At 42.8% G+C, this 72,089-nt stretch overlaps 1 protein-coding gene across 1 annotated transcript; it reads left to right on the top strand.

Annotated features, from left to right (window-relative positions):
- Positions 1–23,842: 23,842 nt before the first annotated feature.
- Positions 23,843–54,570, top strand: NREP (neuronal regeneration related protein). The gene is made up of 4 exons (XM_075541379.1): positions 23,843–23,998; positions 25,305–25,365; positions 46,208–46,285; positions 52,803–54,570. The coding sequence occupies exons 2-4, from the start codon at positions 25,363–25,365 to the stop codon at positions 52,926–52,928; spliced, it is 207 nt and encodes a 68-aa protein (XP_075397494.1). The 5' UTR covers positions 23,843–23,998; positions 25,305–25,362; the 3' UTR covers positions 52,929–54,570.
- The last annotated feature ends 17,519 nt before the right edge of the window (positions 54,571–72,089 follow it).

Genomic DNA, 72,089 nt, shown 5'->3' with positions numbered 1-72,089 from the left:
GGCTGAGAACCACTGCTCTAGAGAGATTCCAAGGGTGGAAGTCAGAGTGTCACAGCAGGGCTGCCTTTCCTTTGGAAGGCGTGGGGTGGGGGGTGGGGGTTCCATGCCCATACACATTTAGCTTGTTGGCAGAACTCAGCCCTTTGGGATTGTAGGACTGAAGTTTCCATCTCTTTGCATAAGTTATGTGCATTAAAGTTTGCACACTCTCCTCCAGAGACACATAGCTGATGGCTGAGTAAACCTAATAGATGATAGAAAGTATCTTCTGTTTTATGAATTATCAATACTGTGTTGACTTTAGTGGAGTACACAGAAAAATGGAATTTAAAATAGATCATTTGGATATCAACATTCTGTTGTTTAAGAGAAACTAAGCAGTGGTAACAATAAGTAACAAGGTAACACTAACTAATCTTACACTGTCATGCTAGGAGACACAGCATCATTTATATTAAGCCCTTAGGTTAATAATACATAGTAGAGAAGATTCATGAAAGGAAGCATTCAGGAAAATAATATCTATCAGGTGCTGAGTCAAAAGTGAGTCAGTCATGTTCTTCATAGGAAACATAAAGCTCTCTCTAGTTCAAGACTACAATTATATTTTCCACTGAAGACCCAAGCATCCATCGCTGTGTGATTGGTGAGGAGCAAAGGGAGCTAGTTTGAACCAGCAAATCTGAAGCTAGACACCGTTCATCTAGGGGGACAGGATGGAATAGATTAAGTGCACAGTTAAACCTGAAAGTGCCATATGGTCACACCAAAATTGAAAACGGGCGCTCAAACCAATACCTATACTCACCGACTGTGACAGCACTTTCCCCAGGCATCCACAGGTAGAAACAGCCTAAATATGCATCTTGGTATGAATGGGTAAGCCAAATACAATGAAAAAAGTGAAATGGTGTATGACTCGAATCCCCAGTTGTTGAGGAGATTTCTACTTCTGGTGACCAGAGTAGAATTGTGCCCTAACACAGCAAGAGCTGTAACGTTTCAGAAGCAGGCTGGCATGGCTTTCTTTTAATGTGTCACGGGTGGACTTGAACTTGAAGTCTTTGGCTTAGTAGCCAAGCATGCCCTAATGGAACATGTAATCAGTCATAAAAAGGAATGCAACATTCATATGTGCTATGACATGGATAACACAGGAAAATATTATGTCAAGGGAAAGCAACCAGGCACAAAAGTCAAATATTGCATGATTTCATTTACTGTGTATGTAGCACCCAGAATAATTAGAGACAGAAAGTAGCATGGTGCTTGCCAGAGATGGTGGGAGGGGAAAGGGGGAATGATTGTTCGGGGTTATGAGGTGTTCCTTTGGAGTGATGGAAATGTTTTGGAACTTGATGTAGGTGGTGGTTGCACACCGTAGTGAATGCACTGCTTCTGAATGGTCCGCTTGAAAAGAGTTGATCTAATATTATGTAAATGTCATATAGAGTGGCTGTGGAAAAATAACAAAGAACAGTGTTTCAAAACTACTGATAATTCAAAAAGAGAACCACATGCTCATATCTCTGATTTCAGGAGTGCAAAAGCAAGACTTTTCAACAAGTAGAGTGTGATTGATATGAAAATGTTACCCATCATCGCAGCCTGAAGTCATGGAGAGAACTGGATTGAAGAAATCCAAAGCTCCAGACTGACCGCATTTTAAAGTGTAGGACTGGAGAGTCAGCCTGGCCCTTTGCTTTACAGAAAACGGAATCCCAAACAGCCTCAGGTCCCGTAAAGCTTGTGCGAATGATAGGTTGTCTTATAGTGCCATTTATAACAACCTATCAGCTAAGCTGTTTAACAGCAGATTCAAAACAAACAAACAATCTACACGTATGTTCCTTTCACTATGATTCTTTAGCTAAAACTGAAATCATGCTAAATGTCTAGGTATTTGGTATCATTTTTGGTAAGGCACAGTAGTTAAGCCTTCATCTACTAATTAGAAGGTGAGTGGGAGAGAGATGCGGCAATCTGCTTCCATAGAAATTTAGTTTGGGAACCTTGTGGGGCAGCTCTACTGTGTCCTATGACTTGATGGCAACTGGTGCAGAGGAGAAATCATAAATTGCTCTAGTACAATAAGATTCTTGTTAAAGTTTCTATTGCTACATATCTAAAAGTGCAATGAGTTTACCTATACCAAGGATCCCGGGGGTGCAATGGGTCACACGTTGGACTGTTAATGCAAAGTCATCGGTTGAAACCACCAGTCACTCGGTGGAAGAAAGATAAGGCTTTCTATTTCTGGAAAGATAACCAGGCTTGGAAAGCCACAGAGGCAATTCCACTCTTGTCTTGTAGGGATGCTATAAGTCAGAATGAACTGGTAACAGTGAGTTTGGGTTCATTTGCTTTGATACCTCTATGTCTACCTATATCTATACCATCTAGATCTATGTCTGTGTCTATAGCACTTGTATATCAATATCCACGGGAACAAAGCAGTTTATGAAGAGACGAACACCCCTTCTTTCTAATCCTATTTCTGTCTTTTATTAACTGTATGATCTTGGACAAATTTTTTCAGCACTATAAAATGGATATAAAGAATGCTTAACTCGAAGATGTTTTCATAGCGTAATGGAGAGAATTCGGGCGAAGGTGCTTAGCACAGTACCTCTCAAAGGGAATCGGCTCAATTCGTGTCCTTCATTCCATCAACTGCGCATGTATTTTTAATTCCCAAAAGCGTCTCTAGGAGCTTTGGTGGCATAGTGAGTTAGGAATTGGGCCCTAGCTGCAATGTCAGCAGCCTGAATGCTCATAAAGAGTGACAGCTTCGGAAGCCCACAGGGGCAGATCTACTCTGTCCTGCAGGGTAACTATGACTCGCATTCACTTGATGGCAGAGCATTTGGGTTTTTATTTAAAAGCACTCTATCATTCAAGTATGTTTAAATGACATCAGCACTATTCTCTTCACAGATATTGTGGAGAAGAAAGTAAACGTTAACATGGATAAGAAGAATACATTGTAACTTTGGGGTGTTTTTGAGGTGAAAACTTTTCTATAGTGAATGCTTGTTTAGAGGGGTGGAGGAAAGATCCTAAGCATGAGATTTGGAAAATACTTTGAAAGAAGTCATTTAAATCACTCTATAGCACTTTCCTCTCCTGCCTGCCTGGGGTGTGGGAATAGGGGATAGTGCTTTTTCTGTTCTTTCTAAAGGATAGTCAAGTTAAAACCAACTTAATTTCAACGTTTGCACTACTCAAGCTTGATCCTGATGTGGTAATGGATTAAGAAAAATAGTTCTGTTACCTGAAATGAATTCTAAAGCAAAGTAGCTGGCTTTCCAAGCTAAAGAGAGAAAAGTATAATTTGCTTCTACAAGTTTCCACAAATTCTCTGCATGTTTAAAATAGAATATTGATGATTTAATAAACATTTAAAAACCTCATTATCTTGAACCAATTTAGTCTCTATGAGTGATATTTTAAAAGGCAGCCTGTATAACTTTATGTTTATATTCTAAGTACATAATTGCCTACTTTGTGCCAGTTGCTGTGTCAGATGGTAGAAAAATAAAAAATCAGAAGTAATGATCCAGAAATAGACCCCAAATTCTTCTTAAAACCAAATAATAGTTTAGCTTAAGTAGAAAGTAATGTCTGCCTTGAACGCTGTTACATTTTAAGATAATTTATACAGAATCACATTGACCACAGCGCCTCAGCATATTAGACAAGGCATTTAGGGGGTGAATTTATGTCAGCGAGCGAGGAAGCGCTCAGCAAAGGAAAGTAAGAATGGATGCATAGCTCAAAGAATGGAATCATGTCACTGCGTGGTCTATGTAGGAATTGTTGAATTCGTGTATGTTTTGTTATGCATATTCTCACAAGTAACAGCCAATAAAATAATTTAATTTTTTTAAATTACAGTTCCTCACAGTCTAGTGTAGAGACAGCCAGCCAGACACAATAAAAATCTTACAATAAAAGGAAACAGAAGAAAGAACTAGAAGGCAAAATGCATATATAGATGTATAAATGTAGGCATGTACATTGTACCACATTAATATATAAGGATAGGAGTATCTATCTATGTACACATATGTATATGTTAAATTATTAAAGTAGCAGATGGACTTTGGGCCTCTACTTTGGTCTTCTCTCAACAAAAGAACACTCTGTTCTAATAACCTGGCACGTCGTGAACTCACCTTCCTGACACAATTGCTGAAGATAGAGGGTGTACAAGCAAATGTGGTGAAGAAAATGAATGGTGCTCAGCTATTAAAATATACAGCATCTGGAGTCTTAAAGGCTGGAAGGTAAATAAGCAGCCATCTAGCAGGGAAGCAATAAAGCCAACATGGAAGAAACACACCAGCCTGTATGGTCACGAGGTATCTATAGGATCAGGTATCAGAAGATCAAATACAAACAATTATATGGATGTGAAGGAGCAGAGTCAGAATGGAGACCCAAAGACTATCTGAAGACAGTTAGCCAACCCTCACAGAAGGGTCACAGAGGTGACGATTGAACCAGGGTGCATGATAACTCCTATAAAACACAACATTCCTCTGGTTCTTTAATGCTTCCTCCCCACCACTACCACCACTATCATGAGACCAGTTTTCCCTCACAAATTCTGCCAGTCCTGAGTATGTACATCAGTACAGATAAGAGTTTTGGACACACGGAAGCCAGGACAGATAAACACCTCAGAAAGAATAAGGGGAATAGCAATACCACGAGGGGAGGGGAAGAGGGAGAAAGAGGAAATGATGGATGTATACTACTACTCCCACCACCACCTCTGGCCCTGAGGGGGATGAATAACAGCAATGTAGGTGAAGGGATACAGTAGACATTGTAATATATGAAAAAAATGTGATAAAGGGTTAATGAGGGGAGAGGATGGAGGAGGGAGGGGAGAAAGGGGAGCTGATAATAAGGGCTCAAGTAGAAAGATAATACTTTAAAAATATGACGATGGCAACATATGCACAAGTTTGATATAATTGATTTATGGATTGTTATAATATCTGTAAGAGCCCCCACTAAGATGATTCTTTTTAAAAACTTACAATATGAGCATGACACATGCTATGCTACAAGAATTCCTACCTTCCTGACTTCATCTTTATTCCTCATTTCTCTTGTTTAGCACACTCCAACTACCTCATCTCCTCCCTGTTTTGAGCACGTCCATTCATTCATTCCTCAGTACCTTTGTATTTACTTTCCCTCTGAAAGGAATGGCTACTCCTATCTTTCTCTTGTTAACTCCATCTCATTTTTCAGGTAGCAGCTCAAGTTCAACTCAAGAGGGCTTTCCCTAAATACTCCTTTCTTCACCCTGTCCCCAGTCAATATTGATCACATCACATTCTGAAAACTTTTTTGTATTTGAAAATATTCGCTCACCAATTCACTTGCATCTTGAATCTGTGTTTTTTGGGGATTTTTTTTTTGTTGTTGCTAAGGCTGGGTAGTTTATAGGTGTTAGATAGATAGATAGATAGATAGATAGATAGATAGATAGATAGATAGATAGATAGATAGATAGATGATACATACATACATACATACATACATACATACATACATACATACATACATAGACAGGCAGATTTTTATAGCAATTCTATGTCTCACACTGTTATAAATTAGGACAAGTTCCAAATCCATGGGTCAGATGTAATGCTCGAGGCTTCCTTTGACCTTAATAGCTGTAGGAGCCAATGAATCTACGACTGGCAGGTCAGGCACAGGGCTTCTGACTGCACAGGCAAATAAATCCAAGGTCATCCATTAAGATGGCAGGTGGCTAATGACTTCCAAGATAGCAAGCGACTGGCTTAAGTTAAAACAAAATAAAACAAAAACAAACTCAAAGTCAGCTAAGGAGTCAGATGCAAGATCCGGATCCAGCAAAGGCAAACCAGCTTTCCACAGTTCCCACTTGTAGTGGAAGTAAGCCACATCCTCAAGGAAACTTCTTCCCGTAGATCTCACCATGAATACAATTATATTTTGCTAGATTTCATCACAGGGGATTCCTATGCCTTAACTGCCAAACTACTCAGAATGCTGCCCCAGCCAAGTTGACACAAAACCTTACCTATCACAGACTGTAACTGTAGAATAGTGTATCTGGAATTAGTGCTGGCTAATTATAGAATGTCTTACAAACAGGGCTTGGGTTTATTTTATTCTGTTTATCTGTAGTATCACACAATAATTACAAGCTCTAGAGTTATAGCATTTTTTACATTATAGAACTGTAAGGAATTTGGAAATTTTTCTATTTTAGTCTCCCTGTTTTATAGATTGTGGAAATCCTAATAATTCCATTTCCCCTAAGTTTTTTTTTTCTGATTCTGGTTTTTACCTGGACATTTGCAATAGTCTGTCAGCCAGGCCATGCTGAACAGCAGACTCCCTTTATCATTCGCCTTTTCCATAGTAGCCCGTGGCCTAGTGGGGGCTGCTCCACAGGTATGTGTGGAGAGCAAGTGAACGGGACTATGGAGGAACTGGAGCCCCTTCCGGTGCAGGAGGCGATGCTTGAGCTGAGTTCTGAAAGATCTTCCTTAACATGGAGGAGTTCCAGGAGCGAGACTCACTTGGAAGAGGGAGCTTGGGAAGGTTTTCATTTTGAGCGGGTTTGTGGAGGAGATACAGTCCTTTTGTAAATTACAAAACAAACAGCAAAAGATTACCCCAGACTGCCAAGGGAGATGGCAACCTTAGTTTTGGATAAGGTAAATTTATTCTGAATGGAGTCATTCTTGGATAGAAGTGCCCTGGACACTTAGAAGGAAATCGGCTTAGACACTCTGGAGAGTTGCCAGTGAGCTATTCCTATGCATAAATCCTTCAGGTTAAAAACAAGACCAAACACGGTCGTGTTCAGTTGATTCCAACTCATGGAGATCCCATATGTTTCAGAGTAAAACTGTGCTCAATTGGGCTTTCAATGACTGATTTGGGGGAATCAGTGGTTGATTGGGGGGATCACCAGAACTTTCTTTCAAGGCACCTGTAGGCAGGCTTGAACCCCCAGTTTTCCAGTTATCAACGAAAGTTAACTATTTTTTGCTTCACCCAGAGTTCTGTAAATATCCTTCAGAGACTAATGAAAGGACAGATAAGATTTATCTGGCAACTTACAGCACATTTTGCATTACTGAAAATGTGCTAAAGTGAGACTCAGAGGTTAAAACCCTGTCTGGATCATTAATTTGCTTCACAAAATCCCCCTTGATATCTGTTGTAAAAATGTAGTTCCATCCAACCTGGGTTCAGCTTAACTCTACATGAAGTGCCAACTTTCTTGATTGCTCACATGCCTACACATATGTTTATGTAGCACCTATTGAATTTTTTCACTTGTGCCTGTGGAACCCTGGCCTGGAGGATGTGTGTGGGAGTTGGGGGAGGTGCATGTGGGAGGGGGAGGGTGGAATGTTATAGTTGATCCCACCTTATGAAAAGAGGACAAAAAGAATTCAGGACTCTGAAAAACCAAAACCAAACAAACAAAAGAATTAAGAATAGTTACCGGAGAAAGTGGTAGAACATGGTGCCTAAGGTTTGGGGAATGTGTCTACAATATGAAGAACAAGAAATCACAGAAAAGATTTATAATAAAATTCCACTTGGTTTAGGTATATCTGCATATTTAATTGTGTCAGTATTCTTAGAGGAGCCCTGGTGGAGTAGCGGTTAGCTGTCAGGCTGCTAACTGCAAGGCCAGCAGTTTGAAACCACCAGCTGCGCACTTTCACCAGCAGGGGAAAATGACGGGGCTTTCTACTCCCATACAGTCATAGTCTCAGAAACTCATGGTCAGTTTCTACCCTGTGCTGTAGGGTGGTTATGAGTTGGAACCAAACCATGAGCTGGAATCAAACCAATGGCAGTGTGTTTGGGGATGTATTCTGAAGTCTAGAAGGATATGAGGTTTTTGTGGAAGTGGTGATCTTTTATTTATTTATTTTACAATGAATATGTATTTTTATAAATTTCTCTAAAGGTAGCAAAGAATCCCTGTATTAAAAAGAAATTATTTCTTGGAATATAGTTTCATCAAGTCTAAAAAAAAAGAATTCAGGACCCTTAAAACTCGAAAAAGCAAATTTATTGACAGACAGAAGGAAGACGTTTCTAAGCTTAGCAACCAATAGAGAATCACCACTCATGATTTGTGAAGCAAGAGGATTATTTTGTCCCTTGTCACGGCCTCCCTGTAAAACAACATCCACAACAACCTAAAACAAGTGCCCACTTCTTTCTTCAGGTTTTGGCCTGTCTCCTCCACCCAAGTATAAAGAAATGCACTTCTATGAGCGCGAAACGTCTGAACTTGAGCTTGTGAAAAGAAAGCATCAGCACTCCAGGGGGAGGCGAGGAAAGGTGAGGAAACAGCGATAAAGTGAGAAGTTCTAGTAGGCAATTGGTGGAAAGCAACCCCAAAGAGATTTCTGGATGCCCACCTAAGGGTGACTGGGTGTGCGAGGCCACATGAGGTGGCTATCAGAGAACTACCTTATACCACACGTGGCACTTACGTTCTTGATTGTTGAACCATAAAATATTCTTTCTAATGAGTAACTGAGCTTTTTCCTCTTCCAACTCAAATGAAGGGACAGCAGCTGGCTGCTATAAGGCCCCAACGTTTCAGTGCAAAATGAAGCAAACGCACGCAAATGCAAACCTGGCAGCTTTTTCTTTGAACTGCCCTGAGTGCATCTTCTAAATGTCCCAGTGTTCTGAACTCTCCGACGTCTCCCGGGTCTTCCCAATCAAAGAACTTCACTCTGTCACTAGAATGCCTTTGGGGAGCCTCCGAAGTAAAACTCGGAAATGTTCGGTTAAAAATGATTAGGAAACATTTTCTAGTTCTGTTTCTGTGTCTCAAATATTTTCTCACTCATCAAGGTGTTCAATTTGAAACCAAAAAGCTGCGTACCCAAATAAAAATGAGCCTGAAGTTATTAAATCTGTGCATTTTAAAACGACTATATTGATGGATGTGGGGGGGGGGTTAGAGAGAGGAAGGGAAGTTTAGCCTTTCCATTGTTTTCTGACAGCAATAAATCAATACCTGTACCTGGCAGGACAACTGACACAAGGAGTGTTTCAACCCCATTCATGGAGTAAGTTAATCACCTCAAGAACTCGCAGCTGGTTTACAGACAGTTGAGGTGCCGTTTTTAAAATGGTTCTTCCTGCAGAATCATCTAATTCCTAGGAAATACCAGACTTTGGGGGCAAAAGAAGGAAGATGTTGGGGACCTAAGTGGTTCCAGGGGTGGTGGGAGACCCAGGTTTTATTCTTGTCAATGCACCTCTTCCGCACCTAACAGTTTGTGTTTGACAGGATGCTACACAGATTTCACTGGAGCTTCCAGAAAAAATACACTAGAAAGAAAGGCCTGGCAATCTACTATTGAAGATATACCAATGAAAATTTTATTGGGATACGGCAAAAAAAGAAAAGAAAGAAAGAAAAAACCCTATTAATGATAAAGGATCTATTTGGTTCCATTGGGTGTGGAACAGCCATGAACTAAGACTTCTGTGACAATAGCGAACAATGACAATAAGGGAGAGCGAGGGCTGTGAAAAAGAAGGGAAGCCATCCAAGAGTAAGTCAGAGAGTCAAGGAATTGAGGCATTTCAATTAAGAAGTAAGGAAAGTAAATCTGAAATCTCTGGTACAAATGGTTAATGCTGACCAGTTAATGACTACTGACAGGTGGAAGTGGGAGCCTACCTAGGGTGCCTCAGAAGAAAGCCTGTTCTTCTACTTCTGAGAAAACAGCCACTAACAATCCGACGGAGCACCGTTTCATTGGGACACACGTGGAGGCACTATGAGCTGCAGTCAACTGATGGCCACTGAGGTGGATCAGAGAGGCACAGGAGCATGATCATTAGGAAACTGATTTTGGCGCCGGAGTGCCAGGATCAAATCCCATTCTCACTACTTCCACTGTATTAAGTATTTGGATGATGTAACCTCTCTCTACCATGGTTTTTCCAACAAATTGAAACAACAGGATTGATACCAGGGCAGCATAAGCTAACAATGCCTGACACATTTGACTGAAAATTTTTTTTTCTTTCTGGGATCCAGATTAACAATTTACAGGAGTAAAAGCCTCATCTCTCTTTCCAGGGGTCATTGGTGGTTTTGAACTGTTGACCTCATAGTCAGCGTACCCTCTAGGTCTAGTCATGATTTAAATGGTCTAATTAGTGTTATGGGCTACAAGTATGATCCTAATGATTCTAAAAGCTAAACTCACTGCTATCGAGTCAATGCTGACCCATGGCTACCCCTGTGGGTTTCCAAGACTGTCAGTTTATGGGAGTAGAAAACCCAGTCTTTCTCCCTTAAAGCTGCTGGTGGTTTCAAACTGCCGACCATGCAGATCGAGGCCCAAAGCGTAAGGACTGCACAATGACCTTCATGTGTTCCACCTGATTCCGAATCTGTCAAAGGGCTCCAGAAAGTCCATTTCTTGTGACTTAGATGTCTTATGAAGAGAAATGAGTTGTATACTGGAATTGTTTACATGTTAAAAAACGGACAAGTGTTACATTCTTTTTAAGGCCAAACAGTCCTTATTCTTTACATGTCTACTTCTCTTAATTCCAGGAGACCACACCATCTAATAAGAGAAGTTTCTCACTGTTGTTGACCTTCTTGAGTTTCACTGGAAGGGCAGGAGATAAATTACCCTGGTACCTGGTACTTGTTCTTAAGGTAAAGAACCATCTGCCTTCCAATCCCCTACATCTCAATCTATCTCCTTCTTCTACCTCTGCTCCTACGGTTAAACAGCACGGTAGCCAGCTGTTAGATGAAGAAGCTGCCTAATTAACATAACCCAAGCCATAATCCTAAATACCACAGGTACTATTGAATCCCTGGGTTTGAACTTGACAAACACAACAGTAATGGCATGGGACTTTGGTCAATTGTCCAAGAACTTAATTTCAAAATTAGATTTCATGTATATGTTTAGTTTTAGCTATGATATAGAACCAGGAGGTATTTAAATTGAGAGACATATTTTGTTCATCTACTTTTAATTGATAACACAAGCGTACAACTTTGCTATAACAAAAATAGGTTTTTGCTCCATTAGCTTCTTGGGAAATTTTTTTGCATGTCCTAGTGTTATGGAAAATATTCATTGATTATTTTAAAATTCATAATTTTCCTAGAGGGAAAAACATTCTTCTTTGTTCAGATGAACCACACATGCACAGCACTGGGTTTTAACATAATTGCCTTTTATGGTACTTGTTTTGGAGCAGCATTCACCAGCAACATTATTTTTAAAGTTTGGACCACCATTCAGATCAGTCTTGAGAAGAAAGCTAGTTTTTAAATGGATTCCGTATGTTCTTCTATTTGCATGACAGGATAAGCCAGATAAATCTTTCCTTGAGACATTCGTCCCATTTCTCTCTGTTTCTCCAATGACCTTCTTGTTTAATACATCCAAGAAGGCTACTTTTCCAGGGATTTTCAATTATTTCCAGATGGTGGGCACAATTCAAAATAAAAGCATCATGATTTTCAAGTGTTCCTCACCGCCTATTATCTGTTCTCTCTTTTTCAGATTGCTATTTTCTTCATCATATACAGAGAGACAGAGATTCTAAACCATCCTATAGTCATTCTTTTGCTCAGATTCCACAGTATTCTAAGCCTACACTGGCTTGTCCTGCCAGTGTCCCCAAAGTCAATCTGTCAGCACTCATCAGTTTGTGTACTTTCCTAACACGGAACTGTATCTTCAATATGAAGGCCCCCCCTTTTTTACCCCACCCCATAAAGGCACTTTTATTAACATATTCTGCAGTGTAGTCTTTTTGGTCATACCGTGGAGAATCCCTCTCATCTGCTCTGCCCTCAGCAGCTGTGTAAATACAGCTGGCGACTTGCGAGTGGACTGAGTCAATTGTAACTAGGTCTCCTTTCCTTAGGTGTTTTGGAATGCAGTCTGAAGACCAGGAGCCATGGATTTTGATTGTGCCTTCATGATGGTAACTTTCAGACACAAATGTTCATGACACAAAATGGAATTAAAGGTAATGGGATTTCCCACCAACTTTCCAAAGTCATATTTCATCCCATCTTCTAGATTGGGATAAGCCTTTCACCTTGATGGATATATAATTTCTTCAGCTTCATGCTCTTTCTCAGACAGTTCATTTTATAATATTATAAACTTAAAAACAAACAATGAGCAGAAGCATTACAAATCATTGACTCTTCTGTGTGCGTGGCACAACGATGAGATGCATGAGGAAAGATAAATGGTGATAAACAAATCACTAAAAAATCACTTTCAGAAACATTAACTTTGTGGGCTCTATACTTAACAGGTGCAGAATTAGATCCATTATCATCTCCTTTCTTCTCCAAAATCTACTTTTCTTCCTGCATTTTGAATTTTAGCAAAGATAATCATTCTCCAAGCAGCCTCAAAGCCAGAAACATGACATCGTACTCTTTCTTGAGTAATTTTCTCTGCTCTGTAAAGCCCAGCAGAAGACATTCAATTCTACCCTTTTAATGTAATTTGGGAGGCTTGGGGAGTGTAAATGGCCAATCACTCAACCATGATAGTTAAGTTTATTCTGCCAACTGAACTTCCATAGGAACTGTGGGCTTTCTTTAATCAAGTCGAAGCTTGATTGGAAGGCAACAAGATAAATGGCTTTCTAAGACCAGCCCCCTTCCCTGTTTTTCCCTGGTGATTGGACCAGCGCTCTGCTGCTTGAGCTAGTCCTTTGCCTCCACCATGTGCTGTACTGTTGTGGGCTGAGCTAACCCGTGGGTTGTGCTGCCTTGCCTGTGTTCATCATTGCTAGAGCTTGTGGTTCAATCAGACCTGCTTCACCACACTTCTTGAGGATTCCTAAGACAGCTTCGCTCTGCTCCTGGTGCTACTTGCTTCTGCTATGCCTCAACTTCTCATCTTCCTGCTGCTGTGGTACCAACTTGCTTTTCTTGCCTGTGGGCAGACTCCGCTGTCTGCTTCCTTGACCTTGGACCAGCAGCCCCTGTGAATTGAGAGACCTTCAATTCTTTAAAGACCTATTAACTATTCCACGAAAGTGAGTTGAACTGAGCCCTCTGAACTACTGTGTGGACTAATTAGCTGTTATATTCTTTCTCACTATATAAATATATATAATTTATAAATATATATTCATATATATATTCATAGGTGTCCTGGTTTTGTTTCTCTAGAGAACCCTGCCTAATACACTCAACTATTAGCCAAAAGGTTAGACATTCAAATCTACCCACAGACACCCAATAAGAAATGTGTCTTAGATGGGTTCATTAACTTAGAAAAAACCAGTTAAGTTTGTATATGTCTATATATATAGAAATTTATATCAGGAAAATATTCACACAGTTGTAAAAGTGGGTAAGTCCAAGCCCAGGCAGGTTCCAAGTACAGAGGTCAGATGTCAGGTTGGAAGCTTCTCTTGACTCATGTAGCTGAAGGGGCTGATAAGCAGTAGAGCGGTAGGAAAACAACAGACTGGTGACTGCAGAGGCAAATAAATCCAAGTTCAGCAGGTCAGATAACAGGAGGCTGACAACTCCCAGTACTGGCAGACAATATGGCAGGCTATTGACTAGAGTACAAAAGCAAACAAACAAACAAACAAACAAACCCAGCAAGTGATGAGCCAGATGCAGGGCCCTGATCCAGCAAACAGCAAGCAAACCTTTCCATAATGTGAATTTATATTGGAAGCAGGTCACCCCCCCCCCCCCCAGGAAACTTTTTCAACTAATTGCATCAGGGCTGTGTTCTGAGTAAGGATATTTCATCATTTCATCCCATCCTAATCTTACAACTGATGGGTTGCTCATAGCAGACTCCATAACGGAGGTGCTTTTATTGTGTTAGATCACATTATTGGGAATTACTAGGCCTTAACTGCCAAACCACTGAGAATTCTTGTCCAGCCAAGTTGAAACAAAACCCATCGCAACAGGTAACCATTGTCTCACTTGTGTTCACTTAGTGTGATATATAGATATAGATAGATTGTTTATATATGCAAAAAAAACTCACTGCCACTGAGTATAGTATTCTGATTAATAGAGACCATTTGGAAAAGCATATGACTACCTTAGAGAGTAGAAAGTCCCAGCTTTCTCCTGAGGAGGAGCTGGGGGTTTTGAACTGTGGACCTTGTGGTTAGCAGTCCAATGAGTAACCACTATGCTCCCAGGACATTTATAATACACCCCCCACATATAAACATATATTATATTCATAATACATATTATATATATTTCTATATATTTATTTATGAGCTCTGTTAGGTGTATATATGGTATATGATAATAATATGGTATACCTGGTATATATGGTATATGATAATAATGGTATATGGTACCACATATATATGGTATATGAAAATAATAAATAATACATATAATTTTATATCTATAGCATTATATAGATATAGGTATTGCATAGATAGATATAACAAGATACATTTGCATTAAAGAAATGGCTGCTAGCATAGTTATCTCCACTCCGCACTCCCCCCTCGTTCACTATGGTAAGATTTTTTTGTCCTGATGATGCCTGATACCTGATCCCTCTGACACCTTGTGTCACCTGTTTACCTTCAAGCCTTTAAGACTCCAGATGCTATATCTTTTGATAGCCAGGCACCATCAGCTTTCTTTGCCACATTTGCTTATGCACCCATTTGTTTTCAGCGATCGTATCATGGAGGCGAGCACACAATGATATGATTTTTTGTTCTTTGATGACTGATAACTGATCCCTTCAATACCTCGTCATCGCACAGGCTGGTATGCTTCTTCCATGTGGGCTTTGTTGCTTCTGAGCTAGATGCCCGCTTGTTTACCTTCAAGCCTTTAAGACCCCAGATGCTATATCTTTTGATAGCCGGGCACCATCAGCTTTCTTCACCACATTTGCTTGTTCACCCGCTTTGTCTTCAGCGGTTGTGTCGGGAGGGTGAGCATCATAGAATGCCAATTTAATAGAAGAAAGTATTCTTACATTGAGGGAATATTTGAGTGGAGGCCCAATGTCCGTCTGCTACATTAATACTAAACCTATAAATATATGTACATAGATCTATTTCCCCATCCTCATATATAAATATATTTGCATATGTACATGCCTTTATTTTGACCTCTATAAACACCCTTTGCTTTTTAGCTCTTTCCTCTATTTCCTTGGACGTTCCTCTTGTCCCACTATCATGCTCAGTCTTCATTTGGGTTTCAGTAATTCCTTTTGGTTACATTACCCTTGATCACACTCTACTAGGCCTCCTATATCCTCCTCACCACTGATTTGTATCACTTGTTCTCTTGTCCCTGGGTTTGTTAACACCACTATCTTTCCCCCACCTCCCTCTCTCCCATGTCCCCTCAGAACTGTCGGTCTCATTGTTTTTTCCTCCAGATTGTTCATCCAGCCTATCCTATTTAGACAGACCTGCGGAGACGTTAACATTTACAAAAACAAGACAGAGCAAAACCAAGCAACAATATACAACAAATCAATGACAAAAAAAAAACACAAGAAGAAAGAAAAGCTTGTAGTTAGTTCAAGGATTGTTTGTTGGCTTTTAGGCCCCAAAGTCCACCTTCAACATCCTGGAGATTTCGCAGCTCCGTTCCCTTGCTGTTCTGTTGCACCCCCTTAGTGTTTTGCCTCAGTGTGGCAGGATCAGATCAGGCACAATTCCTACACTGTGTCCCCAGTGTTGTCCCCTATTGGGCAATGGGTCAGTGAGGGACGTCATGTCTCATAGTGGGGCCAGCCATGTGGTCCTCTCTGTGGACTGGCAAGGCCTGGTGGTCCAGGATGTGCTCCACTCTCTCCTCCTCCCCTTTCATCTTCTCCCGTGTGCTCTGGTCCAATATGTCCCTCTCCCTGAGCTGCAGATTCAATGCTGTCCTTTGAAATAAAAGCTTCTAGGATTTTTCACTTATTCAATCTATGTTGAGAAAATAATCCAATAAATTAGATTATATAAAGAAGAATGTGGCACCAGGATTACATTAAAAGCATGCAAGATGCCTGTGTGAGTTTGGGTAGACTAGAGAAACAAATTCGTAGACACTCATGTATTTGTGTATAAGAAACAGCTTTATATACAAGAGCAACTTAATATTGAGAAAACATCCAAGCTCAGTCCAGATCAAGTCCATATGTCTGATATAAGCCCATATGTGTAATATCAATCTATAAATTCCTCTTCTGACTCACGAAATGCATGCAATGATGCCAAATGCAGGAAGATCACTGGCCAGTGGATGGAAAATCTTGTGGATCTAGTGGCAGTGGACACATCTCAGTGCTGGTAGGGTTCACCACATGGCTCCTTCAGCTCCAGGGCTCTAGTGAATATCTCTTACAGATTATATGTGTGTGCTGCCTCCAGTGAGCTGTTTATCTCCCTGGTGCCTCTAAATGAGGTCATCAAGCTGCGATCTGATTGACGGGTTAAACTTCACCCCTCCACAAGTTGACACCAGATTATGTAGCTACCATAATGCCTATGACACAATATTTGCTAGAAGCAGAAACTTGAAGCACTTACTGTTGAAGATCAAGGACAATAGCCTTCAATACGGATTAGACTTCAATAATGAGATAGTTAACGTTTATTGTGCCAACATCGCCAATGAACACAAGTGGGATTAATTGAAGGGCAGAGAGATAAATGGCTCAGCGAGTCTCGCCTTTCTTGTCTCTTGCTCTTTGATCATCAGACCAGTGTGCAGCTGCCTTGCTTGTTCTGTGCCTCAATTTGCAAGATATACTACCTGTGGGACACCTAACCCGTGGACTGTGTTGCTGTGCAGATGTCAGTCATCTGGCTGACTCTTGATGATCTACTTTCCTTGCCGTTTGTTGCCTGTGCCTGAATAGCCTGAATTGCTCTACAGAGCACTACCCTGCAGTCCTCAAGACTTGAAGGACTGCCAGTGTCTCACAACCGTCTCATGGGAGTGAGTTGTACTGAGCTATTTGTGGACTGTGTTGCTGTACAGATCTCAGTCATCTGGCTGACTCTTGATGATCTACTTTCCTTGCTGTTTGTTGCCTGTGCCTGAATAGCCTGAATTGCTCTACAGAGCACTACCCTGCAGTCCTCAAGACTTGAAGGACTGCCAGTGTCTCACAACCGTCTCATGGGAGTGAGTTGCACTGAGCCATTTGTACTGCTCTATAGATTAATTAACTGTTTATTCCTTATGTTGTGTGTGTATAATTATTAGCGTTTTGGTTTTGTTTCTCTAGATAACCCTGTCTAACATAAACACGAAGGAAACAACAATCCTTACAACTGGAACCTTAAGCAATATTATGATAAACAGAAAAAATATTGATGTTGTCAAGGAGTTTATTCTATGTGGATCCACACTTGTCAGCCATGGAAACAGCAGTCATGAAACCAAGTGGTGTGCTGCATTGGGCAGATCTGCTGCACAAGACTTTTTGAACGTGTTAAAAAGCAAAAGATATCTCTTTGAGAACTAAGATGTCCCTGACTCAAGCCAATGCACATTTTCAATCACTTCATATACATGTGAATGTTGGGCAACGAATACAGATGATGAAAGAATAATCTATGTATCTGAATTATGATATTGAGGAGAAATATGAAGTGTACTATTGTGGTAGTTACATCTGTGTGAACTAGACTCTCCTGGAAAGGGGTGGCATCAGATGCACAGTCAGGTCACACCTGATAGTATCTCCTTGGGGAAATGGCCTTCTCATGAAGAGGATGCTGGGATAGAGAAGGGCCCTTCTCTATATATATTTTTCCCTTACCTCTCTCTTCCTGCTGGTTGGCCACTGTGAGAGCTGCCAGACTCCTGCTGTGCTACCACTGACCTTGGGTTCACACGACTGCCAGCCTGTGATCGTCTGGCATTCTGCATCATTGTATGTGGCTGCGTGAGTCTGAAAAGGGACTTGGGAACTGGTATTGGATTTATGGACTTGAGTTGGATTGGGCTGGGATGCTTTCTTGATCTATAATTACTTCTTGATATAAAGCTCTTTCTTGTACACATATGAGTGTCACGGATTTGTTTCTCTACTCTACTTGGCCTAACATAACCATGGACTAGCAGTGAACAAACCAATCTATCTTAGAAGAAGCAGTTCCAACAGTACAGTTCAGAATGTCCCATAGAAGAAGGGTTGATGAGACTCCATCACACATTTAGGGCATGTGGTCTAGAGAAACCAGTCTTTGGAGGGCATCATGGCTGGTGAAGTAGAGGGTAAGAAACAAAGAGGGGGGTCCTCAATGAGAATGGATTGACACAGTGGCTACAACCCTGGGCTCCCACAGAGCAACAGTGATAAGGATGGAGCAGGACTGGGCAATGGTTCCTCTTGTGCACAGCATCTGTATGGGTTAGAACTGACATGCCGGTGCCTAACAGAAGCAACTGTTTGGGGTTACCGTCTCTGACTCAGGTGGGTTGTAAGGCATGAGGGAGGGATGACGACTAGGAGAAAATCGAGGTTTCATTAAGAAAAGAGGAAGAGAAAACTTGCACAGTGGTTTATTAGGTGCAAACCCAGGAACCAAACACACTGCCATTTAATTCCAACTCACAGGACTGGCAGACAAGTAAAAATGTCTACTTTTGCCCGGTCCTTCATGACACTTTCAGTCTCTTGAGTGTTGTTTTCTGTTGCCGTCTAGTCTACTGCAACAAACAGCTGCCAGAACAACGGTGGCCAGTCCTACTCCATCTCTATGCTCTACTGATTACAGCAGAAACATAAAACCAAAGTCATAGCACAGTGTGTTAAGACAGCGTGTTAGCAATTGCAGTGTTCTACACAATGTTTTCTGTGAGAGGAGAGGCTGTTTCCCAGTTTATACCAGGGATTCTAAGACAGTTTCCTAAAGCAAGTGAATGTGTGAAGAACGAGGAAGAGTTGGCAAGTAGAAGAAGAAGGGGACATTCTGATAGAGGAGGGCCAACAAATGAATGTCCAAGAGTCATGCTACGGCGTGAGTCAATGGACGGTGATACACTCTTCAGTGCAGCTAGGGAGGGAGGTTCCAGAGATGGCACTAGAAAGAGAAGCAGGGGCCCATTGTAAAATATATTCTGTTTGATTCTATAAAATAGTACCTATTGCTACTGTGTACTTAATGCTATTATATGTCAAACACTGTATGCAATTTTACATAATATAACACAGTGATGCAAGACACACTCTAGTTTAAAGATAAAGGTCACAGACTAAAAGACTAACTTATCCAAGGGCATAATGTAGCATTAGCTCTACTTGCTTTTATAGTCTCTTATCTGGAACACAAATTCATAAAACAAGCTACGCAAGGTCATAAAACAGACCAAAATATACAACACTTCAGAAATATATGTCTGAGGTACATTTGGATCTATCAGGATATATTTGCGAATACAATATCTAAGGGAGATGTAAAGGCAAGCCAGTATATAAAGTACATTCACATTTGACTAAATCCTCTGATGGGCTATCCTTTGATAATCTGGTCAAGGTCAGAACACAGGTTGTGACCCAGGGTTCTTCTTTTGATTTTGAAAATCAACGTCCTGTGGGTATCTCCAGCCTTCCATCACCTAGTAATGATCTGCCCTGCTTCTGCCCAGAGTGCTTTCCTTTCCTAGTAGCCTAAAACCACCTCTCTCCAAATTCCTTCAAATTGTTAACCCTGGCTCATCCTGCACACATTCCGATTAGCTGCATCACCTCTTTCAGGAAACGTTCTTGGTGTCCTGTCTCTGATTTAGAGAGCAGCCTTTGTGTTCATAGAGAAACCTGTACAGAGCTCTGCAATGGCCTCACCACTCTGATCGCTACCTTTGGCACTGTATCCTTCTTCCTTCCTTCAGACGACAAATTCCTTGAAGATAAGAGATAAGGGCATTGCCTACTTCCCTTTCTTCTTCTCTAACACTAACCCTGATTTGGTTCAGGTCTCCATTCCTCACCCACACAGTCTACATGACTCAAGGGAGAAGACCAATTTCCCACTTCCCAAAATGGATCTAATTGTCCTAACTTGAAGCAATTGTCAATCAGGAGCAATTTGCCACCCCATGTGAACATTTATCAACGTCACAATTGGGGGAGTTTGTTCTTGGCATCCAGTGGGCTGAGGCCAGAGATGTGGGAAATTATCCTGAACTGTATGGCACAGCTCCCTCTACACCAAGGAATTACTCAGGTCAGGACGCCCTGGTTCATTTCACCGTGGTGTGGCTTTGTTCCTGACTGCTAATGGTCCAAGTATGTGCCCTATGTGGCCAATCCGACTGAAAGCAAAAACTGATATTGGGAGGGAGATATAAGATAGGCATGAGGAGAAAGCAACGGGACCAATGATTCCAGAGGGATTTGGGGAGAGGAGGAGGCAGAGGAGCGGAGTGGTGAGCAAACACCATAGACAGGGGAACAGCTAGGGAATTAAAATCAACAAGAGGACATAAAGAATTTGGGGGTGTTGGAGGAGCAGCTAGGTAGCTGAGAGGAATTACTAAGAGGCAGAAGAAGGGCAAGAGTGATGGTGGGGCAGGAGGAAGGTCAAAGGAAACAGGAAGGACCTGAGAAGCAAAGCTATCGAACCATGGTTCTCAACCTTCCTAATTATTGCTGCAACCCTTTGATACAGTTCCTCATGTTGTGTGACCCCCAACCAAAAAATTATTTTCATTGCTACTTCATAACTGTAATTTTCTTCCTATTATGAATCAGACGACCCCTGGAAAAGGGTCGTTCGACCCATCGCGACCCACAGGTTGAGAACCGCTGCTATAGATAGATGTATAAATATAGGTGTGTACATATGTAAATGCATTAATTAATAAAAATAGAGGTATATGTATATTCATATGACAATATACTGAGGTAGTGAATGGATTTGGGGCCTCTGCTCAGGTTGTTTTTTCTAACAACTTGGCATTCTGTGATACTCATCCTAGCACAAGCAGAGAAGAAAAAATGGGTCCACAAGCAAGTGTGGTGAAGAAAGCTGATGGTGCCCAGCTAGGAAAAGATATAGCGTTCTGGGTCTTAAAAGCATGAAATTAGGCAAGCAGCCATTTAGCAGAAAAGCAACAAGCCCACATGGAATAAGCACATCCGCCTGTGTGATCATGAGATGCCAATGGGATCAGGTGGCAGGCATCAGAAGACACCAAACAAACAAACACAAAAAACTATAATGTTGAGAACGAGGTGGGTCAGAGCAGAGACCAAAAACCCATCTGTAGACAATGGGCCATCCCCTCACAGAAGGGTCATAAGGAAGGGATGAGTCAAACAGGGCGCTATATAGCACCGATGAAACACAATATTCCTCTGGTTCCTTGGGGCTTCCTCACCCCCCCACTATCATGACCCCAGTCCTGCCTTTCACTAAGGGGATAGACTGGAGCATGTACACAGGTACATATAAGAAATAAGAGCTCAAGACACACAAAAGCCAAGAACAGAAATGAGATTAGTGATACTAGGAGGGTAGGGAGATGAGGGGAAGAAGAGGGCGGGGGAACCCATTGCAATGATTGACAATGTATACCCCCACTGCCCCGCCCGTCTGCCCTGGGGGATGAACTACAGAACCATGGGGGAAGGGAGACAGCTGTCAGGGTAAGATATGAAAATAACAATAATGTATAATTTATCAAGGGGTCACGAGGGGGGAGGGAGGAGGTAAAAAGAGCTGATTCGATCCTGAGTTAACAGGTGTAAGCTCCTTTATGCCCTTACTGAAACCTCAACTCCCTGCCTTCGGGGCAATGGAGAGTCACAGATAAAAGATTCTGACCCATTCTTTATTTTACAACCTATGTTGCTTTAATGTCTTCATTGTAACAAAGAAAAAATAACATCAGAGATGTCCCAAATTTTCTCGTGTTTTGAAGGTACATCTTAGTAAGGTTTGTATAAATATTAAGTGTCCGTGTGTGTTTGTTTTTGCATAAAGAAACACCTTTAAAAGAAATCTTCCTGGGATAGATTTTTGGTAGTCTGTGATGTGGTGGCACTCCTTCCCACCCACCCCACCGCACTTTTTTTGGTGGCATCAGCCCCTAAAGTGAATGCAAAGATCTCCCTGTTGAACTGTCCTTGGACCCTCTGAAGAGGTTCCAAAAGCAAAGGACCAGCTTCCAAGAATCGCCCAAACTCCCACTATCCAGTTGACTCTTCACATTCTCCAGCATATCCCTGGCAGTGAACTACCTAAAGGCCTCAGAGCGGTGTGGTGAACTTTCCTTTCTCCTCTTTGTTCTTAGTAGTAGCCCTCGGTAAGGCTTTTGGCAGGAAAACGACTGATTTTCCTGGTTAATTCAGCCTCCTTCAATGTCATATCTAGAGGCAGTCTAAAAGTGTTTGCAACTGCTGTGGTTTGTGTAGGGTCAAAGGCATAAGGCATTTACAGTCTTAGCAACGAGTCTTTAACATATTGATAATTTAATTTATGCAAATTTATTTTAGATAAGTGTACAAATAATGCATTTTGTTTGCTGTTTCTCCATGCAATATACTTTTAAAAGATTTGTAATGCTTGAGAATTTAGTTATGTAAATTCTTTTCCCCATTTTCTTTGCTATCATCATAAATACTCTTTTCAATAATTAGGAATGAAAGGAAGATGGAAAATTTAGAAGCCATTACGACCCTTCCCCCCTCCGTTCTCTTGGAAAAGCAATTTAATTAGGAAATGATCTTCCCCCTTAACATCTTGTAGTTACCATAAAACGACCTCCCTCATTACTGCTAACAAAAGCAGTTTGCAGCAGTTGGTTGCAAATTTTTTAAGCTATTCTATTACTAAGAAAAGATGCATTTTTTCACTTAAGAGAAAAAAAACTTTTAAAAAATCAGAATTGGCAAAGCACTGTAATTTTTTTTCTTTTAAACACTCACCAATATCAAGAAAGTACAATTTCAGAGGGCAAGGAAGGGAAAAGAGCGCCGTGCTAGGCTCTGGGTGTGTGCGCGCGCGCGCGTGCAGGCGTGTGTCTGCGTGCAGGCGTGTCACCGTGCACAGGCGCGCCTGGCCACCGGGCGGTCGCGTGCTCCGGGCCCCGAGTCCCCGGGCGGGCACGGGGCGCGCGCACCCAGCTGGGGCGGCGGGCGCACCCTGGGCCGTGCGCCCACGCGCGCGGCGGCGCCAGGTCTTTGTGTGCCTGGTGCGCGGGCACCGCTTTCCGCCTGGCTCGGGACAGGCACCTAAAAGGGAAGGCGGCGGCCGCCGTCCCCGTTCCCTCAGATGCCCTCGGCGGCGGGTTTACGGTTACAGCCGGGGCCGCGCCCCCTCTCCCCGCGGCGCGGGCGGGCTCCACGCCTGGCGCGCCCCCAAACCGCCTGGGCCGCCGCCTCACTGGTCTGAGAAGCCCCCGCTCGTCGAGGCGCAGGCGGCCGGGCCGGGGAGGCAGGGCGCGGGCGCGGGCGCGCGCGCGGCCGGCGGGCCCTTTGTGTGCCGGCGAGCGGGGCGCCCCAGGCGCCGGGTGCGGGCTGCGGGTGCGCGCGCCTTGGCCGCCCGCCGACGGGGCCGCGGGTTCCTGCCGAGTAAGCAGTCTGGCTCGGCGGCGGCGGCGAGGTTGGGGCGCTGGCGCCGCCCCAGCCCCGTCCGAATGAGCTCATTGTTCGCGAGCAGCCGCGAGAGGGACCGGGCGCGGGGAGCGGGACACGCTCAGGGAGACACACGCGCAGCAGGGCGCGCGCAGGGCAGGGAGCCCTTCCCCGCCCCTTCCCGAGGCTGCACTTCGTGGAAGTCCAGCCGGCGCGGGGCTGGTTTCCCTTCCCCCACGCTCGCCGCTGCCTCCGCCCCTCGCCCCTCCCCCTCGCCCCCCCCCCCAGCTGTCTTTCTAGCATGATGCCCCTTTTCATCCACATTCGTGTTTCAGGTGTAGAGAGGAGAGAGTGAGCGGGGAGCGGGGCTTTTGTCTGTAAGTATATTCCATTCCCAGCCCCGGCCGGGCGCGCTGCTTGCTTTTTCCTGTCGGTTCCTTGCCCTTGCTCTTCGCCGGACCCTCCGACCCTGCTTCTTCTCTAAATTGTGAGGAACTGAAGCGTGCGTCCCTTGAGAAATTCTGGCATTTGGGTCTTGCTTCGTTAAGACTAGAAATTAACTTGGGCTTTTAAAAAAACGTCCAAGTTAAAGAGAATAGAATTCTTTGGGAAGGGGTGGCTTTTTGTTTGGTTTTTTCCCCTCTTGTGGTCAATTTTTGTTCTCTACGCTCACAAAGCATTGTTAGGAACTGTTTAGACTGTTTGCATTAAAAAGGCACTTTGGTGCATGCAAGCCCCCCCCCCTTTTTAAAAGAGATTCGTGTGTGTTCATGCTTCCATATGATTACTGTTTCAACGGTGCTATGAAAGGGTCTTTCCAACCGTTCTGACTTGCAACACTTTTTTTCTTCCTGCATTTTCTTATAGAGCAGTTAAACTTCGGGGCGGGGAGGGCCCTTAAAAATAAATAACAGCCCTTTTCTTGATGATGGTAGCAACCCGATTTGCATCGATGTGTCTCCAGAATAACATCATAGGAATACTCTGGAGCTTATTTTACCCATTTAGAGAAGTTTTGGTTTCTCCATTCATCTTCATTTTGTTGTTGTTGTAACTTGTGCTAACAAAAGAACTCTGCTCTGATGACTTCAAGGTGGAAGGGGAAATCACTGCAGCGTGTACATTAATGTTTATTTGGTTGGGGCGAAGGGCACAATGGTATATATTCCTGACTTTTACCCCCTCTCGTGTAAGGGTTTTTTTTTTTTTACACGGAAGGTTATGTAATGCAGTGCCATTTCCAAAAATATCCACTCTGAGGCATTACACTCCCCGGTGCAAGGCTGATTCCTGTCCTGCTGTCTTGATCGCAGACACACTGCCAGTAGTATGTCTGGGAACAAAGAGCAGCCAGAAAACAATCTATTTTTACCACTTGATTCTACTTTTAAGTTGCTAAACCTTTTGAACTCTTGCAGTATAAAAATGAACCGAACACTAAGAACAGCTCAGGACACTGCAAAGCCAGGTACCTAGGGGTTCCTTTGTCCCCTAGTCCAGCCATGGACCTGCTTGGAAAGCTCTGTGGGAAGCCTCACTAGTTACACTCATTTGCATGTAATTTACCTTAACCACAGAAAATGCTTATTTGTCTGTAAACTCTCAAGAGGCTTCCCCCCCCCCACTTTCCATTTACTAACGTGATGAGACTGTTTGTCTACTGTATTTAAACATATTTTGCAGGTTGGTCTCCCTGGACTGAAGAGAGAGAGTGTGCAAGCACAAGATTAAGATTCCCAAAATGGTAAGAATTGGTCATCCGAGGACATTCTCAGTAGCTTCTTATCAGGCTTTATTGCTTATAAATATCAGCCACCCACCTTCATGCCTCGTCAACCTTCCATTGTTCCTACCCCATCTGACCTTTACATGCTTCTATCTCCAGCATGTGGGGGTTGGCAGTACAGCAGTTTATGGGTTTTCGATGTGGTGGATTAGGTCTTTGGATTTTCAATCATTTTTTATAGAAAACCGAAATTCCTCTTTAGAAGCAAAGATTTAAGTCGAACATCAGAAACCCTTCTGTTCTTTAAGAAGAGTGATGTGTTGTGACATCCGTGGAGGGGGTGACAGCGCCAGGGCTCAAACAAAGCACTAGGTCCTATTGTATTCAACCTGAACTAGAACTTAGCCCACATTTAGAGCTTTGCATGGAACTAATCAAACCGCTACAGTGTATGCAACCTTAATAGCAACATATGTGAAATGCATGGATTGCGTATTACTATGCCCTGTCTGTTACGTTTTAAATGGAATTAGTGCCTTTTGCTGATTATAACTTCAAGTATTAGAGACATCTCTGCAATTTTAGATCCAACATGTTACTCCCTAAATGAGAACCTGTAACTATTGCTGCCAAAGATTATGACAAAGGAGTTTGGTGTTTGAATACACTGTTTAAGAAAGAAAAAGATGACATCCACATTAACAACATCTGGCTAAATAAATGAATTTTCTATAAAATTTTTTTCCCTTGGGGAAATAAGGTTTAAGTGAAAAAAACAGTAGAAATGCCATATAATTTTTCAGTGAAGGTACAGTATGCCCTCCTGCACGTGTTTGTACTCTTTAAAATGCCTCTTTGCCACTCAGAATGTGTGATTTCCAAATTTAGTTTTACTTTGAGACGAGGGTGGAATTTAATGAATCAAAATTGAATCTGATATGCTTGATGTTTTCTTTGAGAACCACCCAAGTCTAAGCTTCCAAGGAGAAAAAATGAATCAGAGGCAATTAAGTTGAGTTCAGTTTGAATTTTATTAACAAACGAGGTGTGTGTGTGTGTGTGTGTGTGTGTGTGTGTGTGTGTGTGTGTGTGTGTGTCTCCTGGATTTCAACAGGAGAGTGACAAAGTACCAAATAAACTAAATCCTTAACATGGACTTCGTTTGGTAGTGATCACATTGAAGAACTTGGAGTGGAAGGACAAAGGGGGTGAACATTCACATCAGTCAGTAGTTTTGTGCAGACATTCCTGACTTCCGATGAAATTTCGGATGAGCAGTAGGGTGATAGTAACATGGATTGTTTTTCATGATTTTCTTTATCTTTTTTGTGACTGGCTGCACCACTCAGCTGCCTAGTTTATCCTAGAAGCTCACCCAGTCGTTGTCACCAGAGAGACAAGGAGAGTTCACATATACCACAAAACTCTCATGATGAGGCTGATGGACAGAAACATGACCAAATATAGCCCTACAGCCACACACAGAGAGTAAATGTTGTGTTTCTGTTGTGGTTGGTAGAATGAGCTTTGGCGGGCACGTGTGCCAACGCAGAGAGTGAAAGTTGGAGGCATCTGAATGCAGAAAAACAAAGGTGAATTATGATTACATGTAATTAATTTCTTGCAGTTGTCATTTATCTGTGGTGGCGGAACGAGGAGTTACCATTTGTTGCTCTTGGAAGGAATTTTCACTCATGAAAAAATTCTCGAAACTTTTTGGCGATCCTTTCATCGAGATGTCAGTGCCTTTGGCACAAGCCCATTACTGAAATGAAACCGCCACCAGTTATTGTCCACGGGTGATTCCAAGTAGCTTTCTAGCAATCCTCTTGTCCTGGTGGGCTGCGCTCTTAAAGGCTTGGGCAGCTCTCAGTTATGTTTTCTTAAAACAGCTGGTCTGCTAGAGGTGTCTTATACCTACCTCCTGTTTCTTTTTTTACAGAATGAAGTTATATTCTTTCCTTAATTAAAACTGGAATTACTTCGTGATCACTATAACTGGTTTACCTAGAGTATAAGCCTGGCCCACATATAATGGAAATTACTGGGAGCGAAGCAGTAGATTTAACACTCAGCCACCTCTGGGAAATAAATTGGCATAACTTTTCTGTTAACCGGATATTTCTATTTACCTAATTAAAAAAAAAACCAAAGAGGATCCAATGTCAGTGGATTTAACTCACTAGTGGCATACTAAAGGGTATATTCCCAATACAAATTTGTAATCAGCTAATTCAAGTGTAAGAAAATAGCCAATACAGTCCAGAAGTCAAAACAGCGATCCAGCATCTGAGTTGTTTATGTTCTACAGAATTGTTAATGCACATTTCACAACAAGAATCCGGAGACACTAAGAATCCCGGCATGCCTTCAACGTTAGCAAAACTACCAATATCACTTTGCAGAATCTAGGAGACCTTGGTCATTTGGTACTCTTGAGTGGCATCTTTTGAGCACAACTTACATTGATTACATTGGACTTGGCACCTGGGTTTGTGCCAATTAGATGTGGTTAAAATGTTTAACTTCGAATATAATTTGCTATATTTTAGCCAATCAGAATATTTCTCAACCTTTACAGCTTTGTAGTAAACATGCCTTGTTGTTGTTGTTGTAATGAGGGTATTATGAATCTGCAAGGATCTTCAGCATGTCTTTCATATATATATATATATATATATAGCTAGATTATTATTGCTTAGAATATATATATATATATATATAGTATTTGGGAGTTCCTTAGGTAGTTTATTTAAAATACACTTGGTTCAAGGAGTACTCACTTCAGAATGGGAAGCCAAGCCTATTGAATTGTTTGAAAAAGTGCAAAGTCAAAGAAGGTTAAGTCCTGGTTTTTAACATGACACACCCCCTCCCTGCACAGGCCACTTGCCTCAAGTATGTGGCTGCAGTGGACTCCCAGTGGCATAAGATGGCTGGTTAATGTTTTAGCAGAGACCTAGGAACTGGGGCAATTTAAGTTCGCTCTGAGGCTGAGGCTGAGCTTTTCAAAAAGATGAGTTGATTCCATTGTATCACTTGTGGAGCTCTGCTTTCTGTACAGTCTGAAGTGGCATTCATGCGCTCACAAGGAGACTCTTTCAGTAATCTCTCCATTAACATAAGGTTTCCTTGTTTAAAGAAAAAGGCAAGTATTGGTGGGGGTTGGGGGGCTGGCGCAAGGTCCTCTTGGTAGCTTTGCTTTTGGGGTTTGGAATATAAATTTACAAGTTGCTCAGTGACTCTTAGTTGTGGAGATGTAGAAGAGTACCCAGGAAGGTGAGTTCAGAAGGTGCTGTCTTCCCTTTCACTAGCTCTTCCTTCCAACGTGGAATGAAGGGGAGAATCGGGGATTGTTTGGAGGATTAGGCCAGTTGAGATGATGCAGCTAGAATTACCCTCAGTCCAGTGTCCTCATGAGCTGTGTGCAGATCGAGGGAAGACTCAAACCGCACACACAGGATCATTCTGGAATATGTTCATTTTACTCCACTGAGGCAGTTCTCAAAAAGTTTTCTGTCAATGAGGTCACCATCAATAAACCAAAAGAAATCACTCTTATTTTAAATCTTAGTGAAAATACTTTTAGAGTATGAAGGTCTACTGGGCAAGCTAAGTTAGTAACTCCCAGATGAGGAGTTTTATACATGTAAATACTCATCTACCTGGTCGAGGAAAGGCCCAAATTGCTTTCAGATGTGTTGAACTGGCCTGGCTAGGGAGCATTGGGTGAAATGGTTCCTCAGTCCTCTATATTTTCTCCGTGCCATTGCTGGATGGGAAAGTCTTTTAAGGACATAGCCCCAGCCAAAGTGAAAGAAAGGGCTGAGGCAATTATCTGAATAATTATGTTCAAAACTTGATGCTATCTGATTCATCCTGGTAATTCAAAATGTTGCTGGAGTGACGTGGGAGTGTGAAGAATCTGCCTGAATGATCTGTATAATTGTTATGCAGGAACAAACTAGGGCTAAGTAATCTTTAGCAGCAAATCTGATTTAAACATGCGAGGGGAAAATGTCTGAGCTGCACCGGGCCTGTGTCATGGTGGTTGATCAAGGTACAGTTTTAAATGACTCCTGCTTTGAGCTGGAAAACAGATTACTCATAAACCTCAACCTTCATCTGTACAAACGATGTGCTAACAGTATCATTTATTGGGTCTGAATTTATGGGAGGTGGATATTTCCAAGTATATTTTGTATTGTTCCTTGGGACAACTTCAAGAATTTTTCATCTCATTGGTTTGAAGAAGAGCAATGATCCTAAAACTGGGCCACTAGGGCCTGCCAATATTGGTTTCCCCAATGGTTTGGGACTGGAGTGGTTAAGCATGGCTCTCAACTAACTCTAGATATCAATTTATCAGTCGCAATGACGTGATATTAACCTGGATGTAGCACTAGATGAAACTCTCAAGCATTATCTGTATGTGGGGTCACGTGGTTTTTCTTTTGTACCACAAAATTATAGGCCCCAGATTTATAATGGGGCCCTGTTCAAAACCCACCAGCTGCATTGCAGGCCCAAGACGGGACTGTCTGACTCAACAATTTTCAGCCTTGGAAACCCCGTGTAGTTAGGGTTACTATGAGTAGGCAGAATCAACTCACTGGCAGCAGGTTTGATTTTGGGCTTGGGTAAGGGGTTTCTAAACTACCCAGGATATAGTAAAGTACTAAATGTATATGTTAGGGGCACAATGCATACTTGGTCTATGCATGCTAAGATTTCTAAAGCGGGCCATTTTTTGATCCATTCTTAATGATTGAATCATGTTTGATTTTCATGAACTAGAAGCGATTTATATCCTTAGTGTCTCCTTCTAAAGTGCAAGGGAACTGAAGTGAATACAATCTTAGTTTAACACCAGATGATAATCTATTATCCATTAATAGGAGAAAGCTCACTGGTTAAGTCATACAGCTTGCGAGCTTGCCAAAAGCGAGTGGCTTGTGATCACTCACCTTCACCCGCTCTCAGCACCACATTCTGAGCAGCAGGGAGAGGCGCCCACTCTAGGTTTGATCCAGCTCTGGTACTCACAGTGCCCGCAGCCATAAAAGAGCCCATCCTGAAGACAGAAGGAGCTTTGCTCCCAATACCGAACCTTAACCATCTTCACTTATTTTTAATATATCCCTGTGCTTGATTTGCTAATGATCCCAGCAACCGAGGTGACGCACTTGAAATTACCGAAGAGGAGCATGCAAAGATTCGGCAGTAGTATATTGCATCTGTTCTCCATGCCAATTAAGTAACATGTATGAGGATATTTGGGGATCATTTTTTATTTACGTTTGCTTTGCATTGTTGAAGGTACTTAACGGCCCTCAATGGAATTCTAGTGTAGCTGTGAAAGGAGACTAAGCCAACGAGAGATAATATCTAGCGCTCCATGGCGTGACTCAGAAGAGTGGTGTTCTTTCTTGGGGCTCACAGCCTGGGAGGCAGGACTGATGCTAGAGGTGGGGATCCATGCAGACTGACAGCACATGGCCACTGCTCTGACTTACAGCAGACATTGCTCATCAATGTGACACTCGTCGCCATGCAGTCCGCTTATGATTTCAGAATCCTCCATAGGGGATTCCAGGAAATCATTAGCAATTGACTGGAGTTGGCACAAGATTTAGGACCTGGAAATGTATTGCTTTCTCCTTGAGAACAGTTAACTTGGCTTTATTAAGCTTTTTATCCTGGGGGCTTAGCATCCGTCTTTAATATCAAATGAATGAAGCATAAGGACTTCTTGAGTAGATTTAGAGAGGAGTCGTCCAAATAAAGGGAATATATTTTAAAAGTTAGCTTGCAAGAGTGAGCCTAGTACATTTTTAGTGGTGTAAGGAGATCATCCACCCACTTTTGGCCTCTGGTTTTTGTTATTGTTTAATTGGTTGGTTGGTTGGTTGGTTGATTGGTTGGTTGGGGCCTTCATCTGTCAAATGACAGACTTCAAAAATGGAACCTTTAAGGTAAGGACCCGATGTGCCAAGGAAGAAGAAGTCCTTGAGCAGACGTCTTAGAGGTGGCCCAGGACTCCCCCTCGGTTTAGCCACCTGTCAGGCTCTCTGCCCTGTGGGTGTGCCTATCAGAAGTGGACACCCACACTCATCCGCTCTTGTTCTTTTTGAAATTTCAACTTCCTCGAGTGCTGCCTCTCCTGCACTCAGCCTGAGGGAGGCTCCTAGCTAGAAGGACCTGAAAGGAGACGGGCAGCTCGTCTGATTCTCTCTCCCTGGGAAAGTGCCAGCACTCTGTCAGCAAAGCCCAGTCGGATCTGAGAGGTACCCTGGGACCGGGAAGGGTCGCTGCTGAGCAAGATCCCCAAAAGGAGGTACTGTGCACCCCCTGTCTTATGAGCCTAACAGGATCTAGCCACTTGCAAGCACATGTACCCAGCTGTGTCCTTCCACTTCTTCCTAATGAGCCAGACCTGCTTATTCAGAATGAAAGCCAACACTTACATCATCGTCATACAGTTGTTTTCATTGTGAGCCCAGCAGGCTGATAGCTATTTTGGCCAGTTGTCCAGTGACCATCTAAAGGGAATCTTGGGGTACGCAAAAGTTGGGGGAAGCCAAGGCAAAGAGAGATTTCTCTGGATTTTCTTAATGCAACACAAAATTCCACTGTGCACTCAACATCTGCAGGGTTTTTCAGTATGAAATGATTCAACTCGTTTGAGCCCTATCAGGTGAGGCTGTACTTCATCCTTAACTCTCTCAGTGAAAGTGACTTTGACATAAGTGTTGCTCCTTGACCTCTATGCGTTCTTCTACCCCATGCTTTCAACTTTTGGGGGGCAGTTATTTTTAGAAATCCCTAAGTTTAATTTCTGTGGATTAGCAAAAGTGCCAGAAACTGTGTGAGCTAATCCTTGATTTTGCTCCATGGTGACTGGAAGCATGGATGGAATACATCTTCATGGAGAGCTCAGACCGCTTGTTATTTTAACCATGGCCTAGGAGGCCCTTCTTCCGTGCCTTTGCTTATTACTCAGTCCTAGAAGGAATGTGCAGGCAGAAGAAAACCCTTCTTGACTCAAAGCTGAAGTTAACTGACAACTCCTCTATGAATCTCCCCTTAGTATAATGCTTGAAGTCTCTCTTGTACTTACCACACCCATAACCGTCTTGTAGCTGACTTCACATGCTTGCCCTCCGAGGCTGTAAATTGAAATAGCAAGGTTGACCTCACTGATGATCAAACATCACCCTTCTTTTCTGGTTAACAGGTAATGCATTGATACCTCCCCCCCCCCCCCCCCATCATTAGCAAGATGGTAGACACAGTGTGGAAAAGTTTTATCACTGAGAGAGGACTTTCTGCCACCAAGTGAGGTGTGCTGGGCTCTTTCTGCAAAGTGAAAAGAAACCCAAACCTTCAATGGGACCTGCACTCAGGAATCAATCTGACCTCCGCTCCAGAACTTAACTTCGGATCTGTACCTCCTAAGTGATCAATAAATACGGGATAAAGGAATGAGTCGCTGGTCACAGAAACACGGAGGTCTATAATTTCCTGACAGAACCAGGTGACCCACCTTCGCGCTTGCAGCCCCAGTAGCAGCAGCGCCAGTGTGACGCTCTGCACAGCTGAAGCCCTGCAGATCGTAATGAGAAGACCACGCCAACGTGGGCGTACGACTGGCAAGCTGCTCTCCCTGAACATTTTGTATGGCTCAGTGTTAGGGAAAGTGGAGGGGAGAACATTCCGTGCAATCCAAGTCCACTACGAAAAGAACTCCTAAATTGTGTCGTCTTGTCTTTCCTTTGGACCGAGGGGGCCCTGAAATGGCCAGGAAGTGAGTTTGGTATGGTGCTGAGAGTCTCCTTTTAGGGTTGAGCCACACAGCTCACCCAGAATGGTGTTTTTCCAGTAGGAGGCAGAGTTTGTTTCCCAGAGAATCTGCTCTGGTGTCACAAGGAATTAGAATATTTCAAAATAAAATTCTTGTCCCTTACTACCTTGAGAATGGTTTCCAACTTAAACTTTTGGCTGTACAAATATTAGCCATGGCCTGAATGGATGTATTCTTTTTACTCTTGGCTTTGGACTTGCTTGATTTACTTTTCATTTTCCCATTTGTGGAGTAAAATGCAACTATAACTCCGGCTCAGAACAGATGCACAGGGGTATGGCCAATGAAAGAAAGGTCTGTTTGCCCTTTTAAAGAGGAAATTGGGAGCCAGAGCCACTGGTTAGAAGGGAAAAGGAGGTTACTGACAAGTTGTTGCTCATAAAAATGCTGAGCTAAAAACATCCCAGTCAGTAATTAAAACGAGGGAGATTTATAATGGTCAAAGAAGTTTTGTGTGACCACCGGGTCCCCACTCTTCCCTTCGCCACACCAACCCTTACTCAGATCACCATCACACCCCGCTGTCCTTTGATTACTGGGGCAGGTAACAGCCTTCCTGACTGAATTGTACTTGGTACAATTCCAGCAGGGAAAAGTACTACTGTCCAGTAGCTGAACACGAGAGAGCTACAAAGAGTTGTTTTGTTTAAAATGGGCCCAGGCATTTTGAGGACACTTTTGTTGGATAAATCTATTCTTGGACAGGAAAGAGTAGACATTCAGAGAAGATGCAGCTTCTGTCGTAGCCAACCTTCAGAACTAGAACTGTCAAGGAAAAACGAGTCAGGAGTAACATGAATAAGACTTACTAAGATACTTGAAAACATCATACATAGGGGCACGTCATTAAGTATTCCAAGAAGTACTACAGGGTGCCCCTCAGGAAATCCTCATAGTGAATGTTAACTCAAAAGGCTGATGGGACCCAAATGGTCTGAAAGTCTAATTCTCCGTGCGTGAATTTGCCAGACAGTTGCTGAATCTCAGGACAGCAGCCTCGCCCCTGCGTCATTGGAAGTACCCTTAAGAGGGACTGAAAGGGACTACGTGCAAGGACAGGAACCACTGTTTGAGAGCACACAGGAGGGACTTTCAGCTTGCTGCGTGGCTAAGAAGTAGGATTTTCTACGATGACACGTGTTAATGAATTCATCCCTTTCCTGACTACACTCCTTGGGATTTACTTAGCCAACATTCACTGAAATTACTGATTGACCTACCAGTCGCTGACAAGTGGACCCTGACTCGTGACAGCCCTGCGCGTCTGAGAGGGACCGTGCCCCATAGCTTATGCAAGCACTGCGGACATAGTGCTTGGTTGATTGACTGGGTAATTGAGATTACATACCCGGCCAATTCAGCTAACAGTGGATCACAAATTCTGCCTGCATCTCCTCTCAGCTCTTCTCATCTTCATAACTTCATTGCTTAATTACCTGAATTTGACTTTCTGCTCTGAATCACAGTGGAGTCCCCTTTCCTTGCTGCCCTGAGGGGAGGGGAGAAGACTGTGGGTCATGAACTGTCCCTAGACCTTGAATATTTTCCTCAGGCCTTGACAATGGAATCTTAAACTGCTCTGATCTTGGTTTCGAGGTCTGGGAGCCCAGTTTCCACACCTTTGTATTTAAACTTCACTAACCCTATTCTTTTCACCTTCTATTTTCATGAGGATTATTTTTAAACTAAGATTTTGCTCTATAAGGTCGGCTATCTCCACTGTCACAATCAGAAATTCAATTAAATGTGTTCTTTAGCACCATAGAAATTCATATGGTAATAGGATTTTTAAAAATCACAAAACTTTGATCAGCCATTCCTATCCTATCTTGGTTAAACAAAGCCAGAAGATATCACATATCTAGCTGTGATTGAATACAGTATTTCACATGTCCCAGATTCAAATTCAATTTATTACTTACTATTGGGGACCTTCATTATTGTTGTAATAACTAACTCATCTCTTTTTATTTTTCTCTCTTCAGACTGTTTGCATTTGGGTACATCAATTAGAAGTTTTCAAATGGATGCAGATTAAATGCATTTTTTGGGTCTGAATTCCCATTCTTAGTATTCTGTAGATTAAATTCATTTTCCTCTCAGAATTACCATTCAATTGAGATCTTTTAATATAATGTAAGGCACCTGAGTGGCACTGTGGGATAGGCTTTGGGCTGCTAACCAGAAGGTCAGTGGTTCAAATCAACTGGCTGCCCAGAGAGAAGGCTGAGACTGTCCACGTCTGTAAATGTTTACAGTCTCCAAATGTTGGAATTGGCTAGCTGGTGGGGGACTTGGGTAATAGTTTGTGTATCTAGAAATCATTGATAACGTTTTAATTTTCCTTTAAGCAGTTAAATTTACTAAAAAATTTAAAATCAAAGTAACAGCGAGCATGCTATTACCTGCGTCTGATACACAGAGGTTCTGAATTTAGCCTATCCATGTACTCATCTGAGAAGGAGTTCTTTGAGAGTTCATCTGGGGGTCATATTAAAACAATTTGGTTTCTTAGCAAATGCCCTTTGTAATTAGCTGCAGCGATTGCTAGATATTTGTATTGTGTTGAACATTTCCGCCCAAGGAAAACTGGAATAAGACAAACCCATGATTACCCATGTTGCTTGGATTAAATTAGACCCAAAGTCCTAAGCAACCAAGCCAAATTTGCCCTGAGCCTAGTCTTTCCTCGTTGTCTGTAACAACACAGAGGCATTCGGGCGCAAGCTCTCTGTGTCCTCAAACTACACTAGTTGGTTTTTTTAAGAGTTATTTTTGAAGGGCAGCTGTTTAATGGAAACCTTGGCAGCAAAACAATAAAAATCTTTGTGAAAAATTACTCTTTACCGGGGGTTATCAGAAATCCATCAAGAGCAGTGAGAAGATGCTCGGCACCGAGCTAGGTCACTAGAAACAGTACCAGCTCTCAGCAGCCTCGTGAAAGAACTGCCGGTGGCTTTGGGGACTTTGCGGCAATCCCTAATCGGGAGCTGCGTCCTATGGCCAGAAGGCTGCCTTTGAGTCTTGCCTCCTCCATTTTTTGGTTATGTGACCTTGGGAGGATCTCCCAGCTACTCTTGTGCAGTATCCTCTTTAAAATGGTGAGAAGGATGATGATAGTGAACACAGATCTCTCTCAGAAAGCTCATGGAAAATTGGAAATAGAAGATCATGGAATTTCCCCCACAAACTTTGAAGCTCCCTCATATATGCCAGACTCATTTCATTCTTGCAAGAAAACTGAGAAGTGAGTGAACGAGTCCACCTAGAAAACACATACATTCTTAAAGGGGCTTCCATAAGTTCATGTGCAAATTCCATTGTCCTTTAGTTCTACTTTTCTGTGAACTTTTGAAGCACCTTGTATATTTGTATGTTACGTGTATGTACATAGGTGTGTACCCAGTTCTTAACCATTTGTGCTCGAAGTAGATCACCAGCTCTTCTTAGTTTGTCTCAGGCTGGAAGTGCCACTGACACTTTCTCAGTGTTGCAACACACAAGCCTCTATTGACGGCTGAGTGGGAATCGAACCCTGGCCTCCCCCGTGGAAGGTGAGAATTGGATCGCTGGCCTCTGCAAGCCGCCTAGGTCCCCTCGGACCAGAGCACTGTCAGCAGGCTGGTACAGATATGCCTACGGTTTTTCATTTTTATTCTTACATTTGAATAAAAGTCTTATCATGAGCTCACCTCTAAGTGAAACCAATGTTGACATTAGCCTTCCAAAATCGACCCCCGGCCCCACCACCCCTTCCTTCAACTTGGTAGTGTGTTCTAATGCTGTTTGCTATGAAGGAGATTTCAGTCTTGAGGTGACCAGGATGGTGCAAGAAAAAGCATTGAACGATGAAATGGCTTTTGCTAATGCAGAGGGGCTTGCAGTTACCAGCGGAAGAAGTCGCATCGATAGACCGAGCAAACAGTTTCTCTGGGAATAAACACTTTGCCAGAAGAGGCAGGCTGGAAAGCCTCAGCCGTGCACAAGCAGCAATGGGAAAGCTTTGAAATGGCCACGAACTCCTCAGAAGCAACTGGCTTCCTCACTACACACCCATAGCAGGCTGAGATTTTAGCAAAAGAAAGCCTTGGTTTTTTGAGCAGTTATTTTTCCATGTGGGTGATTTTTTTTGTTGTTTTCAAAATGCAGATTTTTCTAGGTAGTGCAAGAGAAAAGGCGGGAAAGAAGCATTCTTGGTCATTAGAAATCAGATTTACTATACTTATGTGAAGGTGAAAACCAGCATGCCTAAAAATATTCAAACCAGCTAATAAAAGTCTAGCTGTTGCCTATTAATCTTGGCAAGCGGTTGGAAAAAGCCCTGCTACTCCAGATGTCTGCTATTGGACAGCATGTCAGCAGCCAGCACTGCCCTTCACGGGAGACAATGCAGACGGGAGAAGTTCACGATTGTACTTTATCGTGCATGTCCGAGGATGACCTTAGGACTCGAGCTTCCTTTCCTGCCTCCCTTCCTTCCTTCCTTCACTCCCCTGCCCCTTCTTTATTCCTTTTATCTTAAAAGTAGGAGAAAACATAGCAAATGTTGGGGTTCTTGCTAATTTCTTGCTTACAAACGAACGCTGGCTTGTGTAATAGAATTCGGTGGTCCAGACTTGGGACTCAGATGTGCTATGTAAATATTTACCGTGGTTCCACTGTAAGAGATTCTGGTGAACATGTTTGTGCAGGTCAGTGGGGCAAGGGAGAGCTTACGCTGTGTTGAAATGCTGCCTGACGGGCCTTTTCGCTGCAAGTGAACAAAGGCCAATAGGTTTGTTTGTGTGAGTTCGCCTTTTTTCCAGCTGAAAAGAGCAAATAGCTTGTATCGTGGCCTTTTAGTTTCTTATTGTTCATTCAAAAGCTGCCTAATCTCAAACCAGAGTTTTTTAAAAGCTGCTTAAAAGATCCCCCCCCTTGGCGTGGAAAGCCTTTTCTTAGATATTCTTTAGGAGGTCTGTTTCCAGGCTTTATGCTCCTCCTTTTTCTGCTGGTTTACTCTGGGCTCTTCTCTGCTCTTTGAACTTTGTTTTGTCTTCTCTGCTGCAGAGAGGAGTCACCCATTAAAAGTCAAGCTCTAAAGTGCTTGAACTTAATTCCTTGAGTCCAGTCCACAAATTGGCTCTGGTTACTGTACCAGGCTGACCTCCAGCCCAGGGGGAGGGAGACTTGGCAGCCGTCGGAGAATTCCTCGAGCAGCAACTCCCTTTTTTGGATTTATGGCGTCTTTAGGTGGATTGTTTTGTGCTAAGCACATTCCTGGGGAGAGGCGCGGGCTGGGCTGAGGCGAGGAGTGTGCACACAGCAGTGGGGGTGGAGTCTGTGCGTGCGCTGCCGCCGCCCCTTGCTGTAAGCCACCCCGTCCAGGCTCTACAAACTCACGAAATGACCACATGCCTGATGTTAACGTTTGGCCCTTTGCTACGGGCTTGCTGTGCTGTTCTCTTTGAAAGACTTTACTATTGTTCGGAAAACCAACTTTTAAAGGATTCAGTCGCCAAACAAGTGCAAATAGACTGTTGTGCTACAGAGTGACTGAGAGAGAAAGCGCTTTGTGGCCGCGATTGGGTTCACACGTAAACACTTGCGTTTTGCTGCCAGCTAGGAGATTTCCTTTTCCTTTCTCTGCCTCGTCGAAGTCTAGAAATAAAATTCCACAGCTGTCAAGTTCCCCCTTGCTTCTCAGATGGCTTCACAAGGCTCCGAAGGAACAGAAAGGGACCGTGCTCAGCACCCACAGCACTTGTTTCATACACCCCCGCCCCCCACCCCACCCCCACCCACATGTAAAGAATTTGAAAGTCTGCAGCCTGCCTGACAGGTAATGATGGGCAGTCACGTAACCTGCTGCATAATAATAACACAGCGTGGCTGTTTCCTCTGCTATATAATGCGTATACCTCTGAAGTAAAGCGAATGCCACTGGGCTTGCTGGATCTGTGAGCTCTCAGCATCTTCCTTTTGGGGTCACAAGGGCCTCCTTCACCCCCATTTCTATGCACCAGGAACATGGGGCAGTCACAGTGAGCTCAGATGCAGGGAAGGCTGTGAGCAGGACTGAGGACCAGGCAGTGTTTCTTTCTGATGTGCATAGGGTCTCCATGTGGAGGGGACAATGGATGGCCCTTAACAGCCATGGCAAAGCCTTGTCTTGCCATGGAGACTCCAGTAAGTGTCAGCAAGTGATGCATTACGGTGGAGCCACAAAGGCCACCCCTTCCTTTCCAGCAGGTGGCTATTTGTGGCTGTTAAGTTCAGTAGTGGCCGAGGTACAGAAATGAAGGCCCTGCGGAATAAGTGCTTATGCTGCTTTCTTTAATTACCAATTATTTCCACCACCGTCTTCAGTCTCTTTCTCTCTGTGTATGCATGTGTGTGTGTGTGTACCTTTAAATCAGGACAATTCATGTCTCATATCATCTCCAAATCAGAGTATTTGCCAATTTGGGAATTAAACGAACATTTTGATCCTGCCTTCCTGCATGTGCGGAGATGAGGTGCATGAACTGAGTGGCACAATGTTCGGTGTCGATCTCTTTGCCTGCCAGTTGCAGTGCGTTTGCCTCACCGTGTGCTTCATCTCTAAGCAGCATTCACATGAGGCTGAGCTCTAAGTCTGGGTCTCTAGAGAGACCTGCTCAGGGCATCATCTGCTGGCACCATCTAAGTTTTGATGTAATTCTGTTGCGAGAAAACGATCCTTGGAACTCCTTTATGGTTTCACTTTACATTCTGCTCTCTCACGTGACCCACTGACAGCACCTGGGAGCAGCGTGGCTTTTGAGGAAGGTTCTTAAATCGTGCCACTGAACAGAGCATTTGCAGATAGGAAGTGCATGCATATGCACATAAATTCTCCTTGTATTACAGGGCTAGGTTTCATAACCTACTGGCCAATTAGGCGGAATAGAACATGCACACATTGTTCAGTTGGCAGAGATATTGTGAGAGATACCCATTTGCTGCTCAAAGAATTAATTATGCAGGTGGAGCACCTGCTACCTTCATCTGCTTCTCCATTTGCAGAGGGTGGGCACCCAATTTGGGTAAGTCAAGAAAGGGCCCAAGGGGGTCCATTCTTTAAGGCATCAGAGCTCATCAAGATGAGAAAGGGTCATCTTACAGTTGTCATTAACAACTGAACCATGCAATAATATCGGTTTGCTTAAGTGTGGTCTGACCAAGGCTTCATGACAGATTTCTGCGAAGGGACGCTAACCGATTAAGGAAGCAATATACAGGTATGTGGATGTGGTGTACTTTGCCTCTGAATAAACATATGCTCTTGCCATTAAGGATCAGCCTCATAGAGCTGTCTCCTCAATGAAATATTGGCAAAGATAGGAAAGAAACAGGAAGAATGCAAATTTAGAAACACATAATAAAAGCGATGTAATTCAAGTTTTGCATGCAATATAGTAGACTTGATAGGGAAAAGTCAAGGAACTTTTAGCTTGTTTCTCGTGTGGACCGTGCTATTGGAAGTTAAAGAGCAAGTTTTGGCATGGAAGCTTAAGGTAGGAAAGAAATCATTTGTAACTGTTCATTTAGTTCGAATATTTTAGGACCTTAGTGGACGGGTCTCTGATTTTCCCCTTTTTCTTCTTAATTTAGAACACTAGTTGCCAGCCATTTATAACAGTTTCCTTCCAAGTAATAAACATAAGCTTATTACTTATAAGCAATACCTTATAGACTGAAAATACCTTATAGAATGGTATATGGTCCAGAGATTACAACAAGCCTCCAGATGTATATGTCCTTTTGATGACTAAGGTGCACCTGAGCCAGGGTGTGGTGTTTTCAGTTGCCGTGCAGGCAATAAAAAAGGAAAATTGAGTAAAGCATGCATTTGAATTACGGTCTTAGCAAAGAATATTGGAAGTACCATGGAATGCCAGAAGGCTGGCGAGACCTTGTCTCAGCTACTTGGGACATTTTATCAGGAGAGAACAGTCCCTGGCAAAGGGTATCTTGCTTGGTAAAGTAGATCATTGGAAAACTGGAAGAACGGCAAGGAGATGGATTGACACAGTGGTGCAAGAATGGGCCCAAGCACAGCAGTAGTTGTGAAGCTGATGGGATTCGCATTTCATTCTGCTGTACACAGAGTGGCTGTAATTTGGAACCAACTCATGGCACCTAAGAGCAACATTATTATTAGTCTCGACAAACCGATACATTTGTTTTTATTTACTTAAAACATACTGAGAAAAATTTTTTTTAGAAATTTATCTCCTCTACTGTCCCTCTCTCCCAAGTTGTTAGCTCCTAGAAGATAAGAACTATGTTTCTCCTCATGCCATCCCTAGAACTTAGCATTATGCCCAGCACCTAGCAGGTATCTCATGAAATCTCAGTAAATGAATGGCTGGGCATTGGTATGAAATTTGAGGTTGAAAAGTGGCGCAGGGCCCCTGACTGGGCGGTAGAACCTGGGTAGTTGAATAAAGCTTCCAAGGTGTTATGATGAGGCAGATTTCAAATTGATTCCTTGAGCTGAATCAGTAGCACATGGAGACACCAGCTGAAGGTAAGATGGCAATTTATTTGACAAAGATGTTTCAGAAACTTAGAAGTTCCAATCGTGTGCCTGGAGCAAGCTCCCTATAGACAACAGGCAATGGCTTTTGACAGTAGGGGGAGTGGTCGTTCCTGGTGATGACTCTCTCTCCATGTCCAGTCCTGGGACAGAAGTCAGGTGCAGGTGAGGCACTTGCAGACCACCAAAGGTCAGGTCTGAGTCGTTTGAACACAGGGATAATTGTCAATAGATCTTTCCATTTAAGCCCTTCACTTTTGAGCAGTTTCCCGAAGTGGATGATCCAGGGGGGCCAACAAAAACAGCTATGCTTTGTTCTAGTTTATGGGATACGGTACAAACAATTTCGTTTTTAATTTAAATTTTCAATACTGGATGGGAGGGCACTGAGTACATTTTTTCCCCTGATTGGGATGGTAAGCCAGTTTGATACCCTCTGTTTTAGAGTATCCAAACACCACAGTTGCAGGAAAGAGTACGGCTGTAATGTCAATAGCATTTATTTCCAATAATCCACACCCTTTTTCAAACCCAGCTACACTAAAAATAAAATAAAGTTTGCCCACCTCAGGTGCTATGTCCAAGGAAATACTGAGTTCTTAGAGACTAGCCGGGCGGGTTTTAAGAATGTAACTGAGACGCTTTGCCACTGCCTTTTTTGTGACTCTGAAGGAGACAGGGTCAGAGTGACATGTTTTTTATTATTATTATAAAGTAGACAATGACTACTTTATGATTCAAACTCTAAAAAATGCCTAATTAGAAATGCCCTTGGCCGATTTGTGGCTAAGTTTATATGTCTCAACAGAACAGAGTTGAGGCAGCAGAAAGAATTTCCTTCTTTGTGGGATTTGCGACCTGATACTCATGTCCCTGACTTCCTTGGCAAAAAAAAAAAAAAAAAAAAGTCATTGATTTTTGTTCTGAACCAACAGAAAGTTCTTGGAAAAAATAATTGTTAGCAGAACGAGTGTGGTAATTTCTGTGAGGCAAGTTATTTCCCCTGCAAATTAAGCTTGGGTGGCTTTAGTGTTGACTCTTTGAACCCAGAAGTTTAGTGCAAAAACAGTGTCATTTTGTTTAAAGGAAATAAGCCCAGAGAAGCAAAGGAGCACCGAAATGTCGATACTTACTTTCATTGCTCCTGCGTGTCTATCCGCGCAGCCCTGTGGCATGGCGGGTTCACTGTTGGACTGCTGACAGGTCAGCAGTTCGAACCCACCAGTTCTCCACAGGAGAAAGATAAAGGAATGTGCTTTTGTAAAGATTTATAACCTTGGAAATCCTGGAGAGCAGACCTACCATGTTCTCCTCTAGGGCCGCTATGAATCACATTGGGCTCGACGGCAGTGGATTTAGTCTGCTAAGTTGTGACATGTGGCAGAGTGGTTATGGGTTGGGCTGCTAACTTCAAGGTCAGCAGCTGGAAACTGCCAGCGATGCTTCAGAGAAAGATGGGAGTTTGTCCTCCTGGACAGTAGGACCGTCTGAGAAACCCATAGGGGCAGCTCTACCCTGCCCTGCCGGCTCAGCTATGAGTCCGCATCGACCTGATGGCAGTGAGTTGGGTTTTGGTGGTTCCCACAGACTTTCTCACCAATATTATTATATTTAAACAGGTTTTCAAAATTGAGATGTAAATGTTCTAGAGCTATTCATGAATATATAAAGTTGGGAGTCTTCTAAAGTTATGCTAAAACTAGGGTCTTTGACCCCTCCCCCCATCTTTAACTTTTGAATTGGGTGAAGGTTTCCAGAGCAGATTGGTTTCCATTCAACAATTCATACACACTTTGTTTCATGTCACAGACTGCAATCCCCACAAAGTAACCTCATCTACCGCACTGCTTCCCTGTTTCCTCTTCCAAATCCTCCTTACTTGGCCCTTGAGTAAAAGCTGCCCATTAATCTCAAATAGACGATCGATCTAAGGGGTACATCACTCCCTGGTGTTATCGCTATCCTTGCCTGTTTGACTGGACATTCATCCATGGGGATTATTAAAGGTCATATTCTTGGGGGTTACATTAGACTATCTGAGCAGTAAACCTAGCCTTTTTTATGAATTTTAGTTTTCTTCAACATTTTTTCTCCCACTTAATCCAGAGCTTTTTAATGTGATCCCTTTCAGAACAGTTGGTCTTACTAGCTTGGCAGTTGGAAGCTTTGTTTTAAACTTTGAAAACCCCTTGTGTATTTTAGATGGTAATTTTGTTTTCGTTGGCCTTTCTTGGCTAATGGGAATGTCCCAAAGCAGGCAAATGGTGGAGTTCTCTCAGAAGGAGCTGGACTGAAGAGGGAAAGATGTGGGAGAGAAAGGTGGGTACAGTAAGGGGAAACACAGGACCAAGAAGGACCGATGCAGCCTAGAAATAGACAATAGTTCCAGTTCTTATAGGTTGAGGACTCAAGGATGGGCGGTGCCAGGGGAGTGATGTCATGTTGATGGAGAGCTGATGGAGAGCTGCTAGATGACTCATGTCCTGCATGCCAAAAGGGGCAGCAGTGTAAAGAACTGAAATTTAGATTGGAAGTCTAGTTTTACATTCCAGTCCAACCCTACGTTGTCTGTGTGACTTGGGGCAAATCGCCTGACTCTCTTTCTTTTGAGTTTGCATGTCTTCAATTGTGCAATGAGACTAAACCCACCATATAGTGTGCTGTGATCGATTAGGTAATGTATGCAAAATTGTTATCGCTGTAACTGTAGTAGAGCTCAGATACTGTTCCAAACCAAACTCAGTGCCAGTGAGTCCATTCTGACTCACACCAGCCCCATGTGACAGGGTTGATCTGAGGGTTTCCGAGACTGTAGCTCATAACAGGAGTAGAAAGCCTCATCGTTTTCCTGCAGAGCAGCTGGTGGTTTTGAACTGCTGACCTTGAGGTTAGCAGCTCAACTCATAACCACTCACCAGAGCTCCTAGATTACTGTCGACTCTTGTCCACCCAAATCTTCTTCTTTAGACCCCTTGACCAAAGGCAATGATTATGGCAGAAGGAAACAGTACAGCTACCCTAATGATCAGGCTACCTTACCTAGCACTTTTAAAAACCAAAATGGCACCCACATCTGTTGGTTCACCAGAAAAATGTGTCTTTTTCTCTATTATTTAATGCATTTTCCCAGATGCTGCGTGGTGACACCCATTACACGGGTCTGACCATCCTCACCCTCCTTTTACGAATTGAACTTTCACTGTTAACCTAAACTCACTGTCCCCTCAGCTTTTGGTGTGCTGGTGTCAGTTTGATCTCCTACCGAGGTGTGAGTCTTAATTATTTATTAAATGTCGATTCTTATTCACAGCATTTGGAGAATCCGAGCTGGAAGGGATTTTCTCTCATGGCACCGCCTCCCTCCAAGCAGGATTGTGTCAATTGTGAATTAGCCCTAACAGATGGTTGTTAGATTCTATTTCTCAGTTTCTTCCAGACGATCTCACAGTTTCCCCCATTAAATCGCTCCAGCACGTTAGCCATTCCTGCGCCAAGGTCTTCCTTATAGATGCCCTCCATCCCGTTGTGGTTTCAGTCCTCCCTCCTTCCCGCTCCATCGCTCCTCTCTTTGCTGGAGAGGGAGAGCAGCTGGCCAGCCACCTTCTTCAGATCAGAACCCTTTGTATATTTAAAGGAAAACTACTCACTTCCACTCTCTCTTGCTCCCCCACCTCCACCTTCTTCAGCTAGCGAGCTCTGAATCACTCATGGCCATGCTGCCCTGCTGTCTGTGTCCCACCAGATGTTAATAGAATGGCTTTGAGGCAGCTGGGTGCACTGGGCTGTTGGTTGTATACAGACTCTAGGAAGTCAGGGTGCTGTTTCCTTTCCTCATGCTTTGTACATTATCTTAGACTGATGATAAATGATCAGAACAAGCCCAAATGGCCATTGGTGGAGTGAGACTTATCTAAATAATAGAGAGTTTCGCCTGGGTATTCATTAAAGGCAGTACAAATGGGTTGAGCTCCTTAGTGGACTAACAGGTCGGCAGCTTGGACTCACCCCACAGCATCTGGAAGAAAGGTCTATTGATTTGCTTCCACAAATATGACAGCTGAAAAAACTATGGGGCAATTCTAACACGGGGCTGCTATGAATAAGAATTGACTCAATGTGATTTTGCCTAGAAAGTTAGACCTTCCCGTGCCTTGTTTGCTGGGTCAGACATGCCATTGAGCTTCCACCTTCCCTGCTAAAGATAGCAGTGATTGATGTCTCTGCGTCCTTGGACTTAGGCCTGGAAGACGGAGCTAAAACTCTTGGGTGCAGTGCATGTTCCGAAGCACGCTAACAGTCTGAAAGCGTTAATAGACTTCCCTAGCACCCTGCATTGTAATCAGGAAATAAGTGATTGAACATTGAGGAGAACTGGGCTCATTAAGCTGAACTCATGAGATTTCAGAGTTGGTCTCATTTTTAATCTGAACATATGTGCTTTTATGTCACTACAGGTTTATTACCCAGATCTGTTTGGCTGGATCATGCAAGAAACATTTCCAAACAAGGAAATGGTGGGAAGGTTACCCAAGGTAAGATCCTTAGTACCATTTTGTTAGCACATGTCAAATTAGAGAAAACTGGTTTTTTTTTAAGTCAGAGGTGTATCTTTGTTATTTTAATATCCACTATACTCTCAGCCATTGGTTCTCAACCTTTATAATACCGTGACTCTTTCCTCATGTTGTGGTAACCCCCAACCACAAAATTATTTTCATTGCTACATCATAACTGTAATTTTGCTGCTGTTATGAATTGGGCGACCCACAGGTCGAGAATCGCTGCTCTAAACCAAGCATACAGCCATTGAGCCCATCCTGACACATAGCAACTCTATCAGGAGCTCCTCACACGCTTAATCTTTACAGGACTGGACAGCTGGTGGGTTTGCGTCACTCACCTTGATATTAGCAGCTGAAGACCTAAAAATGCTTTAGGACCATAGTCTACTAATATAGTAATCTAATAATTTGATGACCTTCAACATAACAGATATTTAAAAACATCATATCTTAAAGCCTTGTGATTCTTAAAGTTAAAAATGCCTTCACTTCTTGACAAACTGAAAGCATACTTTCACCTAAGAATTGTGGAATCACTTTATTAAGTCTACATTTTATTGATTTAAAATTTTCTCTACTCCTGATGATTAAACTAAAAGAATTATCTAAAGTATAAGATGAAGACACTTTTGTGCCCTAGTGGTTCAAACCCATCAGCTGCTCTACGGCAGAAAGATGAAACTGTCTTGTCCCCACAAAGATCGACAGCATCAGGAACACTAAATAAGGTCACTATGGGATGGAATCAACTCGCTGGCAGTAGGTTTAGAATAATGTCTGAATGTCTAATAAGATTACTTATGAAACATAACAGTGCCTAAAACTTGCTAAATTTCTTTCACCTAATATTTTGGCTTAAAAAATCTATAAACACGCTTTTATTATTTAGAAATATTGGGTGCTATTGCCTTTAAAAACTGTGCAATTTCTATTTGGGGGTTTAGTTCCATTTTTTGGAAAAAAAACCACCTCGTATTTACCGTAGATACTTTGGAACTTGCTAGTTGTTGTTCAGTACCATCGATCTGGTTCCAATTCATAGCGACCTAGGTCCCTACAGCAGAACAAAAACTGTCCAGTGCTGGGCCATCGTCACAGTTGGTCTTATGCTTCAGCCTATGGGTACAGTCACTGTGTCAGTCCATCTTGTCGGTGGTCTTTCTCTTTTTTCCTGCCCTGCTTCTTTACCAAGCACGATGCCCTTCTCCAGGGACTGTCTCTCCTGACAGCAGTCACAAAGCATGTGAGACTAAGTCTTGCCTCTAAAAGGAGCATTCTGCTGTGCTACATAGACAGATCTGTTTCTTTTGTTAGTCCATGATACTTTGATTGTTCTTCTCCAGCATCACAATTCAAATGCATCAATTCTACTCCAGCCTTCCTTAGTCAATGTCCAACTTTCACCTGTGAGGGTAATTATCAATTTGATCTCAAAACAAGAGAATTCACTTTCTTTTTTAAAAATCACTGCCGTGCTTATTTTACAGTTAAGAATAATAAAGAAGGGTCCGTAGAAAGTAATATATCCATTTGAAAGTTTCATAACTAAAATTGACCAGTGGTAGTACTATGCCATATTACTAACATGCTCAAGAAATTCTTTTATTCATATGAAGTGATTTCTGCAATATCCTTTCTCTTCCTGACAAGCAGAAGTTGAAGTGGGTGGTGCAACTGGCGGTTTGCACTCAAACAAAACAGTCCTGAATCACCTCAAATCTTTCAGAACATTTCTGAAGGTCAAGGTTGAAATCATTGGCAGGAAAGAAGGTGAACAAGCTGCTTTGGGACCTGACTTACACTGCTCTTAGAAGTAACGTTGTTCATAGGTGAATGCTGTCCTCAGAGTTGGAATGGAAGGGACCGCAAACACAGCCATCCTCAGACGTCTGTGGGTTTGAGTCTTGACTATTGCAATAAAGTAAAATAGCACAATACAGTCACATGGATGTTTTTGTTTCCTAGTGGATGTGAAAGTTATAGCTGCACAGTATTATGTCTCTTACGTGTGCAATGGCATTATGAGAAAGGTGAAACTACTGTAAGAATTACCACAATGCAATGCAAAAGACACAGCATGGGCACCTGCTGTTAGAAAAATGGTGCCCATCGAGTTGTTCCACTCAGGCTTGCCACAAACCTTCAATTTATACAAAACAAAACACAGTATCTGCAAAGCACAGTAAAACAAACTATGCCTGTGCTGAATAGTACTTGCCAGGAATTCAGTTGGACACACACGCATGCCCTACCACTCCACCACCACCAAACTGATAGCTGCCGGGCTACGTCAGGCAGAGGTCCCCGGATGCAGCTGAGAATGAGACATGATCAAAGAAAAACCCAAGTCCCACTTTTGCTTGAGCTCCTGCCCCATTCAGAGCCCCGGAGAAAATGTCATTGATACTTAAACAGAGGGTCCAGACTAGGACATTCCTCAGTAAGGTCGGTGGCACCTAGGTCCCTGGTCTTTTGCGATGCCAGTACGGACACATGCTCAAAGGACTTGGCACAGTAGATCTGAGGCTCAGGACTTCTGCTACTTCAAATTCCTTATTCCTGGTGGACCTCTGTCCTACAGTGTTTGTAAGTTGGAATTGACTCCACGGCGATGGCTTTAATAACTCCAGGATCCCTGATGGTGCAGTGGTTAAGTGGTTGGCTGCAAGCTGAAAGGTTGGCAGTTCTAACCTACCAGTCTCTCCTCCCGAGAGATGGCAGCCTCTTCCGTGAGGATGTGCAGCAAAGGGAACCCGATGAGGCCTTTCTACTGCGCCCTCTAGCATCACTGTGAGTGGGCATTGACTTGATAGAAGTGGTCTTTGATGTTTGTTCTGGTCGCTCACTACGCTGTCAAACTGGGAGTAGAATTTTCAGGATATTATATATGTGTCCCTTTCCCCGGCAGTTTCATTCTGGAAACGCGTATCTTGTAAATCGAAAAAAATATAACCTTGATTGAAAGCACATTATTGAGTCAGTGAGAGAGTAATCTACTAATAGTCATAAACAGGGAGGACCAGTCAACCTGATGAGGTAAGCAGGAATGACAGACAGGAGAACCAGTCTGTGGGAGATACTGGACATATATGCCCTTCCTTCTCCCAGCCAAGAGCATCCTTGTGCCATGGTCTGGTGGAACAAAAAAGAAGAAGAAAAAAATTGCCTTCTAGTCTGTCTGACCCATGACTACCCACATGAGAAAGTAGAACTGCTCCATAGGGTTTTCTCAGCTGTAATTATTAAGGGGAAATTTTTTTGGGGGGGGGAAATTTTTTTAAAAAGAGTTCCCGGTCTTTTTTTCCCCACAGTGCCACTGGGTAGCTTTAAATCGCCAACACTTAGGTGAGTAGACAGGCACAAACCATTTGTTCCACCCAGAGCTTTCAGTCTAATAAACCTACCAGCTCTGTTCAATCACGTCAATTCCAGCTCATAGAGACCCCCTATAGGGTTTCTGAAGCTGTAAATCTTTCCAGAGCAGAAAGCCTCATCTTTCTCCCATGGAGCAGTTGGTGGGTTTGAACTGCTGACCTAGCAGTTAGCAACTCAAGACTAACCCACTACACCGTTAGGATTCCTTTCTTAGTCTGATAAGGCAAGGGCCATTATGTACTGGAGGCTGGAGGAAAATATGACTGTTTTTGCCTGGATTCTTCTAAGTCTGACTTCTGGAGAAAGAAGACACTTTTGTGTCGCTTCTTCAGAATACCTTCTCCCAGTTGTTGTGGAAGCCTAAAGGTTCGTAATACAGGCCTTTGCCCTTTATGTGGGTGTCGCCCATACAGAAACAAATTAAGTGTAGGATGGGCAGGGACTTTTGTTGCTTTCTGTTTATATATAGCCTCAAAATCTAACGGTGCTCAAGCCATAGTAGGCAGTAGCACATAAATAATAAATGGATGAATGCATGCGTGTTTGGGGATTCGAAAGAGTGGAGGAAAAAGCAAAAACAGGCAAGCCATACCTAAAATACTCTCTTCCCAGTTGCTTGTTGGTCGTTGTCAGGAAGGACCCGCACTGGCTTCCAGTGAGTCAACCCTGACTGTGTGTCAGAGTATAACTGTGGGCACAGGGTTGGTGTTTTAAGAGTTTATTGTTACAGAATCTAAACATAATTTGATATTTAGTCAGATCAAGAAGAGTTGTACATCCATTACCATAATCAATCAATTTTAGAACATTTCCTTCTTTCCTATCCCTCAGTGTTAGGAGCTCCCCTTCCTTCTAAGTCTCCTCTGCCATACCCCCCAGAAAACATTAATCTAGTAACTTCCTCTCTGGATTTACCTATCTTGGATTTCACACACACAAAAACATGTAAGCCACCCACCCCTCAAAAAAAAAACCCCAAAACCTAACAATAATAACAATAAAACAGAAAAACCCTAATCGAAAGAAATAAAGATATTAAAAATGAGAACAAATTTTAAATGGATCCAAGGGGGGAATCAGATGATAAGGTGTTATATTTTCACCCAACTCTATATCTGTGACAATCCATTTTCCAGTGCTCGCTGCATGGAAACAAGGCTATCCACATCCCGGGGCCATGGCCAAAGGGGGTTCCCTGGGAGCTTAATCCATATGTACTCCCTTCACTTGTGTTTTTAACTGAGACAGCTCTGTAAATGGGTCAAACGGAAGATCAAAGGATAAGAAATTACATTTTAACGTGACAGCTGCGCCAATCCACTGTACAGTGCTCTATGCCCATGTTCCGTCCGTGTGCACCCATAGGGCTTCTTATGGCCGATTTCTCGGGGAAAATGGCGTGCCTTTTACCACAATACCTCTGGATGGACTAGACCTCTAGCCTTTCAGTTAGCCTCCGAGCATGTTAACCACCGGCACCACACATGGACGCCCCGCAACACACACCATAAATTACACAAATCCCACCCAGCTCCTCATGTCATTTTGTAGTGCATTTTTTTCATAAAGGTAAGAGATTAGTGAGAAAGAGATTCATCTGTCAAGAGACTACTGTTCAGTTCTGAACAAAGACGACATTTTTAAGACATTGAATTACTCATGGTAAAGGTGTGGTTATTGAGTGAAATCATATTTATGATCTTTTGATTTCTCTTTCTGACCATTGACAATCTGGCCATTGACCATTAAGTATGGATGAAATTAACAGCTATTGAGCTCATTTCTTCACAACCCCAGTGTGCCATATTTTGAGCCATGCTAGCTATCTGAGGGGAAACAAAAGCATTATTGTAACACCTGTAGTATCACAGTGGATTTCTTTTCACAGTCTTGGTATTGCATGCCAACATGGCATGCCAACATGGCAAGAGTGAACGTAGTTTTACAGCTGCAAGGTACTGCCCAAGATGACACTTTTGGGAATTTGCCTAAATCATTTAGCATTCTTGTAGGTATCTGTAGGTATCTGTATGCCAGCGATGAATTTTTTAACTTGCATATTTCGGCTTTGGTCTCACTGTATTTAATGACATTAGACTCCCTCTAAATCACTATGATATTGGATCATTGAAGTGCTTAGTCAGTAGATTTTATATAAACCCTAAAAATGTTGTATTTTCTCCAAGACTGGGATTTTTAAAATACATATTTAGATACACACTGTATTTAATACGGAAACTTTGTCAGCAAATATGACTTCTGGTTCTGAACACAGGGCAGGTCCCACATGGACTGGGTCAGTCACTTATAGATAAGCTATATGTAAGTAAGATCTCTGTAAATTGTGATATTTTAAAAAATATGTATTTTATTGTATATTAGAACACAGATTACAACCCCACCTACTACACCACCATTCCTGAAGCCAACTTAAATGCTGCTAAGCAGACAGCTAAGTGTACAAGGGCTAACCGAAACATTGGCAGTTTGCACCCACCAGATGCTCCGTGGGGGAAAGATATGGCAGTCTGCTTCCATAAAGATGTACAGCCTTGGATACCCTAAGGGGCATTTCCGTGCTGGTGTGTGGTTGCTATGAGTTATAATAGACTCAATAGCAATAGAGTTCATCTTGTTTTTTTGTTTGTTTTTGGGGGGTGGGGAGGGGTGTGCAGTGGTGGAGGGAAGGCCTACCGTTCTTGTTGAGCTCTTTTAGGGCAAAAAAACCCCAACAAAACACAACCAAATCATCTACTCACAGCACTCAGCGAATCTGATGTCAGACCTTATCTGATAATAGAAACCTGATCAGCATCCTAACTCTGGAGAATGCTGCCTTGCACAGGGCTGGGCAGCACCCCCAGGAGCTCTGCGTTCTAATCAAGCTAAGGAGGCTGGATCCTCATTACTTCCTGTCCCGACAGACCTCATGTTTACATTCCGATGGACTGTGGTTAAGCATGTCAGCTCTGCTTGTAAAACATTAAGAATTCAAGGATGAAATAGGAGGGAGAAGGAAAGTTAAACAACAGAAAACACATCGGAAGCCTCCTAACTTTTGTCTCTTTCTTGTGTCCGTTTGTCTATGTGTGTGGTCCCACCTGCTTTTCAGGGGAGATTTCCTATCCCAAAGGAAGTGAATCGCAAGAAAGGTGAAGAGACTGCAGCTGCCTTCCTGACTCCACCTGGCAGCGATGAGCTCCTCCCTGCAAGCATCAGTTACCTCTACTCTTTTTAATCGTGACACCTCCATTTGTATTACATATGGTGTATGGGTATTGATGAGATCATGGTATCATATATGGGATTTTTTTCTGTGTAAATCATCAAGTATAAGAAGAGACTATGGGACTCTGAGCCTTGCTTTAGAGAATTTACAGTGGACAAATAGGTATCATCAAACCAGTTTTTAATCATTCTGACTCAAGTGAAAACACTCAGAATTTCACACTGTGAATCCACGTTTACAACCCCTCCCCCCCCACAGGTGGGCCTTCAGGCCTGGTTCGATACAACAGTGTCTTCCACAACTCAAACTCCTACTGCTCTCTCGTAACTGGTTCACTCCCTGCCTTTCCCTCACACAGCTCCCCGGACTGCTTCAGGCAGAGGCTAAGAGTCCCCCTAATTTTTTTTTTCATTTAGATGTAACAAGCCTAGTAGTTTATGTTCATCAATTGTCTGTATAGCTCTATATTTTATCCATGTACTCTTGATGTATAGAAGTAGTTTGAAACTCATTGTTTCCTTGTGGTAAGTGACTGAGATGCTGCCACAGGACCTGAGACACTGATGAATGGTGCTATTTTGGACTTTCAACATGCTCCTTGGCGAGGTAGCTCTGATGGAGTTATTTTTTATTTCCGTGTTCTAAGAGGGTGTTGGTACTTTGTTTCCCTGACTGTTGTGCTCTAGACTGGACTGACTTGTTTTCCTTGTGTCTTCAGTGTGGCTTTCTTCTTCAGTGTGGTAGGCTGAGTAAATGCTACCGGAGAGTGCACGGACACCACCTCTCCAGGGTTGGCCCTCACACACGTGCAGTCGTTGTAGCGGGAGCAATCACAAAACTGTAATTTATTTACCCAAATCTCCTTCTTTCTGTAGCCTCGCCTGCCTAACCTAGAGAAGGAAAAGCAATAATTTTACCGGTATTGTTAGGCATCTCTTTGGGTTCATTTTGTCTGAAAGGATATTTGAAAAAGGGGCAAACTCTTTGACAAACAATCTCCGGGGGGAGGGGCAGGAAAGCAAAAAAAAAAAAAAAAAACCAAATCTGGATTCTTCCTAAGACTATGAAAATTACACCATCCCCAAAAATTAAGCTGGAAAAATAACTTTATTATTATTATTTTTTTAAGCAGAGGACTCTCAGCAATTGTGATAAGCAAGATGTAGCGTTTACATTTTTGTCCTTGCTCCCAATGAAATGGATAAAATAAAATAAAATCTGAAAATACCACCAACTCATGGAATGTTGTTGTGTTGGCCAGTCTGAAAGCCCACCTTAATTTTTATATAGCTGTCCTTTAGCTCTTTCTCGGACAGGGCAGGCCTTGTTCTGAACTGTCTGCTTCTTCAACCCCGATGACGCATGCACTGTCCTCTCCATTCTCTTTTCGCTCCCCCATCCGCCTGAGTTTCTTGTGCATTCCCCCCCACCCCCCACCCTCCTTTGGTAGAATAGGTCTATCGGCTGTGTAAATAGAGCAAGAAAACAGTATTCTGCATCTGTGGCATTTATGTAGAACTGCAGTGTGTACTGCTGAAAATGCAGGCTTTTGTAACAATGTGATCTTTACTGATGCACTCACGACAAGTACCCAATGTATTTTAGCTATTTTAATAGGACTTGTTCAATAAATATGCAAGCTGTAAGGTAATGCTCTCCGTCTTGGCTCATTTATTGAAGAGATTGACTGTTGAATGTCTTCGCGGGTTCTCACTAACTCATTTCCCCCCAGAGCCCCACCGGTGAGGCCAGTCAACCCAGGGGAAAGGAGCAGGATCAGCACTGCCGTTCGTGCATTTTCTCCTGTGAGGGTTGGGTAAGGTTACAGGGAGACCGTGACTCACCCGGGGACAGCTGCATGGCATGGCGGCCTCTGAACAAAGAGGAGCGGTACACCAGGCCTGTTTATGTCTTCACTTTTGCTCCATTTCAAAGCAAGCCCATCTCAGAACATAGCCCTTCTCCCTCATTGTCAGCAAGACCGACTGTGATAGTCTTCCGGCCCAAGGAAAGCTACCTGACCTCACTTGGTGGATTTTTGGGGCAAGAGGAGAGACATTATCGGTAGAGTCGTTAGTACTTAAGTCATTTGTGCCCAGCAGATGATAAGGCATTGGAATCACCACACCCTTCTCGAGGTCGCGCCTCACCCGGCATTACTGGACGAGGGTTCTCTGGTGGCAGGAGAACTGCAGGCTAGTCTCTTCGCATCCATGGTGGGAGTGCAACCTTTACTCAGACTGCATTCAAGTTGGGAAAGCAGGATGGCAAGGGGCGGAGCTGTGGTTTGTTAGTCTCCACCTGTGGTCCCTATGAGAGGAAGCCACCTAACCATATCAACAACAAAAGCCAGGAAGCACAGCCCCCAGAGGGGAGGGAGGTGGCCTGTGGAGAGCAGGGATTACATACACTCCAGGAAATCCTGCCTCAACCTGTGTGCCAGGAGGGATTTTTAAGATCTGGGGGCTAATGAGATTAATTTGAAATTCATGTACATCTCAGATTTTTGTTGTTTTCTCTTCACCGTGAACTTTTTTTTACCTTTATTGATTAGGGCAAAACTAAATGCCAGCTGCCTGCCCAATAACTGGAACGTGTTCATCCTAAAAGGACATTTTTGGAAATAGAGGTTTTACCATTTCTCTTGGTTAGCTCAGCTAAGGTTTAGAAGGAATTGTAATGAATGTCCAGGTGGGGAGAGCAACAAAAGTTTCCAAATGTATTTATCTTTCATCTTTCCATGCAAAGTCTATTTTCCTCCCCCAAGAGGCTCTTATTACTTACCGTATATACTCGATTATAACACGACGCGAATATCAGCTGAGGCACCTAACTTTACCACAAAAACCATTAAAAATGTGCAGAATACTCGGCTTCTACACGAGTACATACGGTATGTGATCTCTGCATCAGCGAGGGGTTACATCAGGGTGGGCAATCATTTTTCTGCCAAAGTCTACTTCGATATTTATAATAGAGGCCATGCAAAATTATTGATTTAAAAATTGGCCAGCTATTTTTGGTCAAACAACTCATTAATCCATGATTTTGGAGACAATTTACTTTTTGCAGGTCATTGTTCGCCACCCCTGGATTACACCCTGCCTTCTAGATCTTACTGAAAACCCAGGAACCAGAACCACAGGAGTGGGGTGATTTGGGCAGCTGTATGCCCAATTGTATTAGTGCCATAAATAACATCACCACCAAACATTTCGCCTTAAAGCAACGAAATTTTCTTATTTCACAGATTCTGGTGTCAGGAATTTAGAATCAGACTAGCTAGTGGTCGTGGCATAAGATGTCCCACAAGTTGTAGCCAGCAGTGTCAGTGAGAGTGCAGCCATCGGAAGATTTCACTCGGGTTGGTGGATCCGCTCCCAAGATGGTACACACATGAGACTGGCGACAGGAGGCATCTGTTTCTCAACCTACAGGTCTTTCCGTGGGGCTGCTTGAGTGTCCTCATGACCTTTGACTTCTGTCAGCATGAGTGATTCAAGAGAGAGCTAGAGGAGGGAGTCATTTTGTCTTTTCGGACCATCTGTCATATACTAGTTACTCAAAAGTCACTCTGCTTTGTTACACCTTTCACTTCAGGGCATTACATGCCAGCCTGTTCACCTCACTTTGGCCAATCAATCGCTCAGAGAAAGGCGAGTTTATCTGCTTTCTTAAAGATTGACAGTCTCAGAAGCTCTACGGAGCAGTTCCCCCTTGTCCTGAAGGAAGTGCTATGAATTAGAATCCACTCAACAACAATGGATTTGGTCATGCCCTTCTCTTGAAGGGAGGAGTATAAAACAATCATCGACAGTTTTAAACCACGACACCATCTGAAGTTAAGCTCAGGGACCTCTAGGCCGGGGGTGGAAGAGAGAAAGGTTATCATCAAAATCATAGCTTCTTTCATGGGAAAGGTTTTCACACTCCTGAGCACCAAAGAATGGAGGGGTATGACGCCAGCATGGAGCCACTAACCCCTCCGCTAATCAAAGTTCCTGAAGCCTCCAGAGGGATAGGTAGGGAAGTTCTGGGAAACTGGGAAGTCTGGAAAGTGGGAATGAGTGTCTGAAGTGCCACACAATCTTTTTTTTTTTTTTTTTTTACATTTTATTAGGGGCTCATACAACTCTTATCACGATCCATACATATACATCAATTGTATAAAGCACATCTGTACATTCTTTGCCCTAATCATTTTCAAAGCATTTGCTCTCCACTTAAGCCTTTTGCATCAGGTCCTCTTTTTCTTTTTTTCCCCCCTCCCTCCCCGCTACCCCCTCCCTCACGAGCCCTTGCTATTTTATAGATTGTTATTTTGTCATATCTTGCCCTATCCGGAGTCTTCCTTCCCCCCCTTCTCTGCCGTCCATCTCCCAGGGAGGAGGTCACATGTGGATCCTTGTAATCAGTTTCCCCTTTCCAACCCACTCACCCTACACTCTCCCAGCATCGCCCCTCACACCCCTGGTCCTGAAGGTATCGTCCACCCTGGATTCCCTGTGCCTCCAGCCCCCATATACACCAGTGTACAGCCTCTGTCCTATCCAGTCCTGCAAGGTAGAATTCTGATCATGGTAGTTGGGGGGAGGAAGCATTCAGGATCTGGGGGAAAGCTGTGTTCTTCATCAGTACTACATCACACCCTGACTGACCCATCTCCTCTCCTAAACCCCTCTATGAGGGGATCTCCAATGGCCGACAAATGTGCCTTGGGTCTCCACTCTGCACTTCCCCTTTCATTCACTATGGCATATATATACACACACACACATATATATATATACACATATTCTTTTTTTTTTGCATGATGCCTTATACCTGGTCCCTTTGGCACCTCGTGATCGCACCGGCTGGTGTGCTTCTTCCATGTGGGCTTTGTTGCTTCTGAGCTAGATGGCCACTTGTTCACCTTCAACCTTTAAGACCCCAGACACTATCTCTTTCGATAGCCGGGCACCATCAGCTTTCTTCACCACAGTTGCTTATGCACCCGTTTGTCTTCGAGTGCCACACAATTTTATGGACTTGTGATTTAGTGGATTTCAACTCCCCCATCCAATGAAATTTGAATATTGGGCGATTGATTAATTCTGCACTTCACTTAAACGTGCAGAACAGACGAGTGAGAATATTGGCTGTGGCCTTGTTACAGGTTAATAACTCCTAAGGTTCCAAGTTAACTGGAGTCAGAGTGGGAAACCGTTGGGTAGAAATTTCTAGCCAACAATCGTGGGCCAGAGAGAACCTGCGGATCAGTTTTGTTTTCCCTGCAGTGTGTTTTAGGAAAATGTTGATTTAATTGCCAAGGTTTACAAATTGGGAGATTTTCATATGTCTCTCCAGGTTTCTAATTCCCTTGAGAAGTGGAAGGTCTGTCAACAGTAAGTCTGTACGGAATCCCAGCTCCCAACTTTGGATGCAGTCTGCACCCTCTGTGACCCAATCCCCACAACCTCGTGTTTTTATACCATATCCATTCCACTATTTTCATTACTTGAAAATCCTGATAATTTGCCATATAAATCCTCTGGTTTCGGGGGATTTTTCAATGTTTGTTTCCACCAAGGGGTCAGTAAATCTTTTTGTTTGATATCTTGAGCTGATAAAGCAGACTGGAAACAGGCCCCTCTTTGCTGATCCCAAGGCCAGACTTCCTACAGTTCCATGGCCACCTTCCATGCCCTCTTTGAAATTTTACAGCTCTCCTGTGGCTGAAATCACCACAGTTAAAAATTAGCTTTGCAAGAGGTTGATGGATTTATATGATTCAGGTGTAATTGTATATGGGGTTAAGGGCAATTGTAAAAACTGTAACTGTAAAAGGTGTAACTGAAAGTGGGGGAGGTGGGGGAGGTGGAGTTAATTCCTCAAGTATGAATGAGTCCATACTGGCAGAGCCAGGGCATGGTCAATTAATATGGCTCCTCAAGCCACAATCCTTATGTGAGTATTATAGATTCTAGCCTCTATGCTGTGGTTATAATCTTATTTTTGAGGGAGCTCTTTGTTGTGCTCATAGAAAGATAAAGATGTATTCTGAGTCTCCACCTTACTAGACAAATCAATTCACCACCTTTTGTTTCCTTGGGATGGGTTGCTGAAAGACCGAAAAAAAAAAGACACTTCCTTCAGAGCCCTTGCTCTGTGTCTAAGAGCCATTGTAGATGAAGAGAGAGTCCCGGAACCATCCAGGAAGAAGAGCCATCAGCGGAGCACCTTGGATATCTCTACCCAAAGTGGCGGAGGCCAAGACCAGACGCCAGGCATGGAGCCATAGGACAAGGTAAAGGAGCCAGGCTGAGACCAGAAGCCAAGGCAAGAAGACCATGAGAAACAGGCAGAGCGGTGGGCTGACTTCTTTCTCCAGACCAGAGACAGAGAGACCTGGCTGCTGGCTAAGAAGAGGAGCTGATGTATGCCAGTGGCTGGACTTTCCATGTTTCCTGACCCTGCCTTGTGGTAATTTACTAACTTCCCTAAATTGGTGTTGTCAGGGGCCATGGCGTTGGCCCATCCTCATAGTGGCCCTGTGCACACCAGAGGCCCCCCATGAGCTGTGTTTCCACGGACTCTCTCGAGCCATCATTCAGATCTGTGAAGAGTGTTGTCCTCAGAGTGAACTGGAAAATAGATTATGGCAAATAGAGTTAGCTTAAAATTTAACTTCTTAGTATTTATTTTCCTCTTGACCCATTTTCACTTGCTCTAGTATGTACTTTTTTGCTTTGCTTTGTATTGAAGCTAATCTGTGTTTTATTGTCAGTAATATTTTTGGTGACTTATTTATATGAAATCCAGGGTAGGTAAGTTTATAAAGACAGTAACCACATTAATGAATCCATAACAATGGGTACAAGAATTTTTTTAAAGATAAAAAATGATTGTGGTGATGATTATGCAACTCTTTTTATTATATTTAAACCACTGACGCATATCATACATGAAGCATATGACAATAAAATGATTAAAAATAGAATTTGGGGCAAAATCACAATGAACTTTAGGAGTCTAACAAATGGTGATAAGGAGAGTTTAAAATGTGGATTCAAAAGCTGATTAAAGTATGAGCGACACTACAGAACTGAAAAGAAAAACAAAAGAAAACATTTTAAAAAGAAAAAGTTAGCATACATTTTTTCTGGAAAGACCAGTAACTTGGAAATAGTTAAAGTAGTATGAGTTTGTGATGCTGGTTAATTTAAATGTACCTGGAAAATCTTTTGGGAATACCAGCAATTTTAAGATATAATAGATACCATCCAAGCATAAAATCTTTTTACATAAGTTCTTTAAGATTTGATGTGCATTTGTTAGTAAGGTAGTCCAAACTTGTTTTTATCAAACCATAACATGGGATGTTTAGTTCAACTATCATCAATCCTTATCACATTATAAATTGTTTAACATATTAGCAATAGTAACAACAAATTATGAGCTATTATTAGACTATTTAATCTTAGCAGTATACTTGATTCTACTTTATTTCTCAAAACCAATCAGCATAAATCAGTAATTACACATGAATTTACTAGAGCTATACCATATATTTTATTCTTATTTCACATAATAAAGTGTATATGGATTGTCTTAGTTACCTGTTGTTGATGTCATTAAGTCTGTTCTGACCTGCAGGGACCCTGTGCACAACAGAAGGGGAAGCTACCCAGTCCTGAGCCATCTCCCAATGGAGCCTATGCTTGGTGCTCAGCACTGCCGGAACACACACCACAAACAGGTGGTTTCAAAGAATGTAGATCTATTTTTGTCCAATTCTGAAGGCTAACAGTCCAAATTGAGGTCTAAGCTGTGTTGATACGTTCTTCGATGTTTGCCCTGGGTATTTCTTGTTTCCTTGGTATTTCTTGACAAGAAATTTCTGTCTTCCCCTTTGTGTGTCCCTGTGTCTGTTTGGAGCTTCTATTTTTATAACTTGGAAGTAATTAGATTTAGGATCCACCCTACACTGGTATGACCTCATTAACAACAGAAAAACACTCTGTTTCCAAGTAGGATAGCCTCCACAGGTATAAGGTCCTGGAATTCACATACATATTTGGGTAGTAGAATCCAGGGCATAATACTGATCATCTTGTTTTTATACCTTTAAAAATAATAGACCAATTAGTTGTATTAGAGATATATATCACTTTAATTTTGATTGTTTTTAGTGAGTGATTTCTCAAACATACTTCTAATTCACTCCGAGTTTTATGATATTACTCAAAAAGAGCTAGTCAAATTGAAAATGAAATCATCGGGTTTTTTTGTTTTGTTTTGTTTTTTCTGAGAAAAAGTGTATCTGATTTGGCTAATTGGTTTGATAGTGAAGCTTGGCTTTACTAATAAGGTTTTGTCACATTTTCTGTAATGAGCTAAATATGTAGCTCCAAATTGTGGCAATATATTTAAGGCAAGAAATATACCAAAGCATTTTCCAAAAAGTATTGTATTGGCAAAGGTTTATTGAAGTGAATAATGTACTTCCTATTCTGAAGATATGGGGTTAAAAGGTGAATCTAACTGAAAGTGTTATAATATAATTAATAATAATTGGATAAGTCTTAGTAAAGCTCTCTTGGTATACTTCCCAGAAATTGAGAAAGTGAATGATTTTAATTACTGAAAAAATACATCTCTGTACGACAGATATGTTCTAATTCATTGCTTATGTAAAAAAAATAAATAGAAAGGCCTAATTAAGTTGTCCAATGACAGAAGATTCATTTTTGATAAAATATCATTCTATAAAATTTGGACTTTAACTGAAAAGAGATTCAAAGACTTGAATTATATTGTATATTCTTTTGTTCTGTGGAGTCACCTCTAACTCATGGTGGACTCATGTACAACAGAAACAACAAACAAACACACCAACAAGGCATTGTTCCAACCTGAGCCAATTTAGTAGCCACGGTGTGTTTCAATTGCCCTCCAACCTCCAGCAAATGATCTTTAGAGCAGGCAGGGGAAATATATTGTTCATTTCATTGAAACTTTGACAACACAGTGCTCTTTGATAAAACACTTTGGTGTCTTTCTTGGTTCAAATATATTACCACTACTTTGGAGTCACCTACTTAGCTCATTGAAGAAAACATCACAAAACCTGATTAGTAAAGCCAGTCATTGCCATCAGATGCATCTTGGCTGAAAGTAGAGAATACCAAAAAAAGATATATGCCTATGTTTCATTAACTATATAAAAGTATTCAACTGTGTAACTCATTGTTAACCAACTATGGATAACACGGAGAAGGATAAGAATTCTAGAATATTTCATTGTGCCGATGCATGACCAAGAGGGTCAGGAAGGATGTTCATCAAAGTTGCACCTTTTCCCTGTCATTATTCAATCTGTATGCCAAACGGATCTCCTGAGGAGCTGGAGCAGATGAAGAAGACGGCACTGGGATTGGCGGGCAACTCAGTAAGTCCCTGAGTTACTGACACAACCATGCAGAGGACACAACCTGGCCTGCTGAAAGAGAAGAGGACTTGGAGCAAAGATTACAGCCTACAGTGTGGATTACAACTCAACCTGAAAAAACAAAAATCCTCACATGATAAATGCAGAAAAGATTGACACTGTCAGGGATTTCCTTACCTGGCTCTATGATCAGGGGCTATGGAAACTGCAGTCAGGGATGTTACGGTGCAGACTAAGGTGTGCCTAATCAAAGCGAGGGTGTTTTCAATCTTCTCATGTGCATGCGCAAGCTGGACAGGGAATAAGAAAGACAAGACAATTAATGCCATTCAATTAGGGTGTTAGTGAAGAATTTGGATCATGCGCTGCCAGAATAACAAATAAATATGTGTCAGAAGAAGTAAAGTCATAATGCTCCTTAGACACAAGAATGACAGGACTTCTTCTCGCATACTTTGGGTAAGCCAGCCAGACAATTGTCCCTAAAAAAGGGCCTCAATGAGATGGGTTGACACAGTGATGGTAATAGGGCTTCAAGCACAGGAACAATTGCGAGATCAGAGCGTTTCATCATGAAGTTGTGTTATGAGTTGGAACGAAACCCGTGTCACCTAAAAACACCCATGGCCAAGCTGGGGTCGTATGCTCCGACACTGTGTGGTTTAACATTTTGTAGTGAGCCATAATGTTTTCATGGGCTAATCTAGATCCAGGCCTTTCTTCCTTGTCTGTCTTAACCTGCAAACTCTACTCAAGTCGGTCCACTGTGGGTCAAAATTGTAACACGTTACCAGTTGTTTCAATCAATAGTGTATTGCTAACAATGACAGTTACACCGATTTTTTCAAAGTCTTTAGGAGATTTATGGTCAAAGAAACTAAATGAGTTTTAAAGTTTTAAATTTACATACATTTCACTGCAGATAAATGAAATAAAGGGTGATCCAAAACTATATCCCAGCAAACATCATTTTAGGTTTATAAAATCCACAAGGGGATATGGAATTTAAATTTCAATTCAAAGGAAAAAAGAAGTGAACTTCTGAAAACTAAAGAAGTATTTGGGTTTTTTTAAAGTGAAATGAAGGGATTATCAATTATCACAGTGTCTTGATTCCATTGCATAGCTTTACAAAGACTGTGCAACTTTTGTTTAAAAACAGAAATATTCACAATATGCCCCAAAGTACACCACTTGAAATTATTTAAATTTATGATGGAAAACTTTAGTGCCCACTTAAAAATTGCAATAAGAGCACTATCAGGGCACCCACCCCCCCAACACATCATCATGGGTCTGGTTGGCGCAATTGTACAGCAATAATAAGTAAAGATTATAGTAAAGTCATAGAGAACACGAGAAATAGAAGAGAGATTGAAATAATGGAGTCAGACATATTTCATAGTAGCAGGCTCACCTCAGCCTCACTTGCTGGTCCACGTGGGGAGATAGAGAGAGAGACAGAGAGAGAGAATTTATTGCTCACTAAGGTTTTTATTTTCTCTGGGGATGTATAAAACCCCTAATTATAGGTGAAGACATAAGTCATAGAAAAGGGTTGTGCTATAGGTAATGCAGTAATGGGAGGGGGTTGATCTAGGGGTATCCATGTAATAGGAAGAGGAGGGATTGGGGGTATACATGTGACAAGATGGGCGGGCCCTAGATTAGGATGGCAGCCTAACTTTGGATGTCACTGAGCGGTTTGACCTGTTCTCTGGCTCACCATAGAAACCATTATCAGTAGGGTGTAAACCCCACCTACAGGAGCCAGACTAATTGTCGCAAACCTTTAGGGAGAAGTAACCCATGGTCCTTCACAGCAGGGAGCGGCCCTACCTATGGTGGGACCAGACAGTAGTCTGGCAGCTGACTGCCTTCAGGGAGTTAACCTGAAGATCATTTACCATGAGCTGCAAGCAGTGTCCTATGTCTAACATATACTTGGGAGAAATCTTTCTGTTTCCTCCAGAGCACACATGGAAAAGGTTGCTTTTGGGGGAAGGAAAACAAAATCATTTGATACTCTCTGAGCTAGCTGTGTGCTGTGCCTTATGATTTGAGGGACCCACTCTCAGCCAGAAACACGTTTTTTTCTAGTCACAAAGCCCGTATTTCCCACAATTCACAAAACTATACAAGTATTTTTCTGGTTCTGTTAGGCAGCTTAGCCTAGGGAATTGGGAAGTCCATTTACGCATGCCCAGGAGAGCCAGCAAAGGACAAAGCTGGATTTTCCCGCCTGTGGGCTTGGATGGGCGTTACACCTGGAGCAGCCCACTTGGGCCGGGTGAATGCAATTCAGCCAATGGGATCGACCTGGGGTCGTTCACCACGCCTCCCCTGGGAACCCTTGAAAAGGCAGGGACCTGAAGGGAGAGGGGCTCTTGGTCTCTTGGTCTCGTCTAGCTTCTGCGGTCTGGTGGTCTTCGTGGGAGGAGAGAGATCCTTGCGTGGCCCCGAGCAGTCTCTGCCAGGTCGCATGGTCAGAGGAATCCTATGGGTGCCGCGTAAAACCTGATGCTTCTTTGAACTTTCATTAAATTCACTTGGATCACGAGCCAGCTTCGGCGTGAAATCTTTCCCACGCGGAGCCAAGAACCGAGGCTGAGATTTAGGCGGGAGAGAGAAACCTAACAGTTCAAGCTTTGAAGTTTGCCTGTCACTAACATACTGCGCTGGGTGGGAAAAACCTTTGAGCAAGGGAGCCCAAAACAACACCCCAAAGCCACAAACCCAAATCCCTGGCCATCAAGTCGACTGAGTCAGGCAAGCTGTACAATACAGAGTAGAACGCTGCTCCACAGGGTTTGTTAGGTAGCTAGCATAGGGACTGGGATGTCCATTGACGCATGCCCAGGAGAGCCAGCATAGGACAAAGCTGGATTTTCCTGCCGTTGGGCACGGGTGGGCGTTAACCTGGATCAGCCCACCTGGGCCAGGTGATTGCAATTCAGCCAATGGGATCGACCTGGGGTCGTTCACCACGCCTCCCCCGGGAATCCTTGAAAAGGCAGGGACCGAGAGGGAGAGTGGGTCTTTTTTGGAGGAAAACTTGGGAGAGACATCTTTGCGTGACCCTGAGCAGTCTCTGCCAGGCCGCATGGTCAAAGGAATCCTATGGGTGCCGCGTAAAACCTGAAGCTTCTTTAACTCTCATTAAATTCACTTGGATCACAAGACAGGCTTCCGCGTGAATTCTTTCTTGTGTGGAGCCAAGGACCGAGGTTTAAATCAAGCCCGGAGAGAGAGACCTTACAGGTTTTCTTCACTGTAACGTGGATAGGAAAAGATAGCCAAGCTTTTCTTCCATGGTACCACTGGAGGGTTCTTTAGCTGGTAGTCTGGTGCAAACTGCACAGTGACAAAGCATTCAGGAAAGGGAGGAACCAGAAGACAAGCTTGCCTGCCAGTGTTCCCCCAGGGTGGGGGGATGGTCCGCCCAGGGCATGGGCCACCCAGAAGAATGACAGGAGGAAACCCTGGAGGCCATCGCTGTTCCTGGACTGCACACGTGCGGGGCCTGGAAAGATGTGCAACTCCTTTCAGAGCCTTAAGGTCCTCCTTATTGTGGCTGCTGTTAGGCACCAGCGCTCCAGTTCGGATTCGTAGCAAACCGATGCCTCACAGAAGGAACCCCTGCTCTGCCCTGCACTCTTCTTACAATCCTTCCTTTGGTGGGGCCCTTGTCGCAGCCACTGAGCCACTCCATCTCATTGAGGCCCTTTGCGTTTGTTGCTTTGAAAAGCCCCGGACAAGTTTCTGAAAAGCAGCGCTCCCTGCACAGCATAGATAGACAGCTTTCTAGGAGAGAGGTGCCTGAAAGGGCTCTTACTTTGTAATTAGCAGCTGGGATCTGTTTGGTCAGATGTGATAATGAGGGAGCGTTTGATGTGAGTTCTTAGAGGGGAGGAGGGTTAGCTCAGAGAAGCATTTAAAAAGTGTGGTAGCAGCTCCTGGAAGGAGCGTGAAAAAACAGCCCCTCTTTGTCTGTGGTGGACGGTTGCGGCTGCGGGCTGTCACACACAGCATTTCACAGATAGCCCCACCGCAGCACTGTGAGGCCAGCACCATCATCTCATCTTAGAGAGAATTAATTACCCAGAGTCAGTTGCCGCAGACGATAAAGTCAAGCTTTCTTGCGTTTCCATGACACCACTTTCAGAAGGCGAGCCTTTCTGCTTCCACCTCCACCTTCATTCTTATGTCTTTATGATCTTTTCCTTCATTGCCCTCTATGTAAGCCTGCTATCAAAAAGCATCTATCTATATATATATATATATATATATTGCATCTATATATTTTTTTAACCTAAGAGTTGCTTTAGTTTTCATGAGCAGAACCCCTTAAAGCAAAAGACGGAGTGTTCAAACCCCATGGTGGAGTTTCAGGCCTCAGAGATGGGAGCTGAGGTGTAGGGAACATGGCCATTCTGCTCGGTGCAGACCCGTCACTGAGCCTGACTTTCACCAGGCTGGTGGCAGTCATTGGTGCTTGGCTAGGACCCTCACGGCAGAAGTGCCTTCTTCCCTGAGCTCCCATTTCTGTGGGTGTGGGCACCATCTGTCAGATGCTGATCCCCTGCACCATCAATTCAGCTCATCTGATTGGTTATGTGATGTATGCAGAAAGTGAGACCATCACAGGGAGAAGAAGGCCATGACCCAGCAAGGGTTCCTCCAGTCACCCACAGAGAAACTGCTCTTAATTGGTTCATCTGCTAGGAAACTGATAGGGAAATGAAAGAAAAATGACTTTTTACTTTTGTCAGGAATGAAAGCATTAGTACTGAAAACATTAGACCAAAACAGGGCTCCAAGAATTGATGGGTTACCAACTGAAATGTTTCAATAATCTGATAAAGCACTTAAGGCCCCAATTTAATCTATGCTAGGAAATTTAGAAGACAGCTACCTGGCCAACTGACTGAAAGAGATCTATATTTGTCCCCATTCCAGAGAAAGGTGGCCAAATAGAATGCTCAAATTATAGAAAAATATACCATATATACTTGTGTATAAGCTGTGTTTTTTCAGCACATTTTTAATGCAGTTTTTGTGGTAAAATTAGTGCCTTGGCTGATATTCAGGTCAGCTTATACTCAAGTATATATGGTAATTGAAATTTTGCTGAATATTGTCCAATAACAGTTGTATCAGTACATTGAAAGTGAGCTGCCAGAGGTTCAAGCCAGATTCAGAAGAGGATGTGGATCAAGGAACATCACTGCTGATGTCAAATGGGTCTTGATTTAAAGCAGAGAAGACCAGAAAGATGTTTGCTTCTATTTTATTGACTTTGCAAAGACATTTGACTTTGTGCATCATAACAAACTATGGATAACATGTAGAACTCTGGGAACTTTCAGAATACTTCATTGTACTCTTGAGGAACATTCACATGGATCAAGAAGTAGTTGTGCTAAAGGAACGAGGGGAGACTGCATGATATCCACAAGGTTGTATCCTCTCACCATCCTAATTCAATCAGTGTGCTGAGTAAATCACCACAGAAGCTGGAGTGTATGAAGAAGAATGAAGAAGAAGGAGGCATCATGATTAGAGGAAGGCTTATTAACAACTCGCCATCGGTAAATGATAACCCTTGCTTGCTGAAAGTGAGGAGGACTTGAAGCACTTGCTGAGGAAGATCAAGGAAAGTGACTCAATGTAATGAAGACCCAAATCCTCACAACTAGACCAGCAGATAATATCATGAAACATGGAGAAAAGGTTGAAGTTGTCAAGGGTTTTATCTTTTTTTAAACCGCAATCAATGTTCATGGAAGCAGCAGTCATGAGATCAAACAACATATTGTATTGGGTAAATCTGATGCACAAGACCTCTTTAAAGTAGTCAAAAGCAAGGATGTTATTTTGAGGACTAAGGTGGAGTTTGAAACAATTCATGTTATTTTCAATTACCCCATAGTATGTGAGACTTGTACATTGAAGACAAAGAAGAACCAATAAAGAACCAAGGAATTTTGAATTGTGGTGCTGGTGGGAAAACAAACAAGGAAAGTGCCACGGGCTGCCTAACGAACAAACAGATCTGTCTTAGAAGACGTACAGTCAGGATAAATGGACTTGATCTCACACATTGTGGCCACGTTGTCAGGAGAGCCCAGTCCAAAGAGAAGAACATCAAGCTTGACAACGAAGAGGGGCAGCTACAAAGAGGAAGGCTCTCCGTCCGATGGACCGATACGGCGACTGCAATAATGAACAGTTGGCAGGATGGCACAGGACAAAGTGGCGTTTCATTCTGTTGCAGACCGGGTGGCTGTGAGTCAGACTGCCCTGGCGGCACCTAACAACAACACCAAAAACAAAAGAAGGACAAGGATGAAGTCGTAGCTTTTCATTCTGCTGTGGACCATGCTCTTTACTCCTTTCGAGAGCTAGGTGACTCTGCTCCTGAAATCAGCATGCTGGAGGTGTGACGGGGCAGCCGCTCTCCAGACCTGCCTCCATCGCTGGCACAGTGGTAACTGGGATGCCAACCTCCCCAGTCTGCCATCACCCTAGATATCTGGAGGAAAGAGTGAGCCGAAGGGTTCTTGTCTTCTGAGTGACTCGAGTCTCTTCACCAACCACCATTGTCATCTTCATAATCTGAGATCAATGAATACTTCAGTCACTTCTTTTTCTACGAGTGTGGAATTGAGGGCAAATGACCAAGTCCTTCCTAGTCTGTAACTTTTTGAGCTCCTCGGTGTTTCTGCCATTCCTTGTGTCTGTCTTCCCTCCATGTGTGTCCCTGTGTCTATTCTGGTCTTTTGCATTTACCGGACACTACTATGAATTCACGAATGTAGCAAAGAAGAGGCCCTCTGTCCACACACGGTTCTATCTACGAGTACAGGAAAAGAGGGGAAGTGAAACTTGCTAAAGAACATACACAAAAACCCTAGTGCTACTGTTATATTCAATGGTGAAAGACTGAATGCTGTCTTCACAAGGTAAGCGTCCAGGTAAGGATGGCTATTGTCGCTAGTCTTACTCAACAGCCCGCTGCAAGTTCTCAAACTCACCGCCATTTGCTTGATTCCAATTCCTGGCGACCCTGCAGGACAGACTAGAAATATTCCTGGAGGTTCCCAAGGCTGGGAATCTCTGTGGAAGTAGAAAGTCGAATCTTTCTCCCTAGCTGATGGCCTTGTGGTTATCAGCCAATGCACAAGCAGAAAGGTATACAGATTGGAATGGAAACTATCGATTGTCTCTGGTTTTATATGATACTATGTTTATGTAGGAAATTCCAAAGCATCTCAAAAAAAGGGAAAAACTTTCTCCTAAAAGTGAGTACAATGTTACACCACACATGGTAAACACATAAAAACAAACTGTATTTCTATATGCTAGCACTGGACACTGATATTTAAAAATGGGATATTACTTATGATCATCAAAAATAAAATAAAATATTTTTCTATACATTTGACAAATATGTTCAGAAAGTATAGAATGAAAAATCAAAATCAAAGAGCTAAATGAATTGAGAAAAATACTGTTGGTGAATTAGAAGACTCAATATAGTAAAAGTACCATTTCCCCTAAATTGATTACACGAATTTAATGTAACTTATACTGAAACCCAGGGGAAATGCAGAGGTCGTATCTGACCTCCGCTGGCATTTCTATTGCCACGAGGCAGAGGTCTGACTTGCCTTCACCTCCATCCTTCTTGGACTATTCTGCCATCAAGGATTCCTTCTCAAAACACTCTACTTTTCTGCTGGGTTTGTTGCCAAGGTAACAAAGAATTACAAACAAAACCTACAATTAAGGTGTGTATTTGGGAAGTTAAGTTTCCACAAGTCAGGATCAGGAAAGAGTAAGGACACAATTTCTGTTCCACAGCAGCACCTTTTCTCAACCAGCAGCCGAGGCTCAGTCTCGGCCGTGCGATGCCTGGCTTCTGCCTCTGTGGGCCAGGAAGCCCACCTATTGCTCTGTTTCACAGTCCCATTTCCTCAGCCCTGCTCCTGTCTTCTGTCTCAGGGCTTCCTCACCTGGGACTCTGGCATCCACCTGGCTCCTTGGCTTTGCCCCTTGCTCTCTGCTCCAAAGCGTCTGGGCCTCTGATCTCAGCCTATGCTGTTCTGTTGATGCCTCCCCTTTCCTGATGATCCTGGGAATTCTCTCTTTACTTCTGAGATGGTGCTTCTGCACACAGGAGGGCTGGGTTTTGTCTTTCAGCAGGTCATACTGCCAAGAAAACAGGGAGCGTGACTTGATTCACATCTTCTGGTAAAGTGGAGACTCAGAATATAACCCACCTTAATGCTGTCCATTAGCATAGCACAGAACTCCCTCCCAAATGAGATTATAGCCACAGGCAGAGAGGTTAGAATTTATAATCCATAAGACAAGGGATTATGGTTGGAAAGGTCATATTAGTTGACTATCTCTCAGGCTACCTGGTGGCTCATCTAGCCATTAACCCATTCATATTTGAAGAATTCATTTCCCCCCTTTCAGTTATAGCTTCTACAACTACAATTTTTATAATCACCCGTAACCCTGTTGATAGTCACGCCTGAATCATATCATTCCATGAACATACTCACCCAACTTCTCTTCCCAGGCCGTTCAGTAGGAATTCTCCCTTCTCTTTATTTTATGCCTAAACATACCCATGATACCTTCTAAGTCAGATACAATTTTATGGATAGAAAGGAAAGGAAAGAAAAGAAATTCTAAAGTTGTATGGAAAGGCAAGGGAAATAGAATAGCTAAGATAACTTTTTAAAAGGAGAATGAAAATGATGGGCATTTGTCCACCAGATATCAAGACTTACATAGCTGCTATGTAACCGATCTTCCAGACTTGTGGTATTGACAAAGAAATCGATTCACAAGAGAATGAGGAATAGATTCATAAGAGAATGAATTCACAATAAACAACCTGAAATAGACCCACAGTAATATGTCCCACGAATTTTCAGCAAAGGTACAAGAGAAGTTTCATGGAGGAAATATAGTTTTTCCATAAATGAAGTTGGTGCAATTGGATAGTCATCGGCAGAAACTAAAAAAATGAAACTCACACCCTATACAAAAATGTTTACAGTATGGTCTATGGACTTAAGTGTAAAACTATGAAATTTATAGAAAAACACAGACGTGGAACTCCTCAGAATCTTGAGTGAGGTGAACAATGCTTGGAATTGACACTGAGAGCACAAAGAGTAAATGGAAACACTGAACAATTTGACTTCAGAATTTCTTGTTAAGGAGACGAAAAGACTAACTGTTGACTAGGACAAAATATATCAACCTAAACAAAATCGACAAAATCACAAAGAGCCAATGTGGTAGACACATAATCTGTTGTCAATTTGAGAGGATTACGAGTGAAGGGGTAGAGGCTGGCCTGTCAATCAAGATATAACCAATGAGGTCGCTGTGTGGGCATGGCCTTCTGAGAATTCTGGGAAATCCGGTATTCCTTCTTGGAGGCAGGCGTGTGTCTCTCTCTCTCTCTCTCTCTCTCTCTCTCCTCCCCCCCCCCCCCCCAGGAGAAGCCACATGTACCTACTCCGACGCAGCTCTGGGTGATGAGAAGCCACATAAAGACCCCCGCCACCGCTCAGATGCTTATAATGCCACTGGATTCACAAGACTCCCCACCCACTGGCCTGTGATCTTCCTGTCATTGCATGTGCTTCATGAGTCTGAAGAGGACTTTATAGATTCATATCGGACATATGGGATAATGCTGGACTTTT

Source organism: Tenrec ecaudatus, chromosome 2, assembly GCF_050624435.1.
Source record: "Tenrec ecaudatus isolate mTenEca1 chromosome 2, mTenEca1.hap1, whole genome shotgun sequence".
Lineage (NCBI taxonomy): Eukaryota > Metazoa > Chordata > Mammalia > Afrosoricida > Tenrecidae > Tenrec > Tenrec ecaudatus.
The sequence above is the reverse complement of the archived record's forward strand: the minus strand, read 5'-3'. Positions and strand labels throughout refer to the sequence as shown.

Bases quoted from the DNA above. Each gene is read 5' to 3' on its own strand.
- NREP (XM_075541379.1), top strand. The intron at 46,286-52,802 runs GTAAGATCCTTA...CCTGCTTTTCAG, and splicing joins TGGTGGGAAGGTTACCCAAG to GGGAGATTTCCTATCCCAAA.